At 41.4% G+C, this 72,089-nt stretch overlaps 2 protein-coding genes across 2 annotated transcripts; both read left to right on the forward strand.

Annotated features, from left to right (window-relative positions):
- The first annotated feature begins 19,602 nt into the window (after positions 1-19,602).
- UPK3A (uroplakin 3A) lies at positions 19,603-27,095 on the forward strand. Its single transcript, XM_034758137.1, has 6 exons — positions 19,603-19,678; positions 20,545-20,700; positions 24,082-24,361; positions 25,133-25,215; positions 25,822-25,954; positions 26,993-27,095. Exons 1-6 carry the CDS (start codon positions 19,624-19,626, stop codon positions 27,093-27,095), a joined length of 810 nt encoding a protein of 269 aa, XP_034614028.1. The 5' UTR covers positions 19,603-19,623.
- A 14,881-nt stretch (positions 27,096-41,976) lies between these two features.
- Positions 41,977-57,715, forward strand: UPK2 (uroplakin 2). The gene is made up of 5 exons (XM_034758148.1): positions 41,977-42,086; positions 50,113-50,268; positions 51,427-51,664; positions 54,154-54,233; positions 55,987-57,715. The coding sequence occupies exons 1-5, from the start codon at positions 42,005-42,007 to the stop codon at positions 56,127-56,129; spliced, it is 699 nt and encodes a 232-aa protein (XP_034614039.1). The 5' UTR covers positions 41,977-42,004; the 3' UTR covers positions 56,130-57,715.
- Positions 57,716-72,089: the final 14,374 nt, after the last annotated feature.

A 72,089-nucleotide genomic window follows, 5' to 3' on the forward strand; every position in this document is an offset into this window, starting at 1 on the left:
CCCGACCCTTCCAGCTATCTGTTCATCCATCACACAGTATTTTGGTGCAAGGAGGAAAGATGATCATTAAATTTTGATGGCGATCCTAACTTGAGTTATAAATATTTCAGTGGATGAAGAAATGTCCAGGGAGAAGGGCCAGTGCTGCCAATAAGATATTAAAAACAAAAAAAGGGCTCTCTATTTCTCTGCAGATCCATTTTTCTCTTCAAATAAGCCATTTCACAATGTCAGTAAGATGCTCCAAGGTGATATTTCAGGACACCAGCAGGTGGAAGGTGTTCATGCTTTCGCCTCATGACTCACCCCCCCCCCCTATAATTATACTGCATGTGTATCTTGTCTGAAAGCATGTCAGACAGACTGATTCAAAGCCCAGTGAGGAAAGGGGATTCTTTCAATTTACTTCAAAGGGCTTTGTATCTGGCCCTCATTGCTTACATTAGTCAAACAAAAATGTTTGTTTAATAAAAAGATGGGACTTTCTTCAAAGTACTTCTTTGTAGTTAAGATAATACTTTGCAGTTACTGCATATAGCAAGTTCCAGTCCCAAGCACTTTAAGTTAGCATTACCACACTCTTGTGAGATTGGCAAGTATTGTATTATTGCCATTTTATAAACAGGCAAAGTGAGACAGAAGTTTAGGGGCCTAATTCTGCTTTTGTCTTGGTACTATAAATGGAGTAATCTCACTGAAGTTAATCTGGCATCCTTTTAGAACTATGAACTAATGCCCCATCCCAGAGAACTCATACTTCTTTTTAAATGCAGGCAACTAAACCAGCATTCCAGCAGAGAGTCATAAAAAGAAAAAAGAGAATTTTAGTTTATAAACGGACTCAGGAAACCAATATAATTGAGTTTACAGATAAGGTAGAGCATCTCATTAGAGAAATATTGCTAGCAACTTTGTCTTGGCATTTAATAGAGATGCTAATGTCATCAATGATTAGTACAGAATTAATTATTTCATGTAATTATTTGTACATTTGTAGTAATGTAATTAATGTTTGTACAGCGATTTTAAAAATATAGGTGTTTTATTAACAGCAGAACAAATCCTGATTGCTTTATCCAGGGCTACTACATTTTAGCAGAACAATAGGCAACACTGCTAAAGACTGATGGAACGATATGGGTCTCAGTTCTTACACAACCTTTACTGTTAACAATAATGGGTTAAATTCTCTGCTGTCATAACTTCATTAAGGTCAGTGGAGTAATACTAGTGGAGAAGACAGATCTTTAATGCAATCATCCATTTCCTTATCTTCTGTCATCAGTTCCTTTTGAATATTATGGTAGCAACACTCCAGTTAAGATTGAGACTAGTTCTTTAATGCCTCAGGCTGCTCTTTCTAACTTGTCCTTTATTATGAATATATCTGAACCCTGAACCATTGTTGCTATTTGAAATATTCTCTGCAACTCAGTGTTTCAGAACTCATCTTTGCGGCTCTAATTATCTTAGCAACTTGCCCTTTTTATTTGCAAAAGGCAGGTCTCCCTAATCCATCACCTGACTGAATTTTTTATATTTTTTGAAAAGCCCTTTCTGTTTACTGCTCATATGGAGTTCGATTCTGCAAAGGGCAGAGAGAGCCCTATTGGGTGAGCCACAGCGAGGATGCTGGAGATGAAAGTGCCTCACTTAGGGTGATTCTGGTCACACTGCTGGAAGCTCAATGGTGATTCAATGATTCTTGCAGAAATAGTGCTTTTACACAAGTGCTTGCTAAGTACCTCACTTCCATAGCATGGCTGAGGCCTCAGCACTATTACTGCAGCCATACCCAGTCTCTTGCCCCCTTATGCCTCTTTTTTGGGGTGCTGTGTACTCCTGCAGATGGGGGCACAGAAGCAGGCTGCACATGGGATACTCTTCAGAACATCCTACTATGGCAGTTTGTGGAGAACATGTATTGTGCATCAGGAGATGCTCATCTCTCCTCTGCATTTCACTCTGAGCCACTTACTGGCCCACAGAAGCAACTCCTTTCGTTTAACCACGATGAGGTTCAGTCACAGCTTCCCCAGCTCTTTCTGAAGCTATAGGAAACTGCCTGATCACTAGGTGTTTTACGCATGAAAGAATGGCACTGGTAGGGAACAGTCATTAGAGGGCGCCGTGCTTGAACCTCCTGCTGCTCCTGAGTCCCAAGCAGCCCCGCCCTCTACACCATATCTTATCCTCAAAACAGACATTCTGTTCTGCCAAGTCAATAAGATGTTTCTTTCCTCTTTTGGTTTGACTGTGATTCTAGTTATTCCAGACAGACCAGAATGGTTCGTTACTAAGTTTCCTACTTTGCATTTTTAAGATATTTTCCCCCCCCTCTTAATTCTTAATTACTCAACAGACCAACACAATTCCAAAAAGCCACTCCCAATTTGTGGGTTAATAAGTTTTTAGTGGTGATACCTCCAGGACAGATCTGGGAACTTCTCTAGCCTCCATTGGTAAATATAAACGTTAAGGAACAGATTATTTCTCTCAGTCACACTGGAACAAGCCTGCTGACTTCAAGAGAAGACGTTGGCCCCATTTCATGTATTTCTTTTTTCCCAATTTAAAGAGTATTTTAGATTAGAACAGCACTCAGAGTACCTGGGGTGGAGTGACTTAGGTAGGTTTCCACTACACCCTGCCCAACCCCCTAGGGCTGATAGGGCTCAGTTTAGACCCTCAGGATTCTTCTATGTGACTCCCCCTTCTAGGAGCTCCCAAGGTGCCTTTACAATGATGGGGGTCACTTCCTCCCAATTCCCTACCCACGACCTCTTCGGGGGGGCTGGGGGAGGGAAGAAGAGAAGCAGGAGGGAGTGGCATAACTTGCTATACCAGCTTTACACCACTTAGGGACCCAGCTGCCCACTTAGGGCAGCTTAACGTCCTCTTTGTGCTGCCAGAGAGGCAGAAAGAGAATTTAGCAAGGCCAAAGTTCTAGCCCCTTATTTTTTTTTTGTAAAAAATGAGAAATAAAGAGAGAGAGAGAAAATAATATACAGGAAGGGATATTTCTAAAAGGGAGAGTGAGTCCATCACATAAGATTACAACTGTAGCACAAACCAATAGATGCTGGCAAATTCAAACATAGGAATTGCCAGACTGGATCAGACCCGAGGTCCATCTATTTCAGTATCTTGTCTCCCAAAAGTGGCCAGCACCAGATTCGTCAGAGGAACAAGTCCCCAGAGAAGATGCTTCAGGTACAAAATAATGTGTCTCCAGAAAGAGTTTCTTCCTGGATCTTACTAGTTAGAGCTTGGTTTATGCCTTCAGGCATGAGTCCCTAATAACAATCGTGGGTATCTTTTCATATTCTGCATGTCTGCATTTCAGCCATAGCTTCTGTTATTTACTCCTCCCCTCTCTATTGACAATGGCAACATTTGTGAAGGGGCCCACATTTCATGAAAGGTTGCAGCTAACAGATCTTTCCTCTGCAGGTAAAGATTCTCACACATCAGACTTTTCCATGAGTGGCGGTGGAGTTGACATAGATCAAATGGAAGGACTCTTTTTTACAGTCATTAATGCAGTGAACGTTTGAGAGTGGGCATAGATCTTCTTTTATACGAACCTCCTGGCAGTCCTTCTAATGCATTGGTAAGGTTGGCCTTTTAGACTAACTGCACAGCCATGTTGACTCGCTTCATTACTGCAGTGTATCTACTACAAGGTGGCTTGTGACACGCACACCAAGTAGAAATTTGAGTAGCATTTGTAACATAGATTTAACATTATATATGCATAGCTTTCATGTTAAATAAGCAATAATGTAATAATCACAATGGCAAAATATGTCTGCCTAGTTTTATATAATACCATAGTAACCATTCTATATATATTGCTGCAGAACAATATAATTACTGTTTAAGTAGCATCACAGCATAGCACTTTACAAAGCAGAAAGAGCAAATTGAAGTCAATGAAGCTACATGGATTTGTACCAGGTCGTAAATCTTTAGACAGGTCCCCAGAAGCATCTGCTCTAAATTGGACAGATTTGGTGCAAGCAATGAAAGGGTGAGGCACAAGGAAGGGGAAGGTAAAGCCGTAGTCTGTACACAATGAAAGGCTAGTTGAATCATCTGTGTAGGAGACAGAGCTTTCTCGGAGGCTGGTTCAAGAGTATGGAACAAACTCCCACAGCAACTATGACCATCACAGATCTCATCACCTTCTGCTCCAAGGGCAGGGTGCACTTATTCAACATTATCTTCTCTAATATTAACACCTAACAGTGTGTACAGATAAAAAAAATCAAAAACAAAATCCTACCAAAACACAATTCTCCCCTGGGGAGAGAATGAGAGAGAACAAATCACACATAAGGGATATTAATCACACTGCTTAGTGCATGACAGGAAGGCACTCAGATAGTACAATGGTGAGGGGTGATATAAGACCCTGAATAGAAAGAATAGATTTTCAGGAGAGATTTGGAGGAGGATGCTTGGAGGAGGAGGTGCTGGTAGAAGGAGACTGTTTGAATCAAATGGACAATGTTAATAAAAAGGCCTGGAGTCAGGAGTGGGAGAGGGTGACAGAGGGTCTGACCCAAAGCCTACTGTAGTCAATGAGAGAGAAAGTATTCAAAGCAAGAAGGACATACTATTTAGATACAAAATAGAGCTGAATCTGTAATTTCTTCGTCTGTCAACTTTATTTGTCCACAAAGTACCCTGCACACCTCTGATGCTGTGTAAGTAATAAACAATAATATTATTGGAGTGGTGAGAGAGGAGACAGGTTTTATTAGTATGTAAGAAGAGACGGTTTTTACCCAGTAAGAGTAGAGGAAAAGGGAAATACTATCCTCTTACTAACATCACTGAAAAAATTATCATCTGTGAGGCAGTGTAGTTCGGGGGATAGGGCACTGGACTGGGAGTCATGAGACCTGCATTTGATTTGCTATGATGTAACCTTGGGCAAGCCACTTCTCTTCTCTTCTCTGTGCTTCAGTTTCCCCATCTATAAAGTGGGCCAGGGCTTAAATTCTCACAGAGTATTTCCCAGAGCCACAAGGCTTGGGAGGTGCTGGGGCTCGGGGCTTCAGCCCCGTGGGAGACACCTGGGCTCCTGTGGGTTTGAAAACATTTACCAGAGCTCTGCTCTGGATGGCTCCAGCTGAATTTAAGGCCTGAAATGGACAAAGCCATACTTGTCTTCTTTTGGACAGCCTTTTGTGATCTACTGATGAAAAGCTCTATAAATGGGATAAATATGATTAGTATTATGGACTGGACTCTGCACTCGTGTAAATCTGGAGTAACTCCACTAACTGCAAAGGAAATACTCCAGATTTACACCAGCACAACTGCAGGGTCTCCTATGGGGGGAGTAGGGGCATTTTGACTTGAACCCCCCATTTGAGAGGGCTCCCAAACAGAGTGGTGTTGTGCCTGGCTCACCGGGTTTGCAACACCACTAACTGAAATTTGGCCTAAAGGCCCCTCTGTCATAACATGAGGACAATCTTTAATGGGAGGGTACTGTGAGAAGGGCTGGGCACTAATACCAAGCCATGGGGATGCATTCCTGAAAAAAAAAGTTTTTTGACGTTGCTCATAGACAGTTACAAATAACTCAATACAAGTTTGGCAGCATTTCAATCTTGCACGTAACCCTGGTTTTTATTCAGGTTAAAAGCTATGCAAGAAGTCTCTGAACAGGAGCATAACTGGCAGCAGGTAATCTTTTTAACATTGAACAGAAATAAAATACCGAGATGAAACTGAAGTACGTTGATGTTTTAACATCCTCATTCCCAATTTGTATACAACCACCAGAAACTCATTTTTATAGAGGACCAAATTCTCAAACAACATGCAAATTTCCCCGAAACATAACTGCACATACATTGTACCTAAATCTTGTCTAGTAGCAGATACACTTTTAGTCCCCAACCCTGTAGATTACTCCTGCTTCCAGCATAATCTACTTGAGGGGCATGCACACATAAATATGCCGATCGTGCCCCTACCTACTAGAACTGCTACATCTACATCTCCTGTCATGGAGACCCTATGAAGTGTGTGTGGGGGGTGTCTCTGTGGGCATTGAAAGGAGCCAAAATCTGGGTAGACTATATCTGACCATATTCTTCCCCCCACCCCTCTTTTTTTTTTCTTGTCAGTACTTTTGAACAGCATCCTACAAGAATATATCCCATAGTATTTACTCTAATGCTTCAAAATAGCTATATCACACCACACAAGGACTTTGGTACAAATAGTCCATTACTTGTTGTCCTTCAGGGAATGCTGTAAAGCTTATCTTTTTAGCCAAGCCTTGGGGAAGGGAGCGGCCTAATAGGGTTGAGATTAATGGGAAAGGAAAGTGTTGGACAATTTTCTTTTTTGTATTGGGAACTGAAGAGGTCCTCGGCTGGTATAAATTGGCATAGCCTGATTGGCTTCAGTGCCAGTTTACAGCAGCTGAGGATCTGACCCCAGGTCTTGTCTTTCAGGACAGCTATCTTCCGCCATCACCGTTGTGCATGTTAATTTCTTATTGTAGAACCCAATTTTAGGCATGCTGGGCTGTGCAGACTGCTATTGCACTGACTCAGAATATGCCATCATAGAGGAGGTACACGGGGGTGGGCTAGAGGAATTGCCACCAAGATCCACTCCTGCGTGAATCCACAGAGCTAAAACCCTGACATGGGCATCATTGTAGCCTATTGGCAGGTTGGGTGGGTGTATTCCATCCTATCCCACCCCACTCCTGCTTAGTTCCTCATAAAAAGTCAGATTGTTTGGGCTTTATGCACAGTGCATTTCATCACCAGAGAACTCCACAACCACTAGGCCTAGTTCTCTTCTCACACAGTTTTACACCTGTGTAACTCAATTAGCTTCAATCAGAATTTACTTCTCCTACGCACCAGTGTAACTGATGGTAGAAACAGGCCCTTAACCAATTATGAGTTCCCTGAGGTAGGTAACTATCATTATCCCTATTTTCCAGATGAGGAAATTGGGGGCAGAGAGTTTAAACAACTTGCCTAAGGTACAATGTCTCCTACAGAGAGTAATCCTGTAGGATTCCTGTAGAATTCAGCCGGTAAAGGGGGCTTACTCTTTACTGGGGTTATCTATACTGTCAGGTAGGCCCAGGAATTTAGCAAAGGGAAGAGTATTTTGAGATTGTTTCTTAGTGGCTTTTAACAGCACAAAGTGCATAAAACACAAAATTAGATTCTAACCCATTTCCTCATCGCAGGAAATAACAACAACTCAGTCCAAGCACAACAAAGGGAACTTTCATTTTTAACTCCTAGCTGCTCCATATCCATCCACAGATATTTCAGAGTTTCAGAATTGTTAGATTTTACTGCAGCAATAAGATCTCTTACATGAATTCTGTTAGGAATACAAAAAATACCTGGGGCCAGATCCTCCGTTGGTGTAGAGTGATTTCAGTAGAGCTATACTAGCTTACATCAGCTGTGGGTCTGGCCTCTTACGTAAAAGTCTGTCTTTCATTTCCTCATGCTTCCTTGTCTGATCTTTAATTTGTACAAAATGGTTTTCATTAGATGATAAAAAAAAAAAAAAAGACCAAGAGTCTCTCTTAAGAACTGCCTACTATTTCCTCATGGACACATAAAAGATTTTTGAGTTAGGGAGATCAATGGCTCAGTGAGTTATGCTGCCTAAATCTGCTTGCAGATGGGATGCACTCAGCATGGAACTCTCTATTTCTGTGCTGAAAGGAAGGAGTTGGCTGCCTTCATAACAACATTTTCCTTTCCCCGCATAGTCCATGGCTGGGGCCCAGGATTTATGCATAGTAAGGTAAAGAACTGGGGAGGCAGGAAACCTGTGAAAAAGTTAATGCATCCTGAGGCTGCACTAACTTTTTGAGATTCCTAGAAGAAATCATTATGATCAGCTAGTCTGATCTCCTGCTAATACAGACCATAAAATTTTACCTGGAAATTCCTGTAATGAGCCAAGTAACAGTGGCGCTTCCACTGTGTTGTAGAATTCCCCTTATGGAAAGGTCCCAGAGGTAGCAGTGGACAAGAAGCCATGCTCCCAGGAAGCCAAAAGTATATGCAGGACTAGAGTTGGGCAAATAATGGATTTTTTGGTTCGCTGGCAATTTTGAAAAATAAATAAATTTTTAAAAAGATTTGTTTTGCATCAAACCAAAAATGAAAATTTTCAAAAGTTTTGGGGGAATTGAAAAGTGGAAATGTTTTTGAATTGCATTAAAATGAAACATTTCACTTTGATTTGACCTGAACATTTTCATTTTGATTTTGACAAAAGCAAAGGATTAGATTCACCAAACGCTAAGGGAAGGGGAAAGAGAAGTAGGTTACCTAGGATTACCATACGTCCGGATTTTCCCAGACATGTCCGTCTTTTTGGTCCTCAAATCCCCATCCGGAAGGAAATTCCAAAAAGCTGGACATGTCCGGGAAAATAGGGAGGGGTCGTGGGGCTTGGGTCGGGCTGGAGCCGCTGGGGCTCAGCCAGGGCCGGGGCCGGGGTCCGGCCAGAGCCGGTCGGCCGGAACCGGGGCCCGAGCCGAGCTGGGCCGGAGCCGCTGGGACCGGGGCTGGGGTGCTCGGCCGCTGGCTGGTGCCACTCGGCCAGAGCCGGGGCCAGTGCCCTGGGGCCCGAGCTGTAGTCGCTAGGGCCGGGGCCGGAGCCACCGGGGCCAGAGCCTCTTGTCCAGGGCCGGCCGCCGGAAGGAGCCGCTCGGCCGGGGGGGGCAGACTGGGCCGCACTCCTCCCCGCCCCCCGCCACCACTCCAGCTTACCTGCTGCCTGCATGTTTCAGGCTTCCCGCAAACATTTGATTCGCGGGAAGCAGGGGAGGGGGAGGAGCAGGGGGCGGAGCGTTCAGGGGAGGGGGCGGAGTTGGGGCGGGGCTGGGCGGGGAAGGAGCAGAGTTGGGGCAGGGACGGGGTCCCGTGGAGTGTCCTCCTTTTGTTTTATTAAAATATGGTAACCCTAGGTTACCAGACAAAGAGAAGGTCACTTGTGACCTTTAGCTTAGTGGTTAAGGCATTTGCCTGGGTTGGGGGAGACTCACGTTTAATTTTCGCCCTCTGCTTGATGTAGAGAAAAGATTTGAACATGTGTTTCCTGCAGCCTAAGTGACTAACCTAATCACCAAGCTGCAGAATCAGTCTCATGGTCTTTTCCTGGCCAATGACTATTCATTATGTCAATATGAATGACAATGAATAATCATTGGACGGGACAGAGAGAGTGCGAGACTGACTCTGTACCCTAGGATATGGGAGACCCAAGACCCTGCTCCAATGACTGTTTAATTATTTATACACAGTGAAATAGTTTCAACAGGAGAGTGAGAAATATCCACACCACAATTCCTGTAGCCCAGTGGCTAAGGCAGTTGATACAGTTCTTCTACAGTTGATACAAAGGCAAATTCCTTCTCCATCTCAGCCTTCCATTCTCTCACATCTTGACTGCTGTTGCCTTCCCTACCCCAACATCACCGCACTAGTCCATAAACTATAGCTGATAAAATAATCTTCCTTAGCTATTTCTCCAACTACATCATCCCCACTTTAAATCCTTCCACTAGCTCTTCATTTTCCAGTGCATCAAATGTCAGCTTCGTCTCTTCACATTCATTTTTGTCTATAGGTACGTCTACATTTGATCTGGTAGGTGTGATTCCCAGCTCAGGTACATGTACCCGTGCAATGTGTGCTCAAGCTAGCACCTAAAAATAGCGGTGTGGCCGCATTGACACAGGTGGCAAGCCTGAACTGCCACCAATGGACACACTGCTCTTTTTAGGTGTTAGATCGAGTATGTCTACATGAGCTGGGAATCACATCTACCAGCTCAAATGTAGACATACCCTATGTCAGTGTCACTCTCTGCCCAGCCTTGATCACGCAAGTGTCCATTTCTTCAACAACTGTTTCTGCACTCTCATTTATGCTACTCATTGGTCATGAAATGCCTTTCCTGAACTGATCAATAAAGCTGCTACCATGATGTCCATGGTTTGGACAAATGTTTGTTGTTGAATGTAAAATTGTTATGGGTGAGGATGAAATGGATGAGGTTGGTAATGTGTTTGGGGTGGAGATCTGAGGGTTGTCCACTGTTTTGTAAATAGTTGAGGTAGGCAGCTATGCCATCGTTGTGAGGGATGTTCGTGTATAGGGCAGTGACATCCATGGTGGCAAGGATGGTGTTTTGAGGGAGGTAGTTAATGTTGCAGAGTTTGTGGAGGAAGTCAGTTGTGTGCTGGAGAAAGCTGGCCCTTTTTGTGGTGAGTGATTGGAGGATGGTTTTTAAGAGTCCCGATATTCCTTCAGTAAGAGTGCTGAGGCCACATATGAGGGATTTACCTGGGTTCCCTTGTTTGTGTATCTTGGGAAGCAAGTAGAAGATCCCTGGGATGGGTTCTTGGGAGATGAGTTTGTAGAGTTTCTCTTGGAGTTGTTTGGGGAAGGATTTGCTGACATCCTTCTATTTCTGGGCAAACTGGGGTGTGGGTCTTCTTTGTTTTCTTTATAGTAGATGGTGTTGGAGAGTTGTCAAATGGCCTCATTAACATAATCATCAAGGTTGAGGACCATGGGAATAGCCATGGGTACTAGAATGGCTCCCCGATGTGCCAACCTTGTCATGGGCCACCTTGAAGAAGAATTTCTGGACAAATGCACCACAAAACCAATGAGATACCTGAGATATATCTATGATATTTTCATCCTCTGGACAGACGACTTAAAATATTTCCACCACAACTTCAACAACCACTATGCATCCATTAAATTCTCTCTGGACCACTCACACACTAGCATCAGCTTCCTGGACATCATGATTAGCTTCAACAATGGAACCCTACAGATAACTATATACAAGAAATCTACAGATCACACCTACCTTCGCAGATCCAGTAACCACCCCAAACATACCAAGAAAATTGTTATCTGCAGCCAGGTACTCAGATACCACAGAATATGCTCTGAGGAGAAAGTCCGGGATATACATCTTAACACCGCCTTCACCAAACAAGGACACTCCACAAGAGAAATAGATCACATCATGGAACAGGCCACCCAAATACCCTTTCCGATCGCACAGCCCTAGTTATAACTTACAACCCCACAATGGAACCCATATGAGGTATCATCAAATATCTACAGGTCAGACTCAATGGGGATCCCATCCTGAAAGAAATATTTCCTGAACCCCTCTTCTGGCCTTCAAACAACCCCCAAGCCTCTCCAAACTCATCATTAGAAGAAAGCTCTGCACAGACCAGGACACACCAACTCAAAGAGGAATCACATCCTGCCTGGATCCTACACATGCCTATCAGAACATATGGTGTACCTCATCTAGTGGACTAAATGCCCCTATAACAACTATGTGGGTGAAACGAAGACAATCACTACACTCTCGAATGAATTCACACAGGAAATGATAAAGGACAAAAAACACCCTATCACCTGTGGGTGAATACTTTTCACAAAGCGATCACTCTATATCGGACCTATCAGTCCTCATCCTCAAAAGAAACCTGCACAATACTTTCAAAAGTTGAGCCTGGGAGCTTAAATTCATAACTTTGCTAAGCACCAAAAATCATAGTCTTAATAAAGACACTGGATTTATGGTTTATTACATCCATCTGTAACCTACACACCCTCCTTTTTTTCCCTGTGACTTGAATGATCTCTTATAATAATGAGCTACTTATGCTCAACTATGTGTTCGATCTTGTATTTAGCTGTGACACTCTTAATACCTTTCCCAGACTTGAAAAAGAGCTCTGTGTAGCTCGAAAGCTTCTCTCTCTCACCAACAGAAGTTAGTCCCATAAAAGATATTACCTCACCCACCTGGTCTCTCTAATATCTTGGGACTGACATGGTGATAAACCTGCTTGGATGATAGGAAGTCACCATAGTTATCTCCAGATTGGACGTTGTAATTCCGTTAGCCCCAGTATGCAACTAGATATACTAGGTTTAGACTCCAGATCCTCATGGATCTCTTTTCGGCCCTACCTCCTATCTACTCCATACTCGCATGAGATTGAGCAAGTGGGAATGCTCAGAGTTTAGGCAAAACTCTGCTCTCTGTGACAAAGGTGTACATCCAAAATAACTCTATGGGCTGCAATGGAGTTATTCCAGAATTGCACTAGTATAACTTAGAGCAGAAATTTGGTCCTGTTGCTCCAGTAGGGATTCTGGATTTCCATAGAGATTTATATTGATTTCTTCCCCAGTGCTCACTTTGGCACAGGAAGGTAACATATGGGTCAAAATTAGGACTGTCAAGCGATTAAAAAAATTAATCGTGCAATAAAAAAAATTAATCACAATTAATCGCAATTGCACTGTTAAACAACAATAGAATACAGACTACAGACTGGCTAACCCGAGGGCTTTAAACCAGGTGACCAAAGCCCATGGGTAAGTCAAAAACATGGAGACCTAGGAGAAGGGTCGGAATCTGGGGGGCTGTTATAGCAGAAATAAGGGAGAGACAAGACAGAACTGGGCGGGGGGATCAAATCAGTATCTTAGATGTCCGTATAGTAATGTGAGAAGTATGGGGAATAAGCAGGAAGAACTTGAAATGCTAGTAAATAAACACAACTATGACATAGTTGGCATCACTGAGACTTGGTGGGATAATACGCATGACTGGAATATTGGTATAGAAGGATACAGCTTGCTCAGGAAGGACAGGCAGGTAAAAAAGGGAGGAGGTGTTGCCTTATATATTAAAAATGTATACACCTGGACTGAGGTTGAGATAGAAATAAGAGACAGACTTGTTGAAAGTCTCTGGGTAAGGATAAAAGGGGTAAAAAACAAGGGTGATGTCATGGTAAGGGTCTACTACAGACCACCAAACCAGGAAGTAGAGGTGGATGAGGCTTTTTTTAAACAACTAACAAAATCATCCAAAGCACAGGACTTGGTGGTGATGGGGGACTTCAACTACCCAGACATCTGTTGGGAAAATAACACAGCAGGACACAGATTATCCAACAAGTTCTTGGAATGTATTGGAGACCATTTTTTATTTCAGAAGGTGGAGAAAGCTACTGGGGGGAGGCTGTTCTAGATTTGATTTTGACAAATAGGGAGGAACTGGTTGAGAATTTGAAACTGGAAGGCAGCTTGGGTGAAAGTGATCATGAAATGGTAGAGTTCACAATTCTAAGGAATGGTAGGAGAGAGAACAGCACAATAAAGACAGTGGTTTCAAGAAGGCAGACTTTAGCGAATTCAGGGAGTTGGTAGGTAAAATCCAATGGGAAGCTAGTCTCTAAGGGGAAAAACAGTTGGCAGTTTTTCAAAGAGACATTATTAAGGCATAAGAGCAAACAATCCCACTGCGTAGGAAAGATAGGAAGTATGGCTAGAGATCACCCTGGCTTAACCAAGAGATCTTCAATGATCTAAAACTCAAAAAAGAGTCCTACAAAGAGTGGAAACTTGGTCAAATTACAAAGGATGAATATAAACAAATAACACAAGTATGTAGGGATACAGTTAGAAAACCCAAGGCACAAAATGAGATCAAACTAGCTAGGGACATAAAAGGAAACAAGAAAACATTCTACAAATACATTAGAAGCAAGAGAAAGATCAAAGACAGAGTAGGCCTGTTATTCAATGAGGGGGGAAGACAATAACAGAAAATGTGGAAATGGCAGAGGTGCTTAATGACTTCTTTGTTTCACTTTTCACCAAGAAGGTTGGTGGTGATTAGACATGTAACATAGTGAATGCCAGTGAAAATGAGGTAGGATCAGAGTCTAAAATAGGGAAAGAACAAGTCAAAAATTACTTAGACAAGTTAGATGTCTTCAAATCACCAGGGCATGATGAAATGCATCCTAGAATATTCAAGGAGCTAATTGAGGAGATATCTGAGCAATTATCTTTGAAAAGTCATGGAAGATGGGAGACATTCCAGACGACTGGAAAGGGGCAAATATAGTGCCCATCTATAAAAAGGGAAATAAGGACAACCCGGGGAATTACAGACCAGTCAGCTTAACTTCTGTACCCAGAAAGATAATGGAGCAAGTAATTAAGCAATCAATTTGCAAACACCTAGAAGATAATAAGGTGATAAATAACAGTCAGCATGGATTTGTCAAGAACAAATCATATCGAACCAACCTGATAGCTTTCTTTGACAGGGTAACAAGCCTTGTGGATAGGGGAGAAGCAGTAGATGTGGTATATCTTGACTTTAGTAAGGCCTTTGATACTGTCTCGCATAATCTCTCATAAACAAACTAGGGAAATACAACCTAGATGGAACTACTATAAGGTGGGTGAATAACTGGTTGGAAAATCATTCCCAGAAAGTAGTGATCAGTGGTTCACAGTCATGCTGGAAGGGCATAACGAGTGGGGTCCTGTAGGGATCGGTTCTGGGTCCGGTTCTGTTCAGTATCTTCATCAATGATTTAGATAACGGCATAGAGAATACACTTATAAAGTTTGCAGATGATACCAAGGTGGGAGGAGTTGCAAGTGCTTTGGAGGATAGGATTAAAATTCAAAATGATCTGGACAAACTGAAGAAATGGTCTGAAGTAAATATGACGAAATTCAATAAGGACAAATGCAAAGTACTCCACTTAGGAAGGAACAATCAGTTGTACACATACAAAATGGGAAATAAATGACTGCCTAGGAAGGAGTACTGCAGAAAGGTATCTGGGGGTCATAGTGGATCACAACCTAAATATGAGTCAACAGTGTAATGCTGTTGCAAAAAAACCCAAACATCATTCTGGAATGTATTAACAGGAGTATTATAAGCAAGACACGAGAAGTAATTCTTCCTCTCTACTTGGAGCTGATTAGGCCTTAACTTGAGTATTGTATCCAGTTCTGGGCGCCACATTTCAGGAAAGATGTGGATAAATTGGAGAAAGTCCAGAGAAGAGCAACAAAAATGATTAAAGATCTAGAAAATATGACCTATAAGGGAAGATTGAAAAAACTTGGGTTTGTTTAGTCTGGAGAAGAGAAGACTGAGAGGGGACATGACAACAGTGTTCAAGTACATAAAAGGCTGTTACAAGGAGGAGGAAGAAAAATTGTTCTTCTTAACCTCTGAGGATAGGACAAGAAGCAATGGGCTTAAATTGCAGCAAGGGCGATTTAGGTTGGACATTAAGAAAAACTTCCTGTCAGAGTGGTTAAACACGAGAATAAATTGCCTAGGGAGGTTGTGGAATCTCCATCATTGGGGATTTTTAAGAGCAGGTTGGACAAACACCTGTCAGGGATGGTCTAGATCAGGGGTTCTCAAACTGGGGGTCGGGACTCCTCAGGGGGTCGCAAGGTTATTCATGGGGGGTCACGAGATGTCAACCTCCACCCCAAACCCCGCTTTGCCTCCACCTTTATCATAGTGTTAAATATATTTAAAAGTGTTTTTAATTGATAAGGGGGATCACACTCAGAGGCTTGCTATGTGGAAGGGGTCACCAGTAAAAAAGTTTGAGATCCACTGGTCTAGATAATACTTTGTCCTGCCTTGAGTGCAGGGGACTCGACTAGCTGACCTCTCGAGGTCCCTTCCAGTTCTATGATTCTATGAATACCATTTATTTAAATATTTTTGGATGTTTTCTACATTTTCAAATATACCTATTTCAATTACAACACAGAATACAGTGTATAGTGCTCACTTTATATATATTTTTGATTACAAGTATTTGTACTGTACAAAACAAAAGAAATAGTATTTTTCAATTCACCTAATACCAGTACTGTAGTGCAATCTCTTTATCATGAAAGTTGAGCTTACAAATGTAGAATTATGTAGAAAAAAACTGCATTCAAAAATAAAACAATGTAAAATTTTAGAGCCTGCAAGTCCACTCAGTCCTACTTCTTGTTCAGCCAATCGCTCAGACAAACAAGTTTGTTTACATTTGCAGAAGATAATGCTGCCCGCTTCTTGTTTACAATGTCACCTGAAAGTGAGAACATGCGTTCTCATGGCACTGTTGTAGCCAGCGTCGCACTAAAGATTCATATGTCCTCCCTTCATGGTTCAACCACCATTCCAGGCTACATACGTCCACGCTGATGATGGGTTCTAGTTGAGAACAATCCAAAGCAGTGTGAACTGATACATGTTCATTTTTATTATCTGAGTCAGATGCCACCAGCAGAAGCTTGATTTTCTTTTTTGGTGGTTCGGGTTCTGTAGTTTCTGCATCGGAGTGTTGCTCTTTTAAGACTTCTGAAAGCATGCTCCACACCTCGTCCTTCTCAGATTTTGGAAGGCACTTCAGATTCTTAAACCTTGGGTCAAGTGCTGTAGCTATCTTTAGAAATCTCACATTGCTACCTTCTTTGCGTTTTGTCAAATCTGCAGTGAAAATATTTTTAAAATGAAAATGTGCTGGGTCATCATTCGAGACTGCTATAACATGAAATATGTGGCAGAATGCAGCTAAAATAGAATGGGGGACATACAATTCTCCCCCAAGGAGTTCAGTCACAAATTTAATTAACACATTATTTTTTTAACGCGCATCATCAGCATGGAAGCATGTCCTCTGGAAAGGTGGTCGAAGCATGAAGGGGCCTACGAATGTTTAGCATATCTGGCACATAAATACCTTGCAAAAGTGCCATGCAAATGCCTGTTCTCACTTTCTGGTGACATTGTAAATAAGAAGTGGGCAGCATTATCTCCTGTAAATGAAAACAAACTTGTCTGTCTTAGCGATTGGTTGAACAAGAAGTAGGACTGAGTGGACTTGTAGGCTCTGAAGTTTGACACTGTTTTGTTTTTGAGTGAAGTTATGTAACAAAAAAAAATCTACATTTGTAAGTTGCACTTTCACGACAAAGAGATTGCACTACAGTACTTGCATGAGGTGAATTGAAAAATACTATTTCTTTTATCATTTTTACAGTGCAAATATTTGTAATAAACAATATACAATTTTATTTCAATTACAGCACAGAATACTATATGAAAATATAGAAACCCATCCAAAATAGTTAATAAATTTCAATTGGTATTCTATTGTTTAACAGAGTGATTAAAACTGCAATGAATCACAATTAATATTTTTGAGTAAATCGTGTGAGTTAACTGTGATTAATCAACAGCCCTAGTCAAAATAAATATGGGTCAAATTCTGTTCTCAGTTACATCAATATAAACCCATACTAACTGCCTTCCATGATGTTATTGTGGACTTATGTCAGTGTAAATGAGGATGAAATCTAGCCCTAACTTAGGGCTCCTCTATTGGCACAGATAGATAAGAAGTTTCAAAATTATGATGTAGCTGAGACTGCTCCTTGTACTATTTTTCTACCTCTGTTTCGGATACATTTAAACATGCAATAATTTTGAAATAATACAATATACACAATAATGTTCTCATTGTGAGTGGCTGTTCAGCTACACTGAAAGATTAGATGACTTCATACTAAATTAAACCTGAATAAATAAATCTCTCTGTATTTCTCCTTATGAAAAATAATGAATAAGGCCCCAGTCCTGAAAACACTTACGCAGGTGCTTAACTGCTTAATCAATGGAACTGCTCATGGTAGTAAAATTAAATACCTGTGTAAGTCTTTGCAGGATCAGGGCCTGAGGAACAGATACCACAATCCTCACTCAGGCAGAACTCCCACTGCAGGATTCAGCTGTTTGATCATTACAAATCAAAGCAAATTATTATTTTAAAACTGAAATTAATAGGAAGACTTTTTCTGGGCCTTAATTTGTTGATTTTTGTTTTACTTTTATTCTTATCTGATTTTTTGTTAAAATGCAGGAAAATGTACGGTGGGGAATAATCATACAGTGATAATGGATTGCATGAGATGAAATAGAGGATTTTTCATCTCTGTTTTCCTCGATTTCCTCACTTAATTGTTTGGAGATTGTGCAAATAATGTGTCTGACTCCACACTCCTGAGCTTATCAAAACTCACACTGGGAGTTTTACCTGAGTGAGGAATTTGAGATCAGCTCTAACAGGGCTAGTTGTTTAAGAAAGCACTGGCTTGACTAAAGGATGAAGGGAACCTGAGGTTCAGTAAACTCTGTTTCTGCTGAATATTCAGATTTTTTTTCATTTTTGGCCTTCTTCCCTATGCATTGTATGTATTGCCTTATGTTATGCATTAATGGACAAAAATGCTCTTTAGCAGGTCAGTAAAAAGGTTGTGCAAACAAACCTCCCAGTGCAAATGTTATCAAATAGCATCACAGAAAATAGAAGTCAGAGGGATGAATTCTTTTCTGGTTTATCGCTATTGACTTCAATGGAGCTGTTCCAACACAGAATACATTACTGTGTTGTAAGAAACACTGGGACTGAGTCTGATCACACAGACACCAATGTGAATTAGGAATAACTCCCTGTAGTCAGTGGAGTTATACTGTACCCTTGTAACCGTGGTGTGAGAGGAGATTCAAACCTAATACATTTAAACTGATGTATAAAATGTGATACAGAATGAAACACATAGGAGGAGGAAGCTACGTTATAACCGTTTGATTACAATTTCACAGAGTTTTTAGGGGCAAGTGGTTTATTCTAAAAAAGTACAATAAGGGAGATAAAGTTGGATCATAATGATAGTGGTATAAATCTGTACTAACTGCAATTGCTTCAAGAATAATTTGGCCCACTTATGCTGTAAATTTTTTTAGGGAACTAGGCTGGTTCTTTTGCCTTATTTTGTTTATTTTAAAATATGGGATTATCAGCTCCATGGTCAGAGCTGGAACCCATATATCATCAATGACAGCAGTACATAATGAGGAAGGCCCAGGATCTTCCCACTTCAATAATTCAATAAAACAAGTCCAATTCTCTCACGCTGGTTTGCCATTGGTGCAATTCCATTGACTTCAGTGAATTTACCTCTGATTCACATTAGTATAACAGGAATCAGATCCATTGTGTTTTTTATACAAGATAACCCCAAGAAGCAAAATTCAGAGCTCAGTTTTGACCCCTAAATTCATGGCTGGATAAATTCAGAATTTGGCTTCAGACAGGACCATTTCAAAAATTAGATCAGAATCAGGATTCAAATAATCAGTCCCCCCCCCACCCCATTTGGGCTTCTTCTAAGGTTTACCTCTAACCCACACCCTCATACAAATGATCTCAGCCCCCTTTCCCAGCAAGTGTGAAAGGGAAACAGTGGGGCAGGACCAAAGCCATTTAAAGGGATGATGGAAACACATTGCAGCTGCACCTGTGGGAGATGGACTGTGCCTCTCTCCACGCCTTAAGAGATGGTGTTGGGCAGGGACAGTGCCTCTATCCCCTGCTTCACCTGCAGCCTAGATACACTTGTGTGTGCTGGGGGGGGAGAGAAGGAATGCAAATAGGCTGAGACAGGGATTGCAAAGCCAACTGCTGATTGGCTGGAGGGAGAGGCTGTCAGGTTAGTTAGGGCACAACACTGCAGGTTACTTACTGGCAGGTGAGAAGATTCAGGTGTGCTCAGTTCAAGCACAGAGGATACAAAGCAACGAGCTGTTGCAGTGATTTTTGGTCAACAGCTATCCTCTAGCATAGTTTTTGTGGGGGATTCTCTACAGTGCCTGAGCATGCAGGGCCATTGGGTTGTGCTAGCTCTTTGCTGGCTGGGGCAGCTGTGTGTGGGTAAGTGGTATCTGTCTACCGGTGATCTCTCCCATTGAGATTCAAGTTCTCCTCACTTTCTGGTCTGTGATCACAAACAATGAACAGTTTTTATTTCCTCTGTCTTAATTTAAAGGCTTTAGATGTCTTTCCCCTACCCACCAAGTTTTGGGGGTAGAGTGGGGATGATTAGGGATTGTAAATCTGTATTTAAATGGCTTTGCTTCAAGCAATAGCAGTCCCAAGCAAACCGAGTCTTGTCTTTGTTCTAAGTTGGTCCAGTGTTTGAAGTAGTAGGGAAACTGGGGGGTGGGGCTGAGAAGTGTCACCAGACTCGGTCTTGAGCATAAAGCTTTTTGCAGGGGTTGTTGCTTATACTGCCCTGAAAGACTTGGAGATGCGGTGAGGTGTGGGAGTCTAGCACTAATCCCTACTTGCGTGTGCTTGTGCTCTCTTTTTTTTTTTTTTTTTTTTTTAAGACCATATTTTCAGCATTGCTCTATTCTTAAACTACTTTTTTTTTCTTTTCTTTTTTCCTCTAAGTCAGGAGACCTAGAGAATGAATGCACCCTCCTCTGTCCCTCTACTCAGCACTTGCTGAAATTGCTCTCTAGTCCACTTGAGGATATAATAGATTTGCCCCTGAGTTCCTTGCTAGCACTAACTGTATCCAGAGGTTGCAAGAAGTGACTGTATTGCTTGTGGCTTTGTTCTCTTTCCAGAAAAGAGGGTGGGGTGTGAGAAGGATGGAGCATGGCTCAGAAATATTCCCAGTACAGGGTCCAAACCCACCTCTCATTTGAAATTGTCTTATTTAAACATTGTGGTTATATCTGACGGGGGCAACTGATTAAATATTACACTTTTCTATTCCCTGTCTCTTCTAGCTCAGAATTTGAGGCCTCAGATTGCAAACCCCAAACTTGCTACAAATAATCCTACCCTTACTACAATTGCTCTAGAGAAACCTTTCTGTGTGTTTGATGATTCACTGTCTCCAGGTAGCTCCTATGTGGTCTACTTGTATGCAATGGCTGACTCTGGTAAGTATCTTGCTTGATTTCCTTTCTCTCCCCTGCCCTCTTTGAAGCTACGTAATGTAATTCTTTAAAACTTGATGGCCTCCACTTCTGCTGGCAGTGTGTGTGACAAGTGTCCACTTGTAATTGGAAGCCAGGGCAAAGAGAACAAGGGCTAAAGTACATCTAGAACGAAAGCTAGATCCACAGAGGGTGTAAAGTGGTATATCTCTACTAGCTGTAATGGAGCCTTGCTGATCTATACCAGTTGACGGTCTGTTCCCCGTTCTCTGCTAGGACTGGTCTTAACAAAAACTTTAGCTCTAGCACTTCAGCATGATCACAATGAAGTTGGATGACATTATATTGACTATGGCTGACTGGTCAGCATAGACAAGAACCAAGCATGTTCACTATTGTCAGCTAGTCATGGGTGCTCTAACTGTGCTAATGTTGCACATGACTGGTCCTTGTCTATTCTGATCAATTTAGCATCAGTTGAGTTAACTGGACTGCTCAAACATGAGTACACTTTCTAATGAAGAAAAAGATGAGGCGACTTCCTAGTGAGGGTAGTAAAAAGGAAGCTTAGATTGCTGCTGCTTCTAGCTTTGCTGTTTAAAGGATGCAAACTGTATGGGCAGTCAATTTAGCAACATTTGAGTGCTAAGTGGACTTCAGCAGAGCCAAGCTAATATCAGGAGGCTCGAGTCTAGGCAAAGAAGGATGAGCCTTCAAAGAGTGTATGTTGGTTTCAAATAATAGGCTCAACTAAGCCATGTAACAACTCAGCAGCTACTGACACGGCTATAGTTGCTACAAGATTTTTCTCTCCTCAAGTCAGAGACAGGAAATGAGACCTTGTGTAAGTCTGGCAGTAACAAACTAATAGCACAGGAAATTCAATTAGCTGACAGGCACATCCCTACTTCCCATGACTAAAGAACCTCAACTCTGACTAAATACTTAAGATAACTCCTGCAAAAGACTCAACTGTCTGAGTACCTGTGAATGTGCTAGTATTATGGGATGTCTTGGGGCTTGTCTACACTGGCACTTTACAGCACTGCAACTTTCTCGCTCAGGGGTGTGAAAAAACACACCCCTGAGCGCTGCAAGTTTCAGCGCTGTAAAGTGCCAGTGTAGACAGTGCACCAGCGCTGTGCTCCCAGTGCTGGTAGCTATTTCCCTTGCGGGGTGTTTGTTTGTTTGTTTGTGTGTTTTTTTTTTTTTTTTTTTTTTTTTTTTTTTATAGCGCTGCTCTCTCCCAGCGCTATGCCGCAACTACAGAGTCACATTAAAGTGATGCCGCGGCAGTGCTAATGAATACATGCCCTTAGTACTGAAACACAGCTGTTTCACATAATGGCTCCAGGAAGTGCACTATCTGTAGAAGTTTTTATAAAGACTTTCCTGATGTCTGGCTTGTCTCAAAATATTCCACCTTGAAAGCCATCTGTTATGAAACTCCTCTCAAACTACTTTCTGTTCTACATACTGTAAATTCCATAGCATGCACTCCATAAATAAAACACATGCACAGATACAAAGGAAGAACTTGTGCTTGGAGGAATTGCATTCAGCCATTGAAATGAGGAAACATTCCCTGACTACTTGTTGAACTGGGACAATTTCTTTAAAGTTTGTCTCTGCCTTAGAAAACAGCATATTTCTTCATGCTAAGATACCCCACAGGGTGAGGGGAGGCATTACTGACATGGATTTAACTTCCTCAGAACCTTGTGTACATTGTATAGTCCTGTCTAGCCTGGGAGTACTTGGCTTATTCCATGCTATCAAAGGAACATGCTCTGCCTTTATAATGTGCAGAGATCCTCTACTGAATGTTTGAGAAGGTAACCCCACTAGGTGTGAGGCTTTATGCTAACTTGATCAGTTGTTACTAATGTCTGACACGTGAATTTTTTTCTTAGATGATACTATACGGTAGATGAAACTTGCCCGTGAACTACCATACTACTACTTCATGGTGACTTGTGGGATGGGAGGGGGGCCTGGATTGGCAAATTTAAATGCATTACCACATATCAAATACTTAAAGCTGGGCCTTAGTGTGGCTGCATTCTCAGTATTGACTCTCTCCCTGGTGGGCAGGAGAGGGCTGGGGTGAATAAAGGCCAGACTGTTGCCTTACATTATTTGAAATATTTGGGTGGCAGAGGGTTTGGTTCAGCTGCCTCTCCTTCCTGCAGGGGATAAGTCCTGCCCCTGCTCCTTGGTACATTCACAGGTGGGGGTGGGGTGGGACTAGTTACAAAGAGCAGCTGCATGACCTGAGAAGAGGAGCGGTTGCATTCTGTGTCAGAGCCTCAGCACTATGAGGGGAGAGGATGAGGTGGGGGGTTTCCCAAAGATTGACTGGTAAGGAGAAGCTTGGCCCTGGGGTGGGGAGGGATTCTGTTCCATCCTCACATAATGAGCTGTCTGAAGGGGCTGAGAGGCTGTTCCTCAGTTCTTGTGGTGGGGGACACCTACAGAGGCAGGAATGAGAGATCATTTGTACCCACTAAAAGTGGCAGAGGCTCAAGTACAAGAATGTTTGTGGGCATCAGCAGAGCTTGCTGGGTTGGTCCCCACCCCTCCGCACACAAGCCCCTTCCTGATCGCTGTAGTGTTGACAGCTGTCCCTCTGTGGGCCTCCTGAGTCTTGATCTAATGCTAGGAAGGATATACGGAACCTGTCTTTGTGTGTGAGTGAGAATACCTAGAGCCCTCTCAGAGCAAGGGATTCACCCATCCCCACCCACCCACCCAGACGTGGAGCAGAGAGGGCTGGGGTAGCTACACAGACCCAAACACCCAGTGGGAAGGAAGCCTACAGGATCCACTGTTAGCTTGTCACTTGAGGGAGGACCTGGTTTAATTAACTAGCCTTCCAAGCTCCCTCAACTTTCGCCTGTTGTCCCTTTTCAGGCTGTTTGGGAGCAATGCACCCTGACAATTTACTCCACTCTGAAGGGGAGCAGCACATAGAGGCACTCCTTCTTTCCCCAGGCTGTCTTGTCAGACAGCTACAGGCATTGGGGAGATAAGAGCACAGGTGCTCCTTACATGCCTTGTGATGGAGGCAAACAAGGCCTCTGAGAGTAAACTGATTCATGGCTTGGCAGGACAGAACCAGTGCTACAGAAAGTGCTCCCCTCCCACTACCAGTGCTGGTCTTGGGTCTGTATCTCTTCTGGCCTCTGCTGTGCCCACTGGTAGTGATGTTGTGGGGGTATGGGGCAAAGGAAATGGTCTGTTGGGCCCCTAAAAGTTAAAATTGAACATGGTGGGTTTGTTTGGGTACTTCCTTTTGACAAAGCTGAGGGTTCAATGTTGGTGGGTGGATGGGAAGGGCTTGTGTCACAAATGTTATACTGAAGTATGCAATCTCTCCTGCAGCAAGCACTGTAAACTCAGCTGTGACTGACAACAGCAGCAAACCTCTCAACACCACTTTCCAAGACACCAACGGAGGACAACTTGGACCTTACAGGGCTGCATTGTTTAATGTGCCCAATTGTGCATCGCCCCCCCTGCTGGCTGATGTTGTAAATGTGAAAAAAGTTTCAGATGTCTTGAAACAATACCTCTTCAGAGTGGGAGACGATGTGACTTGTTTATATGACCCAAACTTCCCCGGTGCCTGTAACCCTCCTCTTGCCGATGATACAACCTACAGGTATAGTTCACAATTCTCTTTTGGATAGGGGTGTCCTTGCACTTGACACGAAGGTTAACTTGGTATAAATCTTACTTGCAAACTGCACTAATTGAACATAGTGAAACTGTTCCTTTCAACTGCAGGAACAGAGCCTCAATGCTCCATTAAGGGTGGCTCTGAGTACAGCCAAACGCAAAGATAACCTTCACTGCCCCACCCATGCAGCTTAAGCCCTTCAGTGAGGGTGTGTCTGGGTTGAAACTCAAGTAAATTACTATCTTAAAGTTACAGTGAGATCCCTAAACCTTGTGTCTTAACTGGCTCTTGTAGAAGCCATTGAATGTGTCTGACTCAGTGCCTGCAGAGCTCTTATTCATCTGCTCAAGTATAATCCACCAGCTGGTAACTTGACTGTCTCTTCCATGCTTTCCTGTACCAGGGGAGCCCTGCAACACTCAGTCTTTGGACACCATCCCAGAAATTTACTATAGGTCATACTGAATTTAACTAGGAGACACTATTGTTGGAAGGTTGTCAACAACTGGCACAGTTAACAAGCACACTCAAGAACAAACTGAAAAATCTACTGTGACAGATGGGAGAGGATTTTTGTACTAACTCCCTCTGTTCCCCTCTAAAACCTCTGGACTAGCTAGCCACCCCTTTTATATGCATCTCTGACAAGATATTACCTAGTCTTCCTTTTTTTTGGCAGCTATTGGACTGGTTTATATGCCTGATTGTCAAAGCCTCTGCTAGAATGATTAACCTGCCTGTCTCTGCTTCCAGGTTTAAGTACCTCTTAGTAGATGTGGTTGCAGGTGTTGTGAAAGACCAAACTCTCTGGTCTGATCCAATGAAAACCAGTAGGGGTAAGTACCAAAAACCAAGGTCAACTGCTCCCTCTTGGGGGAAGAAATAAATATGCTTTAGGACATTTAGTCACTTCCTGCCAAGATGCTGGCTAAAGAGACAAATTCCAGTCCTCTCTGACCCAAAAACTGTTATGCATCATTAAAGCTAAGTGGTGGAGGTAACTCTGGAATACTACTCCTCCCCTGATGCCCTCGGGGAAAAAAAGCTCAAACATGACACAGATTGGGGGGAAAGGGAGGAGTTGTGTAGTGGTTTGAGCTTAGGTCTGGATTCTATTTTTGCCTCTGCTGCGGTCACTAGATAAAGAGGCATAGAGAGGTTAAGTGATTTACCTATTTAAAGTGGGTAAATTTCTCTATTACAGGGGTATTTTTGAGGCTTAAACTAATTCTGTAAAGGACTTCAAGATTTCAAATGAAGGATGTTGAAATGCCAAGACCAGCAGTACATAGACTTTAAAAGTAACACCAGATACTGTGGGGGCGGGGAAGGCTTGAGCCATTAACTTCCCTAGTTTATGCTGTCTATAGTCACTCTTTCTGGTCTCTTGGAACCTCTAAATATGTACAGTAATTTTTTTTTCTTCATCCCACCTCTCCTAGTAAAACAGGCTTCAACAATTGATACCTGGCCTGGGCGAAGGAGTGGAGGAATGATTGTCATCACCTCAATCTTAAGCACTCTTATGTTCCTTCTTGTTGTTGGATTTCTTGCCTCCATATTCTTCTTTGTCATGTAAGTTACCATTACACTTTGCAGTCTGAGAGCAGAACTAACCACCACCAAGTGTCTAACCCATCAAATGATTGGTCTGACCCCTCATTATGAATGTGTCAAGCTGGGAGTTCTAGCTTCTCAGCTAGTGTAATAAACAAGTGTTGTGAGGGAGACTAAAATCAAGAGCACAGGTAACTCAACCTTCTGATCTGTACCTAAAAGCAGTATCTTCCCCTGATAGGGAGGGTCATGACAACAGACCAAGAAAGCTAGTGACCTGTCCCTCTAAATCACTCTGCTTTTTTTTTAAAAAAACAAACAAAACTAGAACCTTGGCCTTAGTGCTCACTTAAGTGGGTGCAGCACAATAAGTCATGGAGTTGCACTTGCTTACAGTCTGAATGTGGTCGTGCTATGAGAAAATGGGAATAACTTCGTCTCTTGAACTGGGTACAAGGTTCTAAAGGGAGGCTGGGGAGATCACTTACTGACCTGGAATATAGACCAAATGCTGCACTTGCTAAGGATGGTTACTTGGGCATTGGTTCTTCCTGCCTTCCAAGAGATGCAAATGACTACAACTGTCACTCTGCAATGAATAACAATTTGAGTAGACTCCTGTCAGATTCAGCTTCTGTGAATGGCCTCTTTACTAGTTTTTCCCCCCTCTAATAAGTCATCAAGGATCAAACTTAGGCCCTGTGAAGCTTAGAGTTACCTAAAGAGTTCATTCCCCTAACTTGCATAGGGGGTAGCTTAAAAACCTTGACACTGTCACTTTTTTTCTAATGGGGTGGAGGGGAGAAACTCATTCTTAGAACTGCTGTCTTAAAGTCCTCGTCTTGCATGCCATGAATCCTGCCTGACTTTTGGACTAAATGGCATAAGATTAAGTCCTAGATGCAATAACTGAAGAGCAAACAATCATCTAAAAAAGATGGGTAGGTTTTTATCAAGCTTGGTGATAAGTGATGCTTTAATCTTTCCAAATCAGTTGTGTGACTGGCCTATAGCTTAAGAAACCCGCATCAGAATTAAAAGCTTTCTCTCTTTAAGCAGGGCAGCAGGAGAGGCATGCACAGAGACCACACATGAGTCTCGGACTACCCAGCAGGGTGTACCAAGATCTCAGGGTAGCTCTGAGGGAGTGAACCAGTGAGCCTTGAGGGAAAGAAGAGTCCATATCCTGGCTGAACTTCAACTGAACAGCTACAAATGTACTGATATTAAAGAATTGCCCTTTTCTACTGAACGCTGAATAGGTCACATTGATTAGATACTCAAGTTCAGTAACTGAAGCTGAATGGCACAGGTGTTCTATACATAGTGTTCTGTCAACTCCTACAGCGCAGCACCACTATCTTTATTTGGCTGCAGTCACAAATTATGGCAGCAAGTAATCTTGTCATTAAGCTCGTGGCACTTCTATCCTACAGTTAACTTGTTTGTGGTCGTATGCTTCCAAAAACAGAGTGGTAGAGAGTTCTGACTCTAGAGTGCAGTTCATAGTCCTCTGTGACTGCCTGGCTTAGTGGGAGGAGAGAGAAAATGACCAAGTGTATTGGTGTGAACTAGAGTAACATACTGAAAACTTTCAAGTTTACTGGCCTGGGCTAGGGTTATTTAGTACATAATTTATCCTTGTTTATAAGTTAGAAGCTAAATAAATTCTAAAGCTGAGCACAACCTTTGATTCTTATTTAGCTTCTTTTACCTACATGAGAATGTGATGTAGGCAAGAAAGGCTTCATATTGAGAAGGGTACTTAACAGTGTATGAAGTCTAATAAAGGCTTGATAGCACCTGGCCTCTGATCTGATAGATTAAGCTCTTCAATTGGCACCCTATGAATAACTGAAACTTAGTACCAAACTTTCCTTTAAAGAAGGGCAGAGGCAAACTAACCAACTGCTAGAAACTACAAATGAGGGATATGGATGCATATGGCATCAGCAAATTTCTCAGCTCTGCACTGCCCCCACACCCATCCTTCCATTGTTGGTTGTGTTTTTTTTTTTTTTAAGTTGTAATTTCCCTGCAAAGGCCAGACATCAGGTCTCTAGTTCTAAACATCTGTGGACTAGCATTGGTACACAACACTAAAGCATCTCTCTCTTAGTAGCGCTAGGCAACCCTACTTCTTATGGAAGGTGTTAGTGTCCAACTCCCTACAAAATCTGGGCCGTAAATATTCAGAAAGCTTCCATCTCTCTATAGGACTAATGTTCTCAACTAAAATAGTGCCTGGAAGTTACTTTGCCTGAGACAAAGTCACTTTTAATGAAAGCTGGGTGATGGAATGTGCAGCCTCTACTATTGAAAGCAGGGATATCCTTGACACCTCACACAACATGACAGTGGAGGCGGGTTTAGCTGGTTCCATCAGCTGCTAATCCTACTATGGTAACATGAACTTTCCTTCATACTGTTCTGGCCCACTGACCAGTATAAGTGGGAAAAATTGTACTAACATTGACTTTTTGCCTCCTGCTAGCCTTCCCAAATTGCACTGAATGTGTCTAGCTTGAAGCCTTCTCATAAACTGTATATAAGCAACTCCTACTATACCCAACTAAGTATTCATAACATTTACATAGGTGTCACTGACATAATAAATTTGTCATAGACTAGTGCTGAAGTCCATTTAAGCCTGTCTCAGTTTAGCAAATATCAGTCTTTATGCAGCCACCAGAAAAATGGGTGGCTAATAAACACATCACTGGTACAATTACCCAAGTCTTTGTTAATCTTCCATTAACATATACTGAAAGAAAACAGCATATTTTTTCTGTTTTTTAACTATTAAACTCCCTTAGAAAAATGTACAAAGGGCATTCTTTTAATGTAAAACTTCACCATAATAAAATGTTTCTTCCCAGACATCCTACTGGCTATTGTTATGTGTGTAATTCTTGTCTGTAGGACAGAATGATCCAGTTAAAGATGAGTGTGGTCTACTGCAATTAGAGCAGGGGAGAGTAAACTACAGGCATTTTAATCCAGCCCTCGAGATCCTGCGGGGGAGCAGGGTCTGGGGCTTGCCCCACTCCACGTTTGCTGTGGCTCTGGGCGGCTCCTAGAAGCAGCAGCACGTCCCTCCTCCAGCTCCTATGCATAGGGACAGCCAGGGAGCTCTGCACGCTGCCTCTGCCCCAAGTATAGTTCCCAGTGGCCAGCAACAGTGGCCAATAGGAGCTGCAGGAGCAGCACCTGTGGATGGGGCAGCACGCAGAGCTGCCTAGCCACGCCTCCACAGAGGAGCTGGAGGGGGGACATGCTACTGCTCCTGGGAGCTGCTTGAGGTAAGTGCTGCCCAGACCCTACACCCCTGACCCCATCCAGTGCCCCTGCCCCAGTCCTGATCTACCTCCCACCCTCCTGCACTGCCAGCTGGAGCCCACCCACACCCCAACCCAGAGCTCCCTCCCACACTCTGAACTCATTAGTTCTGCCCCCCCACCCCGCCAGAGCTCTCACTCCCTCTCACGCCTCAACCCCCAATTTCATGAGCATTCATGGCCCACCATACAACTTCCATACCCAGATGTGGCCTTTGGTTTTCCTCTGAATTAGAGTGACCTATGAAAGAGATCCAGGAGATAGTGTAGCATTAGCTTGCCTATTAGCCACCTCAGCCCTTTGGGTGCAATTTCTCCCTAATCAAAGAACTGAAGAAGTAATAAAACACCTAAGCTGTCACTTTAAAGGTAGGAGAGACAAGGTGAGTGAGGTAATATCTTTTATTGGACCAACTTCTGTTGGTGAGAGAGACAAGCTTTCAAGCTTACACAGAGCTCTTTGGGCTTGTCTTCACTACTGGGGAGATCGATGCTGCTGCAATCGATGCAGTGGGTGTCGATTTAGCAGATCTAGTGAAGTCCTAAATCAACAGCAGAGCGCTCTCCAGTCATCTGTGGTACTCCAGTTCCCCGAGAAGAGTAAGGGCAGGTCTACACTACATGAGGGACAGATGCTCTGAGATTGATCCACCAACAGTCAATTTAGCAGGTCTAGTAAAGACCCACCAAATTGACTGCAGATGGCTCTCCAGTCAACCCCTGTATTGTACCCCCGATGAGAAGAGTAAGGTAAGTTGATGGGAGATTTTTCTCCTGTCGACCCTCTGGGGTGTAGACCCCGTGGTAACTCAACCTAAGCTACATCAATTCCAGCTACATGATTGACATAGCTGGAGTTGCATAGCAGAGGTTGACTTACTGCGGTAGCATGGACATAGCCTGAGGTAAGTTGACCGGGGAGTGTCTCCTGTTAATGCAGTGCAGTGAAGACACTGGGGTAAGTCGACCTAAGCTACGTCAATTCCAGCTACGTTATTCACGTAGCTGGAGTAGTGTAACTTAAGTCAACTTACCCCGGTAATAAAGACAAGCCCTTCTTCATGTCTGGGAAACATGCTTATTGTCACAGCTAAATACAAAGTGAAACAGATTGTTTAGCATAAGTAGTTAACATACCTTTCACTATTTCCTTGTGTCTCTAATTCCTGGGACCAATATGGCTACAACAACACAGCATACAACCTATTTCAATGAGCTATTTAAGGTAAAGTTAATACCCCTCCAGTCATGGGGGAAAGGAGGAAAAACTGGAGGGTTAGGGTTAGCCTCTCCAATCATAGGGGAAAAAAGGAGGGAAAACTGCACAACCCCTTCAATAGATGAGCTTGAAAGCTTAAATTTGTAAATGTTAAACACAAAAAATCATGGACTGAGTAGAGACAGTGGATAACCCACTAACTCCTCCCCCCAGTTTTCCCCCCACCTTTCTTATGCTAACCAATCTCTTCCACCTTGTATGAGGCTATGAGTACACTCTGAGTACATTTCCAAGACATGAAGAAGGGCTCTATGTAAGCTTGAAAGCTGGTCTCTTTCACCACAGAAGCTGGTCCAATACAAGATAATTTCTCTCCCACCTTGTCTATCTAGGACTCTGGACCAACACTTGGGCTACTCTCATTTTTTAGATCTTTGTTAGCCTGTGGGGAGGGAGAGGGTAGAGAAATCTAGGCAATAATAATGTTCCATAACAGCAGTTAAAATAAAAGGCTAACAATGTAATACCACCACCACTACACAGAGAATCCCACTATTTCCAAGCCTCTTTAGGTATACTGTAAACAAGCATTGTCTGTATTAGTAGAGAAATTTAGACCTGTGTTAAAGGATTCACATCCTTTTGCAATATAACATGGGTGGGGGCCTACCAAATTCACAGTCCATTTTGGTCAATTCACGGTCGCAGGATTTTAAAAATTGTAAATTTCAAGATATCAGATATTAAAATCTGAAATTTCACAGTGTTGTAGCTGTAGTGGTCCTGACCCAAAAAGGGGTTGTGTGTGTGGGGGGGAGGGGGTTGCAAGGTTATTGTGTAGGGGGATCATAGAGACTGTGAGGAGGGAGGGGTAGGGTTGGAGCAAACAGCCTGTCAGCACAGGGCAGAGAGAGACTTTTACAGGTCTGACTGCAATGTCCAGAGATCCCTGCCTGGGCTGCTTCTGTTCCTATGGGCTGGAGTCTCTAGCTTGCTCCTCTCTGTAGTTCTCCTTCAAGCCACATGGTGGGGGAGGCACTGCTGGGATCCTAGTGACCCTCGTGAGGCAGGGTCTCCCTTGCGCAGTTCTGGGCCACGGGTGCAGAGGGCTGTTGGGGGGAGGAGTAGCCCCATCTGGGCTGCATTTTACCCCTCCCCCCTAGTGCATTGGTCCCTGTTTTGGCTACTTCTGCTCCTACTGGTTAATTTTGTGTTTAGCCAGAAGGAAGACAAGATGTGTGCATACAGACTTCTTGGTCACTGTGTATAAACACAGAGCAGTGCTGCATTGTCCCTAACAGCAAGGGGTAGGTGCCATCTAATTCGAGTTGCATGAATCACTGATTTTTCAATTTCCTGGATGTTCAAAAACAAGAAGGAGAAGAAGAAAGAGTTTGAACCAAGTTGTCCTACATCCCAGGTGACAGACCTGAGCACTGGCCTATTAGGGAGGCATGGCAACCCTATGTTGTTTTTGTGTATGGCACCTGAATCCCCTTGTGAATCTAGTCCAAAAAATTAAAATGTTTTGTTTTGGAAATGTTGAAATGGTTCATTTTGACACTTTCATCCCCCCTCTTGCCCCCCATCTCAATTTTTCTAAATTGGCACAAATTTGCAAAATGTTTCAGTCAACCCAAAGCTACATTTTTTCAGCTGAAAAATTTTGCCTAGCTCCACACCTAACATCCACTAGGATAATCGGTACTCTCAAATTACAACACTGAGGTACAGTTTAGCCCTTCATCTGCACTGTACGTAGCAAGTATTAAGTTCAATAAATTAGATGCCATCTCAGTCATTCTGAGTTCAGTTTGCTACCAAAATAAACTCCCCCTAGCTTTGTTTAGATAAGTTGTATGACACATCTCAAGATTTCAATACTAACTTACAGCTGTCATTCAAGGTCTAGTAATAGAATGAAAATCATCAGGTTTTCTACCAATATCTGTGTAAAGAAATAGGCCCAATGAGCAGTAGAACAATCTCCCATCTAGTAGAAAGCTGCATTCAGCCAAAGAGCCCGATCCTGCAAGTAGACCTGGTCGAAAGACCTAGTTTTGGGTTTTTTCCCCCCAAAAAATTTTCATTTGAAATTTTTGGCATTATTTAAAGAAAAATGCAAAATGAAACCCTTTTTTAATGTTTTTTGAAAATTGAAACCCTTCCCTTTTCTCCCTTTTTCCTTTCTGAATGAAATATCATGAATGTCTAGGTCTTCCCCTGCTCCTTGCATCCCCCACACATGTTTTGTTCTTTTTCACTCTAACTTTTCAAAACTTCTCCAAGTTTTGAAAAGTTAGGGCAGCAAAAGGAACTCTGCCCCCCTGTACGTTTTCAAATATTGAGGTAATTTTGAAGTTATAGAGAGGAAAAAAGGAAGGAAAAAATCCCTAGATGACATTCTCTCTCCCTCCTTCCACTGAACCCCCCCAAAAAGTGAGGAAAAACACCCCAACGCTTCAACAAATTTTTGTTTCTTGAAAGTCAAAATGAAGATTTCAATTCTAAATGAAAATTTTTGTTTAGCTTTGAAATTTCCTGTCAAAATATTTTGATGAAAATAACATTTTTCTACTACAAATTTCACATTCTAACAACCCCATTTTTTGACAGGAAAATGTTTCAGTTGGAAAAAAAATTGGAGTAACTCCACCTGCAAAGTGATAAATGCTTCCTGCGCGATTTTAAATGTCTATATACTGATTTAAATGGGAGATGAGGGTACTCAACCCATTTCAAGACTGCTCAAACCTAACCACTATCATGACAGGGCACAGAATAAGGTCATTAAAGGATACTCAGCAAAGCCACTTGCACAATGCCTCTCCCACTCTGCTCCAGCCACTCACTTGTTTCTCTTCCATCTCTGGTTCCTTGCTGAGGAAAAGGGATGGAGGAACCTCCTGAGCCTATCAGGGGGACATTGTCCTCTCTCTGGATGGTCCCAGACCACTCCTGTCTAGGAAACCTACAGTAAACATAGGACAGAGAAAATGTTATTGCAGCTACAAAAATGCAACATGAACACAAAAATCCACAAGAATTAATGAAACCAACTGAAAGGTTTAAAAACAAAAAATCAAATAGAGCATAAGGAACAAAGTTAAGCTCCTTACCTCTTCAGGCATTCCTACCCAAACCTGCTTGTGCTCCCAATATTGGCCAGCCCCCACAGTCAGTCAGTTGGCTGCAGCTTGTAATGAGGGAGGAGGTGATACTTCTGCATGGCAATTCCAAGTGGGGTGATAGAGCAGAGTACAGTCCCTGCCCCTCATGGTGCATGTGCAAATCTTTGCCCTGTTCCTGCCATTGGAACAAACTAATACTGCAACCAGGTGCAAATATACAGTATAGACCAGAGGCATTATGCATCTACTCCTGACTTGTTTTGGGAATTTTGTGTTAGTCTCACCTACCTCACTGGCCCTGCAATGCATGAGGAGAGTGCTGCAAAACAGGATAATTAGCGTGGCTGCACTGAGCAGAGTCACAGCTGGTACTGGTTCAATAAAATTGCAACAGTCCCTTTCTCCAGTGCAATAGGGCTCTGTGAGACAAGTTAGGGAAAGTAGCTATTCACTTGTCTATCTTTTAGGATATATCCAAAGCACTGATAAGATAGTAGGGGTAAGGACTCCAATAGTAAACATGATTCAATTAAAGAAATTCTTCTTTTCTGTTCTCTCCTCACATTTGTTTAACTTTTGAATAATATATTTGTGAATTAATTTAGTGTTTATGAAAGTTTGGGGCTAAGGATCAAAATTTAATCAGTGTCAAGAGCCCACATAAGGTCTACAAAGTGTGGCATGACTTAAGTCTTACTTTGAGGATTTAAGTGGTGCTCACATTTTATCAACAAATATTTATATTATGGTAATATACAAAGGCCCAGCTGGAATAGAGACCCCATTGTGCTGGAATGAGAATAATCCCTTCTTCTGTGGACTTCTCTGCACAGGGGTCAATATAACCCTAACTGCATTAACTTTGTGCCAAGCACAGCATAGATATGTGCTGCTTATGTTTTCCAATGCAGTTCTATAAGGACATTTCTGTCCTGATTTTCAGTTCCTCTCCTATTCCAATCCCGGGGGTCTACTATGCAGAGACTGCAAGTCAAGCTAATCATTGCAAACTGAGACATAAAAGAAATGGGTGTTAAGATGAGACCACAAAGTATATTTTTGCCTGGAACCAAAATCAAGATTCATATTCTGATCTCTGAGTGTGAAAGTCAAGCGCATTAAATTCACCTCATGTAGCTAATTCAAATGAAATTAATGGGCATCAGGTTTAAAACAAATAAAAGGAAGTTCTTCACACAGCGCACAGTCATCCTTTGGAACTCCTTGCCTGAGGAGGTTGTGAAGGCTAGGACTATAACAGGGTTTAAAAGAGAACTAGATAAATTCACGAAGGGTAAGTCCATTAATGGCTGTTAGCCAGGATGGGTAAGGAATGATGTTTCTAGTCTCTGTTTGTCAGAGGGTGGAGATGGATGGCAGGAGAAAGATCACTTGATCGTTACCTGTTAGGTTCACTCCCTCTGGGGCACCTGGCATTGGTCACTGTCAGTAGACAGGATACTGGGCTGGATGGACCTTTGGTCTGACCCAGTATGGCCATTCTTATGTTCTTAAAGTCCCCTCAGTTCAGGCTCTAGTTGGAATGTTGTGGAATGTTGCCCTAAACCTGTGTAACAGACTCTCTGTCCTAAGACTTGCTATGGTTAAAAATTACAGCCACAGCTATTAGCCAGCAGATATGTGACCAAACTTGTCTGTGGAGCTTGTAAAGTTTGGGTGTGGAAGGCAGGGGAATGAGAAGGAATGGGTGGGATGGCTAGACAGGATTTACTTGTGGTTTCAGACATTTTCACAGTTAGACAATGGATTATTATGTCGCTTGGTTTGCATCAGGATTGTCAGCTGCTAAAATGTGGGCTACAAAGACAGTTCATCAGATGAGCACTGAGTTGGCTAATAGATTGTGCTAATAATAAGTTGGTACTGTGAGACCACTGTGAACTATTACCTAGCTTTGCAGCAAGTGAAATCTTGGAAGAGTATCAAATCGAAATTACTTTTTTACAGGAAAGGTACAGGTAGAGAAAGTTTTTGCATTCTTTGATCATGTTCTATCCCTAAAGATAATACAGATGCACTCTACCTCTCCAAACAGCCAACTAACTCCATTATTTCACTGGGAAAGTACATAATTGTATCTGAAGTGTGGAAATGGGAAAGCGAGGTCAGTGTGTGTCAGCCTACATACCTTCAGTTTAGTCGACTCATTTTACGCTTACTTAACTCACCATTTATGAGAGATATTGGGAACAGATTTTTATTTATAGCCACTCTTGGATAAATTAGTTGCTGGATATTTCCCTGAGGCCAAGTGTATACATTGTACCTTCTCAGAGGTAACTGGTGAGGCACTGTGTATTATACAGTTGTCACCTGACATTCATCAAGGACAAGAAGTGAATTTAAGTCACTGATGCAACATGGATATTACTTTTTAATTGGATCAGGGGATGGATGAGCCCACAATGATTAGGATTAAGAAAGTATCACAGCCTGTGTGGTAAATTAGTTGTACTTTTGTCTAGCATAGGCAAAAATACAGACCATTCACTAGACATAGGTGGAGTAGGCATTGGGGGGATCTACAATGAGGAGAAGGTTGGTTGAGGAATCTACTCTGAGGAGGAGGCATGTTCCCTTTTGTCTATATTTGAAGCTGGCCTCTTCATTATAATTTAGCAAGTCTACCCCAAAATCAGGTGATCACTGTCAGCACTAGGCTGAAAACAACCACTTTTGTTATTGCTCATTGGTTACTGAGCACCAGCAGAGAGCTTGGTGCTCTACACATGAACAAGACGACATAATTCCTTCCCTCTGAGAAGATTACAGTCTGGGTCAGGCACTGACAAAATAGATCAGACACCAACAGAACACCGTTTGACCACATGAGCTAAAGGAGGCTTTAGGAATCTTGTGCCTAACAGAGTGGTCTGATTTTCAATAGTATTGAGCACCCAGAAGCTCTTATTGATTTACAAACTTAAGCCCCTGACTTAAGCACCCATTGTTTTAAAATCTTGGCCCACATGTTTTTTCAGCAGATGAACAAATTTGGAAATTAAATAGCCTCTTCACTGCCTGCTAAATCTAGATGGTTCCCACTGAAACACCGGGATCTGGCCATAAGGGACACTAGTCCAAGCTCCACTGGCAGAGAAACACCTCTAAACTAGCAAAGGGACAGGTTTCCAAAAGAAAGAAAGAAAGAAATAATTCATATTAGGTCCTTCTGTTTTTAAGTTGTAAAAACCACAACTGGTGCAACTGCAGCAGGATGGTGTTAGTTGCCATAAACAATCAAAATGAAGTTAATATAGACATGATCTTGTACATTAAAAAAATACATAGACAATTAATGTATATACTTTGTAAGGGAATTCCTTCTATGTTGCAGTCCACTGCCACTGGAACCAGCCAGTGTTGTTATGGCCAGAGAATCTGAGGTTGGTGATCAGGCTGCCAGCTCACAGGTGTCTCTGTAGAGCAAGGCCCAGTATGACTGCAGGAGTCACATAGGCTTAAGGACAATACTGCAATGACTACTTGAAGGTTTGAACAAAAACTAGTACTATTTCCAAAAAGAATGAATTTTTGCAAAATTGTTGCAGTGTAAAACTTCATCTCAGAATTTTAAGCAGAAAGAATCCCTTAAAAAGCAGTAGGTGTCAAAGAAATCTTCCTGAAAACTGCAGGAAAACTGCACACATCCACAGATATTCCTCCTAAAAATAATTTTAACAGCCTCAGCGAGAAAAAATTAAATAAATCAGGGGAAAGTAGCCATGCATTGTCACAGGGCTTGTCTACACTTACCGGAGGATTGATATTGCAGCGATCGATGTATTGGCAATTGATTTAGTGGGTCTAGTGAAGACCCTCTCAATTGACCATCGATCGCTCTCCCATCGACTCCTGTACTCCAGCAGATCGAGAAGAACAAGGGGAGTCGACGGGAGAGCATTTCCTCTCGACATCACGTAGTGTGGACCCCGCAACAAGTAGATCTAAGCTACATCGATTTGAGTTACGCTAGTCATATAACTCAAATTACGTAGCTTAAATCGACTTTTCCCTTTAGTGTAGCCAAGGTCACAGAAAGCCTGGGGCCTTGTCTGAATTTCTGACCTTGGTGGTGGAAATGATGGCACATAGAGTTCAAGACATTCAAAGTAATGTCATAATTAATAATAATTAATAGCAACACCTCAGGAGCGGCTAAATCCACCCTCTATAACAATTACCTATGAATCCAGAGGAAACAACAGCTACTTCAGACACCTTCTGGCTCTCCACAGAAGAGAGACTGCTGGGAGCACGGTTGTTCCTTTACACAGCTTCACACTGCACTTGCATAAACATACACACAATTTCATTTAGATGTCTGTGGGCCTGCTTGGATTCCTTTCAGATACATGTATTCCCTTGACCCATTGTCTTCCCCATACCATCTTCCACCACACAAGATGATGCAATATCATTAGTACATGACACCAAGGACTATGCCAACATCAACCATCCAAACTGGTGAGCTCCCCTCCTAGTCTGATGTACTTGAGCCACTGGCTACATTTGATTTTTAGAGAAAAAGGCTTAGAAGGAAGATGCTGCTGTCATCACTGCATATAGCCTTGTTCCTAGAGCCTTTTGGCTAGTTTTGTTGATTTTTATTTTCTTCCTTCCTGTTTCCCTTTTTCGTATTTTAGGGATTATTTTGGAATTTAATATAACTGAATTTGTCACCTGTTTACTTTGCAGAGGAATCTTTATGTGTTTGCACAGTATCTAGCACTGGGCCCTGACCCTGATCAGGGATCTCTGAGACCTTTTGCAATACAAAACATAAATTAGTGGGGAGGGATAGCTCAGTGGTTTGAGCATTGGCCTGCTAAACCCAGAGTTGTGAGCTCAATCCTTGAGGGGGCCACTTAGGGACCTGGGGCAAAATCAGTACTCGGTCCTGCTAGTGAAGGCAGAGGGCTGGACTTGATGACCTTTCAAGGTCCCTTCCAGTTCTAGGAGATGGGCTATCTCCATTAATTTAATTTTAATATTAATTTAATTTATAAATCATCTTCTATTAAATTCCAGGTATTGGTTTTTCAGTTAGCTGTCACTTTATGGTGTTTACACATTCTGTGCTGGGTCCCAGTTGGGTGCAGGGTGAGGTGGTAAACATCCAGAAACTACAGAGACACTTAGATAATATGACAATAGGCACCAAGGTAGAACCTAGGTAAACAATTTCAGATCTGAGATCCTGGTCAGATAGTGGCAGCTTCCCCCCGCCCCCTCTCCTCCTTCTTGAATCTTATCCTTCCTTGCAACATTTGCCTGGTAGAACTAGACTCTCTTGGCCCTGCTCCAGAGAGTATCCTGCTGGGGTACTATATGGCTATGTGAAATGATAATGAGATAATTAGTCTTCCATCTCTCCCACAAATCACCAGTTCTTATCCAGCCCACGCTGGCTGTGACCAAAAGTTGTTACTAGACTCTATCAGTCATGTGGCTGTGAGATGAGTTTGTTACTCTCAGTCCATTCACACCAAAATTAGCACCATCTCACATTTTGTCACCAATCTCAGCCAACAAACCAAGGATAGAGTAGATCTGGAGATTATTTTTTAATTCTTCTTCAACTGCCCCTGCAGAAACCATACAGTTCTCAATTTGTGAGTTATTGCAAGGTGTACTTCTCGACCCCTTAGAAAGAAAACAACATTCATGTCTGTCCACATTCAATCTGAGTTCTGATGCTGCTCCTTGAAGAAATGCTCTGATGTTCAATGTATTTACCTGCAAGGGCTGAATGCCTAAGTGAGCATAATAAAATCATTGAGTAGCAATTATGTCTCATGCTTTTATCTGGGCTATGGAAAAAAGGAACTCCCTGAATGCAGGATTCCTGTTTTAAATTACAGGAATTATAGACCAAAGATTATGTGGTATTACAGTACACACCAGGGAGTAGCAGTCTGTTGTATGCTGAATGGGAAGGCAGAGGTTTCCCTCCCAGCATACTATGTAAATTCAGGGTTTTCCTTTTGAAAGACCAAACTGTACCTATTTTCATTCTCCAGGAAACCAGTTTTAAAGGAATGTCTGGAACAGCCTGCAGTTCTTTCCAGTTAGGATTTATGGATGGGAAAGGGAACTGCAGTAGCATCATCAGGAATTTGATTGAGCAATCCACATTCTGATGCCACAGAGGCACCATTAGCCCAACTTCTAAGTCATAAGGTTAAAATATTCACAAAGTTCTATGATCAGACCCACACATTGCTGCTCTCTTATTAAGACTTGACATGAACCATGTCCCTAAAAAAAAAAAAAAAGCTCTCACATTTAGTTGGGAAAGTAATTAACCGCTAAAGAGCAACCAATCTGAACGAACTATGACCATCTGGAACTGCCAGTTAGAACAGCTGCTGGCTCATTGTGTTTATATAGGGAGAGCTACCCACAGCTGATGTTTTTGGAAAAATAATATTAAAACTACACAACACTTTTCTTCCAGAGGCATCTAAAAAATGCTTTATAGACCTCAAACCCCACCCACCCACTACTGGAATGCAGCCAGCTCTGGAGGGGAATGTGGCAGGCGTTCTTTGCTAGCAGCACTACATTACATCACACTATAGTTTTTTAAGAGGAAAAGACCTATGCAGGAAAAGACATACAAAACTGTGACAATGGGGAGGTAGCTGGTGTACTGTGACTGATGCTTATTACACTTATCATAATTGTCTTCCTGATACATGGTGCTTTCACCTGCCCCCATCTGTTTGCCTAGCACAATAGGCCCCTGATCCCTGAGTGAAGCCCCAAAGGCACTACCACAATACAAATAACTATTAATAACCATTTCGCCAATTGATACTCTCAACGGAATTTACATGAACAAAATGACATTATCCACACTTGAATTTGGCTAGTGCACTGGGATTAACAATTCCATTTTGTGTCATGTGATCCTAATTGACCAGAAATGGATTTCTTGTTTTTTTACCTCTTAAATGAAAGACATATCAGGCAACAATTCATTACAGACTCAGAGGGCAGACTTCCATTTACTTGGTTCTGTTTACTCATGAATCTCCAACACCAATGCCTACATACCACACCATTTAGCTTGAAGGGCTTCAGTCCTAGCTAAGGTTAGTATTCTAGATCCAAAAGTGGACAGGAACATTTGACTTTTATTCTATGTTTAGCTTCATCAAAAATCTAGTAGGAAATTCTAAGCAATTGCCTCCAATGCCTCAGTTTTCTCTGGAGGATTGGAGTATATGTCATCCAGGCTTCCTCAGTCCTCCTGGCTTATAGCAATATTCAGGGATTTAAGAAAATGGGTATATTATTTCCTCCAAAAATAAAGTTGATGTACCTAGGGTTCACCACACTCTTGAGCATAAAGTACATATAGAAGCTACTCTTACAGACTACGGTATAATATATTGAGAAAAAACTTCTTGTTTACTAGATGGATTTTGTCCCACCTTTGGTTTGAAAGTTGTAGGAATACATTTCTGTGTAGTGGGTAATTTATCACTTACTCATATCTACTATATAAAGATCCCGTTATGTTAAACTTTTGAAGGTAGACCTAAAGGAGCCCTGGATAAGATCCTCAGTCCCTGCATTATAAAAATGACTTATCTTGGCTCTCCCCCTCCCCCTGAAAAAAAAATGATACAGTATTTATAGTGGAGTAAAGATATAGCTCATCCTCTCAAATTGACTGAAATTAACTAAACCAAAGCTCCCCACTATTAGAATGCTGACTCCTAGAGTTTATAGGTTCTCTTTTACCTTCCACTTACCTTTCCTTTTCTCCTTGGGTGCCTTATGGAAAGATATAGTAGCACTGAGAGTTTTGGATAGGTTATTATTTCATCAGTATGTGTTTTATATCAGCTGTGTGCATCATCTTTAACACAGATGCATTTAACATCTCTCCATTTCATTTAAAGAAGAAGAAATTAGGTTGTGATTTGCTCTATGAAATGGATCAGTTAGCTGAATGTCATTTAGAAATTATTTCTCATGCAAAGCTCTCTGCACAGGTTGGTCATCGCCAATGGGTAGAAATCCTCTCACTGCTCTCTTGAGCATTTAGGCCCAGATCGAGGAAAGGACCTAAGCCCCTACTTCTAAGCCCTTTACTGGATCAAGTCCTTAAAGTTCCCATTACCTTTACACCCATGTTGTTGCCTCACTGTGTGACAAGAATTGCAGATTAATCTAGTACATGCATCTCCCTTGTCTCTTCTCTTCCTTTTCTCCCATCCCTCTTCTATGCACCTGTTTAATGAATGCAAATCCCTCCCACTTTTCCAAGGCAGAAAATCTACAGACCCAGAAACTTACTTCTCAGTTGTCCACCAAGCTAGACTAATCCCTTCACATTACAGCAATGAAGCTAATTCAGCTGATTTGCTTTGCTGGCTACCTTGGAATAGGATGGGCTATTCAACTGTCCAGTTTAGACAAAATCTGTAAGTACCACTTTTCTGTTTCAGTAGTAGCAAGCTACATTGGATTTTATGCTTTGAATTAATGTATTTACTTTTAGTAATGCTCAGCTGAATTAATGCTGTAACAGCGCAACCCAGGTTTAGATGAACAGGAAACAATATAGCAATATTTAGTTTTATTTCAGTTTATATTTAGTTTATATTGCTATTATTATTTATGTAGAGCCATACATATAAGGAGTTTTACAGGCAAATAAATTATTTATTAGAAGATTTATACGTATTTCCCACATGAATCCTTGATTGTAAAACCTAACTCTATTTGATAGAGAATTTTGAACCATTTCAGGCCAAATTCTGCCATCATTTACACCAGCATAGGTCTGAAGTATCTCCATGGACTTGAACTTCCACTGACATACTGTGGGCAAGAAATTATACCTTTTCTTAAAAAAATTACTGATATGTACAGCTCATGCATGCACATGGCACTATATAAAACAATAAGAATAGGTAATAATAATAAAGTTAATAATAAATCAAATTACTCTAGATTTACACAGGTGTAACTGAGAAAAGAATTTTGTCCTTCAAATCTGATATTTATATGTGTACAGAACAAAGAAAAAAATTAAAACTCCATGCTACATGAATAATAGGCAAAAAGAAACTATCTAGATTGAAGCCAAAATAAAAAATGGTATTAGGAAAGTACCAGAATGTATAATCTCCTTTCTCCTGGCGTAGTTAGTAAGAAGAAGAAAGAAAAATGTGCCTGAGATACTGCAACAAACTTATACATTGTAACAATCTTGTAATTCAGCAGTATCTGTCACACTGATCAGAATGCTCCCAAACCAGTTTCCAAAGGGTGATAGAATACTAAAGGCAGGAAAGTTGTTGGTAATGTTCTTCACTGTCTTACTCAAAGGAAGATAAATAGTGCACATGCATAGGAGAAATGTGTAAGGTCACTTCATTTATCTATATGTGCATTTTAGTTATCATTAGAGTTATGGTTACCAGATAGCAACTGTGAAAAAACAGGACAGGGGATGGGGGGTAATAAGAAAAAGTCCCAAAAAACGGAACTTTAAAAACAGGACAGCTGGTCACCCTAATTTAGAGTACAAGTAGTGCAGATAGAGATCCTATTAGTCTTTATAGGAGTGTGACATTTTTAAGGTCGAACACACCTATTCTTGACCCTTTTCTTCACCCTGAATTCAGTATTCATATAGAGGTTGATTTTCAGCAGTCATTGGAGGTTCAGGTGCTCAGCGCCTCTGAAAATGAAGCTCACAGCATATTTCATTATGTGTATAATAATGTGTTCATTTACCGCCCAAACCAATACTGCCTGAAAACAATGAGAGTCTTTCCATTGATTTTAACAGGAGTTGGATCAGGTCTTTGATGAGTGATAAGTACATTCTTTAAATAACTGTTGATTCTTTCTGAATGAAAGGAGGTATTAGAATATAATCTACTGTTAGTAATTCATTAATGGCACTATTTATTTTAACATTTTGGGCTAGATTCTGCTCTCTGTGATACCAGTGTAAACCTAAAGTAAGACTGTTCAACCCAATCAAGTTGCTCTGGGTTTCTATTCGGAGCTGAGTCGGGCCCCTTGGCTCCAGCCCTGCATTCCTCAAGCAAGAAAAATTCCATGGGAGTTTTGCCTAAGGACTGAAAGATCAGGGTCTTTAGCATAACAAAGTAAACAAAATTGAAATCAGAGAGGCAAGGTCAGGTGGGCTAGGTAATCGCTTTTATTGGACCAACTTCTGTTGGTGAGAGAGAGAAGCTGTCGAGCTACACAGAGCTCTTTTTCAGGTCTGGGGAAAGGGACTCCCAGGGTCGTAACAAAATGCAAGGTGGAACAGACTCATAGATTCATAGATTATAGGACTGGAAGGGACCTTGAGAGGTCATCGAGTCCAGTCCCCTGCCCGCATGGCAGGACCAAATACTGTCTAGACCATCCCTGATAGACATTTATCTAACCTACTCTTAAATATCTCCAGAGACGGAGATTCCACAACCTCCCTAGGCAATTTGTTCCAGTGTTTAACCACCCTGACAGTTAGGAACTTTTTCCTAATGTCCAACCTAGACCTCCCTTGCTGCAGTTTAAACCCATTGTTTCTGGTTCTATCCTTAGAGGCTAAGGTGAACAAGTTCTCTCCCTCCTCCTTATGACACCCTTTTAGATACCTGAAAACTGCTATCATGTCCCCTCTCAGTCTTCTCTTTTCCAAACTAAACAAACCCAGTTCTTTCAGCCTTCCTTCATAGGTCATGTTCTCAAGACCTTTAATCATTCTTGTTGCTCTTCTTTGGACCCTTTCCAATTTCTCGACATCTTTTTTAAAATGCGGCGCCCAGAACTGGACACAATACTCCAGCTGAGGCCTAACCAGAGCAGAGTAGAGCGGAAGAATGACTTCGCGTGTCTTGCTCACAACACACCTGTTAATGCATCCCAGAATCATGTTTGCTTTTTTTGCAACAGCATCACACTGTTGACTCATATTTAGCTTGTGGTCCACTATAACCCCTAGATCCCTTTCTGCCGTACTCCTTCCTAGACAGTCTTTTCCCATTCTGTATGTGTGAAATTGATTTTTCCTTCCTAAGTGGAGCACTTTGCATTTGTCTTTGTTAAACTTCATCCTGTTTACCTCAGCCCATTTCTCCAATTTGTCCAGATCATTTTGAATTATGACCCTGTCCTCCAAAGTAGTTGCAATCCCTCCCAGTTTGGTATCATCCGCAAACTTAATAAGCGTACTTTCTATGCCAATATCTAAGTCGTTGATGAAGATATTGAACAGAGCCAGTCCCAAAACAGACCCTTGCGGAACCCCACTCGTTACGCCTTTCCAGCAGGATTGGGAACCATTAATAACAACTCTCTGAGTATGGTTATCCAGCCAGTTATGCACCCACCTTATAGTAGCCCCATCTAATTTGTATTTGCCTAGTTTATCGATAAGAATATCATGCGAGACCGTATCAAATGCCTTACTAAAGTCTAGGTATACCACATCCACCGCTTCACCCTTATCCACAAGGCTCGTTATCCTATCAAAGAAAGCTATCAGATTGGTTTGACATGATTTGTTCTTCACAAATCCATGCTGGCTGTTCCCTATCACCTTACCACCTTCCAAGTGTTTGCAGATGATTTCCTTAATTACTTGCTCCATTATCTTCCCTGGCACAGAAGTTAAACTAACTGATCTGTAGTTACCTGGGTTGTTTTTATTTCCCTTTTTATAGATGGGCACTATATTTGCCCTTTTCCAGTCTTCTGGAATCTCTCCCGTCTCCCATGACTTTCCAAAGATAATAGCTAGAGGCTCAGATACCTCCTCTATTAGCTCCTTGAGTATTCTAGGATGCATTTCATCAGGCCCGGGTGACTTGCAGGCATCTAACTTTTCTAAGTGATTTTTAACTTGTTCTTTTTTTATTTTATCCGCTAAACCTACCCCCTTCCCATTAGCATTCACTATGTTAGGCATTCCTTCAGACTTCTCGGTGAAGACCGAAACAAAGAAGTCATTAAGCATCTCTGCCATTTCCAAGTTTCCTGTTACTGTTTCTCCCTCTTCACTAAGCAGTGTGCCTACCCTGTCTTTGGTCTTCCTCTTGCTTCTAATGTATTGATAAAAAGTCTTCTTGTTTCCTTTTATTCCCGTAGCTAGTTTGAGCTCATTTTGTGCCTTTGCCTTTCTAATCTTGCCCCTGCATTCCTGTGTTGTTTGCCTATATTCATCCTTTGTAATCTGTCCTAGTTTCCATTTTTTATATGACTCCTTTTTATTTTTTAGATCGTGCAAGATCTCGTGGTTAAGCCAAGGTGGTCTTTTGCCACATTTTCTATCTTTCCTAACCAGCGGAATAGCTTGCTTTTGGGCCCTTAATAGTGTCCCTTTGAAAAACTGCCAACTCTCCTCAGTTGTTTTTCCCCTCAGTCTTGATTCCCATGGGACCTTACCTATCAGCTCTCTGAGCTTCCCAAAATCTGCCTTCCTGAAATCCATTGTCTCTATTTTGCTGTTCTCCCTTCTACCCTTCCTTAGAATTGCAAACTCTATGATTTCATGATCACTTTCACCCAGGCTGCCTTCTACTTTCACATTCTCAACGAGTTCCTCCCTATTTGTTAAAATCAAGTCTAGAACAGCTTCCCCCCTAGTAGCTTTTTCAACCTTCTGAAATAAAAAGTTGTCCCCAATGCAGTCCAAGAATTTGTTGGATAGTCTGTGCCCCGCTGTGTTATTCTCCCAACATATATCCGGATAGTTGAAGTCCCCCATCACCACCAAATCTTGGGCTTTGGATGATTTTGTTAGTTGCTTGAAAAAGCCTCATCCACTTCTTCCACCTGGTTAGGTGGCCTGTAGTAGACTCCTAGCAGGACATCTCCCTTGTTTTTTGCCCCTTTAAGCCTAACCCAGAGACTCTCAACACTTCCGTCTCCTATGTCCATCTCTACCTCAGTCCAAGTGTGTACATTTTTAATATATAAGGCAACACCTCCTCCCTTTTTCCCCTGTCTATCCTTCCTGAGCAAGCTGTTCCCATCCACACCAACATTCCAATCATGTGTATTATCCCACCAAGTTTCAGTGATGCCAACAATGTCATAGTTGTATTTATTTATTAGCACTTCCAGTTCTTCCTGCTTATTCCCCATACTTCTCGCATTTGTATATACGCATCTAAGATACTGGTTTGATCTTTCCTCCCGCTTGGGAGTTCCTTTCCCAGACCTGAAGAAGAGCTCTGTGAAGCTCAAAAGCGAGTCTCTCTCACCAACAGACACTGGTCCAATAAAAGATATTACCTCAGCCACCTTGTCTCCCTAATATCCTGGGACCCACAGGGCTAGAGCCACACTGCATACAACTGAAATCAGTACATCAAAATGCAAAAAGAAAAAGAATTAGCATTAGGACAAATGGCCAGAGGCCATGTAGAGAGCACAATGAACTGGCTCACATTACATTGGTATCCAGGCGGACTAAAATGCTGTACCTGGTCTTCCAGCAAGCACAGGAGAGCCCAAGCTTTATCTCAGAGGTGACTAAGGGGAATACCGTCAGGTTAAAAGTCACATGTAAAAAACCCCCCAGTCATTACTAACAGTACATTAGAGCATTCTCAACTAGGGGTCTGGGGCCCCCTAGGGGGCTGTGAGAAGATTTCAGGAGGGCCGCCAAGCATGGCTGGCATTAGATTTTCTGGGGCCCAGGGCAGAAAAGCTGAAGCTCCACTACATGGGGCTGAAGTGTGGAACCCTGAGCCCCACCATCCAGAGCTGAAGCCTGAGCAACTTAGCTTTGCGGGGGCCCCTGTGATGTGGGACCTCAGGTGACTGCCCTGCTTGCTACCTTCTAGTGCCAGCCCTGGCTTTTATATGCAGAAAAGCAGTTACTGTGGCACTGGTGGTGGGCCTCAGAGAAAAGGGTTGAGAACCCCTGCATTAGAGAATATTAAGGGCCTGATTCTCCATTCTGTTACATTAGTTGTAGGCCCCAGTTCAGCAACATACTTAAGCTTGTGTCTAACTTTAAGCATATGAGTAGTCTCATTGAAGTCAATGGGAGTTCTCATGGGCTTAAAGTTAGACACATCCTTATACACATCCTTGCTGAACTGGAGACTCATATCAGATAGCTCCAGTGGCATCACTGAAGTGATCAGCAGAAAATCCAACTCTAAACAAATCTAATTTACTTTCCATTAGTGAGGCTGTCTGTTTATACTTTGCATTTCACTCATCTTGAAGAGTGAAATTAGACTAGATCATTCATTTTTCTTTGTAGTCCCTTTCTAATCAGTTTCACTTTCTGGTTTGCACTGGCATTGGAGGAAATTACTACAACCTGGGCAAAACCCATTTTAATTAAAAGATTTACTTAAAGAATGTACATATCTGGTTATTTAAACAAAAGTTAAGTTTTAGATTCAGGGCATGTCTACACGTATAGTGGTGCAGTGGTCCGGGCCGGTGCAACCCATTAGGCGATCTAGGTGGTCGCCTAGGGCGCTACAATTTGGGGGGCCGCAACCGCGGTGGTATTTCAGCGGCGGGACCTTCCGCCACCTAAGGTGGCAGAAAAGCTGGGGGCGCTCCTGGCAGTGGTGCAGCTGCAATGATGCAGCTGCGCCGCTGCAGCGCATCTCCCGTCTCCCCAGCTCTCCCATCGGCATAATAAAACCACCTCTGTGAGTGGCAGAAGAATTGTTTTTATGTGTATAAGGGTTGATATTTAAACTAGCTATAATATTAATGTTTTATAACTACAGATGCTTCTCACTATAAACTGACTTGCTACTGATTCCATATAATACCCACACACAGAGCTTGAAAAACTAACTTGTCCACTGCAAGTAAGAAATTTTCCCAGATGGTTGCCAACAGCTTCTGAAGAATCTAAGCTTGCTTTCTTTTATTTTATTTTAACGGTTCTGGTCCTTATGGTTATGCAGAAACCCTTCCAGCTGTGAACATTGCAGTGCTGTCTTCCTAAGTCTGCAGTCAGACAGCCCCAGTGCTTCTGCTGCTGCTTCAAGACCCCCGAAGCAGCAACAGAGTGAAAACCGACGATTTGAGATTTCACAGCTGCTGTTCAGTATCATGTGGGCAACAATGAAGCTGACAAGAATTAGATGAGGTTCATTCTGCAGCTGCTTGGGAAAGTAGTGGGCATCAGCAGTGGCAGGTGTTGGGGCTATTTGCTAGGAGGAAGACTGAAAAGTAGGGCTGGGGGAGAGGTAGAGAACCAAAATCCCAAGCCTCTCTGCAGCCAAGAGAGCTGATGGAAGAGTGGAGCAGTGGAGACTTTACCACTCTTCACATTCCCTCCACCACAGCAGCAAGAAAGCTGCAGGAAGGTTAAAATAGCAGAAGGCTCTGAGAACAGAGGAAGTGAACTGTCAGAGGGAATTTTCCTTCTCCTTTCCAGAGTCAGAGGACCGGGTAGGAATTTATCAGTCACATACTACCTAATGGCTGATAGGAAAGATGGGGCTCTCAAACAGACTCAAGGGACGGCATCCTCCTCTTTTTCAATAGCTGTTGGAGAGAGGTTGGCTTCTCACCTGGGCATTGAATTTAGAAAATGGAAGCATCAAAGCTTTTGGGTTGGGGCTGGGGCCACAATTAGGGAAGTGCAAACATAGCTTCAAGCCACATCTTCCCCTGCTTCCAATGGGCCCTGTGCTCAGGGCTGGACTGGAGTAACAGAGAATCTGGCCCTATGTTTTGAAAATAGATTATTTTAAAATGGATTAACAATTTATTAAAATCAAACAGTGTGTTACTCTTCAATTCCTTTAAATAGCAAGGAGTGATGCTTTAGTGGAGTGGCAGCATGTCTTTTTCACAGAGGCTAGTAAGCTTAGTTCTTAGGTTAGTAGATGTTGTTTATGTTTTTCAACATAGATATATAAAGCAGTAATTATATTATCAGAGGGATTGTGGCAGAACAAGGTAAGGTATGCCCCACTCAAGACGGGCTTCTGCTGCGCTCCCAACCACAGACCCAGTGAGGAACTCAAAACCAGTTACATCAGTAGTAATCACAAACCATACGTTTCATAGGTACATTCACCTAATTAAGATAACTAAGATTCTCTCCTAAACATTTGATCTGTTCCTTGAGTGTCTATAGCATTAAAAAAAAAAAAAAAAAAAGCACAAGATAAATAGCGAAGCTGGTCCAAAATTGTCTATCAGAACATTTTTACAGTGGAAAATGGCTGTTCAACTAAAAGGAAGTTCTTATGAAAACGTTTCCATTTTGTTGAACAATTTTCGTTTTCATCGAACCTTCCCCCCCACCTGAAAAATGTCAATGAAAATGAAAAAAAAAAATTGTGTCCTCAGAGATTTTTCATGATGGGAAAAACTTATTTCCCCATCAGCTCTAATAAATATATCAATATTCATTAGCTAAATTTCCTGGTCATCATATATTTACATGGAGACAAATTTGCTCTAACATTATCTTTCTTTCATTTCCAGCACTAGATTTCTTTCCAAATGCAAGCGTGATTTTAGCAGCAAGAATGAGTTCATCTTTCATTGTTAATATTCCTAAGTGTATTTCTTCCTCTCAATTCACACCCACCACGATTAGACCAGCAGTAGCGGCTGTTGGTGATAAAGTTGCTTTGCCAGGTATGGTGTATTCTTGATTTTTCTCTTTCAATGTGTCGATTCTTTTAACTTGTCCACCTGTATCCTTGTGCCGTGCTCTGACACATGTGCAGCATCTTTTTTTCTGCCTGTTCCCTCTCTGACATGTCCTCTCTTCTGTCTCCATTCTTTCTTCTCCTTTTCATCTGTCTTTCTCTCTTTTTTTCTATTTTTTAAAAATAAATTCTTGCTCCTTTTTGGGGGCTTTTCTTGCTCCCCTATTCATAATCCCATGCATGCTGCATGGGTTTTGGGCATCGTTAGTGGCTCTGTAAGGCCAGGATACAGGCATCACATCTGTGCCCTATAATTATCCTGGAGGCTTCTCATTCCCTGCAACATGGCTGTGGCCTGCAGGGACAGCTAGTCAGAAAATTTTTGTTTTAAGCTTTTACCTGTAAGAAAGGTGGAAATATTTTTCAAAGAGAATTTCCAGTAAAGTTTTTTCTGTTTTTCCTGCAAGTAGACATGTTATCCAATCCATGCCCTATAGATACCCACACTGCTCAGTCCATATACTACTGTGGCCTCTGGCTAGTCACGATGTTGCTTAGTTGAGGCATCATGGTTGTGGCCTGTGAGTTATGTGCACACTATAAAGTTGGGAGAGAAAATCATTTTCAAAGTTCAGTTCTATTTTCACACTATCCTTTCTTCCCTCATTAATACAGACAATGAGGACTAGGTTGGCACCTTGCAATCTGTCCCTGGGAAAGGGGCAGGACATATTTGTTCTAGCCGAGGAGTAAAGAACAGGGACTGAATTAGGACTCAGTCCCAATTCAGATCCTGTTTCCCACTTGTTCCATGGAGGATGTAAGCTGTGCCAACCTTTTTCCTGCAACCTACTTCCCCTCCTCTGTGTCAGCTCATCCTGTGCCAATGCTCTATCCGCTCCTCGCCTATCTGCACTGGCGAGGGACTAACACCCCCAGGGCAGCTACTTCTCCCAGACATTACAACCCATGTTGCCTACACAGGGGAGAGAAAGGGGCACCTTATGGTTCCTTACTCCCCTGTATGGGATGCTTGAGCCCTCAGATAACATCTTCAAATCACAGCATCAGTAATAGGTTATGGTCTTGCTGCATTGATTGGTCATATGATTAATGTGAAGTTTTTATGCTGTCCTTTTTCTAGCTGTGACAGACACTGATCAGATCAAATCCCTCTACTCTTCCTCTACTGCCCAAGTTTACTTTGCGGGAGAATTCAAGAGTGTCTCATGTAGAATAGCCAGGGATCTTGTGAGCATGGACATTGATGATGGAAACTACAAGCTGATCACAGTCGTAGGCTACCAGGTGGGGGTAGAAGTCTGTGAAAAACCTAAAGGCCCCTTCTGCAATCGAGTTCTTCAGCCATCGTCGATTTACAGGTACCGTATGAGCCAACTGAAATGAAAGTGCATTCAGTAGGGCTAAAATATTAGACTTTGATAAGTCAGTACTCTTTACACAAGGTGATGCTGGCAACATGAAAGCATGAGAGGGTTTCCTTTCTCTAGCAAATATAAAAAGGGTTAAATATTTGTTTTTGTTTTTTTAAAACATGCTAGGCTCAGAGTTGTTTAAGAATTGTTTCCTGCCCTGTGTGGGTCAGTCATTTCCACTATAATTCAGGAGAGGTGCACTCCAAAAAATGCAACTTACTTACTTCTGATTCATGGTCCCTAGTGTTTAATACATTTTGTTTAGACACCCACTGAAACCAAACACAGTGGTTTTAGAGATGAACCTTTCAGGCTCCACAACTACCTTAGGATTGAGATATTCCGGGGAAGACAAAATGAAGGTTCTCTTAAAAAACATACATATGCATTCAAAAATGGGCTCTTATGTACCCAGGACAAATTCTCCACTCTGGTTCCAGCCCCTTTGCAAAGTATTCAGAATCTGGCCAGAGCTGCTGGGCTGAGACTAGAGCTGGTTAGGAATTTGTTGACAAAATGTTTTTTCATTGAAAACTGCTGACTTGTCAAAACTGAAACTTTTCATGGGGAAGGATCAGTTTTGACAAATTTCTGAACTCGAAAAAATGTTGAAAAAACTTTTGAAATTGTTAAAGCGTCCTGTTTTGAGATTTTCTAAGCAAAAAACTGTCAGTTTTCTGGTTTGAAACCACATTTTGTTTCTAAATTTAAGCTAATCATAGTACATTTAAAAATATTAAAATTTTGAGATTTTGACTTTTTGTCCTGATTTAGGATGGGAACATTTTTCAAAATCTCAACATTTTTGGGGGGACGGGAAAACCATTTCTTACCCAGCTCTAGTTGAGAATTCCAGTGGTAGGTAGTGGGGTGTGGGTTCAGAGCTGGCATAAAGCTGGCAGACCTGGCTCCCATGCCAACCAATCCCCACTACAGCCTAGAAGGTGTGCTAGGGAATTGAATGGGCTCTTCCAATTCACAGCTGGGTATGGATCCTTATAGCTTGTCTACACAGTGCAGCAATGCACGGTAGAGGGGTGTGATTTCTAAAGTGCACCAGGGTGTTGTGCACTAATTGGATCATGTAGACCTTGCTGGTGTTAACTAAGTTTCCTTGTGCACATTAATTGAGTGCTGTTTGAAGCAGATTTACGACAATGTGCACTGAGGAGCATTTACTGCACATCAGCATGGTCTACACAGGCCAGAAGTGCACAACATATTGGTGCACTTCAGAAATCACACCCCTCTAGTTCACATTGCCACACTCTATAGATAAGCCTTAGAGTTCATAGCCAACTGTTACAAGTTACAGCAGCCCCATATCTAGTCTAACTTATGCTGAGGCTAGGGCAGCTAAGACTATCTCTACTATAAGATACACCACTCTTTGTTGGCAGGAGAAACAAAATAAAACCACCTCTAATGAGGGGTGGTAACTATGTCGGCGGGAGAGCATCTCCTGCCAACAAAGCGCTGTCCATACTGGTACTTTTCTCGGTAAAACTTTTGTCAGTCAGAGGTGTGTTTTTTTTCACACCCCTGACTGACAAAAGTTTTACCGACAAAAGTGCCATGTAGACATAGCCTTAAGAATCAAGGAGGCAGAATCCCATTTTGCAAGCACATATGGGCATCTGAGTGTACAATGCCAGCTTGTGTAGATGCAATGGATGCATGCACTGTTTTTCTATTTTTCTGATTGCACCTTCTTCTGAAAATCAAAATGCTCTAAGTAATGCAATGCATTATCTTTAGAAAGCTTCCTTATTACCAAATACCATAAGTGATAGTTCATAATTGTAAACTCAGACAAAAAGAAAAGTTATAGGTGGAGAACAAGGGCCTGGTCTAAAGCTTACCAAGTTCAAAGGACATCTTTCCAGTGATTTCAATGGGCTTTGAATCAGGCCCGTAAAGTGACTCAGAGAGAGATTAAAGAAAGAATTCCACTTACATGGATGAATTAAGAATGAAATGTGGAGATAGAAGAGTATGGGTGGATATGAAGTCAAAGAGGAAGGGAGGAGCGAATCCATGTAGAGTTTTGAAACATGCAGATAGTTTCTTAGGTGATAAGAGACAGTGACAGAACCAAACCAAAACACTAGGTCCAAAAACCCTCCCGCCAAATATAGGTGAGCTTTAGAGCTAAATGCCAATTCAACATTTTGGACATGGGCCCATCTTAGTAAGGAACCATTTCAAGTAATGGTGGGATGGGAGTCAGAAGGTCCTTCTTTATGAAGACCGAGAACAGGCTGTGACAGCAATTTTCCATCATAAAAAAAAGTTTGCTATTGATTATGGTGGACAATATTATCCTAGGTTAAAAACAATCCAGAGCTAACAACTGCACTAAACATACAGTGGTATTTTGTATGATCCTGTTTAAGAGAATGTCTAATGTTTATTTTTTACCATGCTTATTTAAGGGTAAATTTCTTTATTTTGGATGAAAATGCGGTAATAAGAGCTCACACAGGCTGGTCAGATGCCATACAAACAAACAATGGTGAGTCCCTAACATAGTGAAAAAGTCACTTCAGTCATTCTCATTAAGCTCCTGTCATTCTGAGTCATAAAATCACCTTGTTACAGGATAATAAGCTGCGCTGCTAAAGGTATTTTAACACTAGCCTTTCTCTCTCCAGTTCATAGTACTGTGCAGAAACTTGGGACTGGATTATCATTTACACCAGAAGTATTTTGTATCCACTTTGCAGTTAATTTACGCGGGTGTAAAAGGCTACAAAAAGGTGGAAGGCATGTGAGAAGCGGGCCCGTGGTTTCATTTAGCCTGATTCATCACTACAGTACAAGGATTAAATAATAATAACTAATAATTAATCTGATTGAGATTTAAAAATAAGTAACCACCAACTTCCTGCACTAGGTTAGATATCTAATGCCTTGTCTTCACACAAAGTTGCATGGATTTAACTTATCTGGTTTAAAAACTGATTAAATTAAACCAGTGCAAAAGCTCGGCGTGGACACTCTTAAATTGATTTATACCTGACTTCTATTGAATTAGCATAAATGGATTCCTTGCTGAATTAACATGAGCCATTTTAAAATTTATTTGAGAGATTTCACCTGGAGACTGCACCAGTTTAATTTATGGATCTTAAAAAAAACAAACGTTTAGGGTACGACTACACTGAAATCAGAGGAGTGATGGCTGCATGGGCTGGGATATCTGTGCTAGCTTTGATGGAGCTAGTACTGCTAAAAATTGCAGTGAATAAGTGGCAGCATGGCAGTGCAGGCATGCCAGGGACCCTGGGCACATACCTTTATTGCCAGCCTTTGCTGAACTCTGTACCTTCATGTATCCACTGCTATTTTAGCTGCACTACCTAGATTAAAGCTAATGTCAGTATGTCAGACTGTCCTGCAATCACAACTCTGTTTACAGTGTACATATACCTTTAGACAAACTGCTAGTTTGTGTGTAAACAAGGCCTAAGTACCTGAATGCACCTAAAAACCACATGCTTAGATGTCTAAATAATAGGGCTGTCAAACCATTAAAAAAAATTGCAATTAATCGTGAGATTTAAAAAAAAGTCATGATTAATTGCAGTTTTAATCGCACTGTTAAATGATAATAGAATATCAATTTAAATTATTTTTGGATGTTTTCCAACATTTTCAAATATTTTGATTTCAATTACAACACAATACCACGTGTACAGTGCTCACTTTATATTATTTTTTATTACAAATATTTGCACTGTAAAAAAGAAACAAAAGAAATAGCATTTTTCAATTCACCTCATACAAGTACTGTAGTGCAATCTCTTTACCATGAAAGTTCAACTTACAAATGTAGAATTTATTTTTTTTTGTTATGTAACTGCCCTCAAAAAACAAAACGATGTAAAACTTTAGATCCTACAAATCGAAGCATGAAGGGCCATACGAATGTTTAGCATATCTGGCATGTAAATATCTTGCAACACTGGCTACAACAGTGACATGCGAATACCTGTTCTCACTTTCAGGTGATGTAAATAAGAAGCAGGCAGCATTATCTCCTGTAATTGTAAACAAACATGTTTGTCTTAGCGACTGGCTGAACAGGAAGTAGGACTGAGTGGACTTGTAGGCTCTAAAGTTTTACATTATTTTGTTAACTGCGATGACAGCCCTACTAAATAGTACTACTTACACCCTCACACTAGGGTACAAAAGGGAAACATCGGTTTGAAAATCTACCCCGATGGCTTTAACTCTCTAAATATTTTGTCTTTACATTTTAGTGACAAGATTCTCGGCATATGATGGATCATTCTTAGGGCGGGCCGGAGGAATGATAGTGATCACGATACTGCTTTCTGTTGGTATGTTCGTGCTGGTGGTTGGCTTAATTGTGGCAGCAGCTCTTGGAGGAAAAAAATCATAAATCAGGCAAGCCAAGATTGCCTTCCAGAACAAAAACCACTACCGATCTGAATGAATTGTTTTCCGGGAATCAAGAATATCTACAATAATGAGTGCTGCATTAAAGAGGGGACATGAAGAATTAGAAATAGTATAAATCAGAATTGAAGATGTATAATGTATCAAATGAAAACTGTAAATAACCTGATTTACAATGTGACAATTTTTATATCAAGAGCTAACATTAGAGTTAGGCCCAAACAACTCTGATGTTTGGTTCCAAGTTGGCTTGGGCCTTTCTCTAGCTAAGATACTTTGGTGCCATAAACAAAAATCCATCATCATTAACCCGAGACATGCAGCTAGGGAGCTGTATATCACAAGTGCCACAGTGCATGACTTTTAATTCTAGGAGCAACATTTCTGAGGGTGCTTGGGCAGGCTTTATATCTCAGTGTCTTAACACATCTGCTGTGTTAGTGGTTGTATGGTGTGCAATGGTTGATTATGGGTGCACTGAGGGCTATGGCTCATTGTGTGTAGTGAATTTCTATTTACACCCATGAATCAGAGGCCACCATCTTTGAGTCTGACATTTCACGTTGGCTGGAGAGGATGTATGGTGCATTGTGCTAACTGTCATAGGAGTTGATTTTAGATGCCTGATCCTTAGAGATGTTGAGCAGCTATAACTTCCATTAACCCAAATCCACAAGCTTCTAATTGACATCAATGAGAGCTGCAGGTCCCTGGTGTCATGACCCACAGGGTTCAAACCTAGGTCTTCAGAGGCCATGGGAACAACCACACTCCAACTTGCCAGTCTGCTGACAATGGCTTACCTGGGACCCATGAAGCTCAGCCCGAGGGTTAGGCTCCGCCCTGAGGTCCATTTGGCAGAGCCCTGAAGCAGCTGACTGGCCCTACTTAAGCCGGCAGCAGGAACATTAAGTTGTCTGAACAACTGGGTTCCACTCTGCTTGGGACTGTGTGCCTCGTGGCAACATGTCCTTGATTTCTTGGAATCTGACTTGTGGTTCTGGACCTTGTGGTTCTGGAGTTTGTTTTCTGCCTCTGACCTCCTGGTATCCTGACCCATCTTGACTCTGGTTCCTGACTTGTGGTTCTGACCCCCAGTCTATCTCCTGCTTCTGACCTTCTGGTATCCTGACCCAGCTGATTCTTGACTCCTGTCTTGTGACTGGACTCTGGCTCCAACTGCTAGGTTTGACCTAGTTGTAACACCCAACACCTCTCAGGATCAGGCCCTACTATGGCATTGTAGATGTCCTGATGAGTTTACGTGGTTTGCATATTGATCCATAGTGACAGTTATTCTCCCGAAGGGTCTGTGCCCAGGGCCACTCTGAAAATTTTCATTTATGCTAAAGAGACTTGTCAAGTAACCACTAAAACTGATCTGAAAGAGCTTTTATTGCTTTGAGCTGAGAGGCCTCATCTCAGCTGTCAGAATTTGCTTTGATGTTTTGGCAACTGCACTCAGACCTCTGAAATGGTCCAGCTGTGAGCCCTCGGAAGTGTAAATATTTTCAATCAGTATTTTCAGTATAAATAATAATACCAATAACCAAATTAAATTCTTTAGGTTTGAGGCTCTGGGGTGGTTACAGATAAATTTAGTTTAGTCAAAGACTGTGAATGACACCATAAGTGATAGAATTAAAGACTTCATTTAAAATAGAAATTTAAAATAGAATAGATGGTTAAAGCAAACAGGAAGTATGATAAACCATACACTGCATTTTTATACTCGCATTCCAAAATGAAATGGTGCAGCCAGGGGTGTCCATTCCCTGAATGAGAAGAATGGGTAAATAATCCTTTTTTTAATGGTATCTTGATGGTGGATGAGCATGCTAATCTAAAATTAATGTGCTATCCTTTAAAAAAATTATTTACAATAATACGCTTGATTAATTAGCATTAAGCCTATCTTTAACCATATCTATATTTCCGCTACCTTCATTAAAATACCTTCTACTCCCTCTTTGGCTATTTAATATTAAACATTTAACATTATCTTTAACAACTGTGTAAATGCCATTCCAATAACTGTCAGTGTAGATAGCATCCCACCAGAACATTTACATATGTCCAAAACTCTTGTTGGAACCAAACAAGTTTACAAAATGGCCTGGGGTTATGTCCTAAGTTGTCGCTAACTTGGCTATGAGCTGTCTTTCTTCACCTCACCCACAATTTACCACGCCCACCCTATTGTCAAATCTAAACTTTGGCCCCACTTACATTTTAGCACATTTTTATTACATTTTTATGTAATATTAACAAACATCACTTTTATAGGCTACAGAGGACAGGTTCCCAATCATCATCATGTGGCAAAAGGAAAAAAATACTGAAATAAAAATAGATTGAGAACATGGAGTCTGAGTTTAATGGAGATGCGAATAAGGCAGACCCCTACATAATTATATAAAAGTACAACCTATAACTAAGAGAGAGAGTGGGAAATGATAGAAATACATTGGGCCAAATTCTACTCTCGGTCAAACCCATTGACGTCAATGGAGATGCACAGGTGTAAGTGTGAGCAGAATTTGGCTCTTTGGGCTGAATCCAAAGTCCATTGAAGTCAATAGGAAGCTTTCCATATGACTTCAGTGAGTTCTGGATCAGGCCCTTTATGTTTGGTATCATTGGGTACCAAGTCTTCAAGTCTTACAACTACGTATAAATGTAACTGTCAGTGATGAAGTAATAACTGTGCCAAATGAAGTAATAACTGTGTCAAAATGAAATAAATGACAATCGGTGATGAGGATTTAAAAGCAATAAAAACAGTGGAAATTCAGCTGCAGTTTCACGATGATGCTGATTTTCATGGAATCCATAATAGCAAGAGTGTGATATATCAACAGAGGGAGTTCAACAACTGCTATGGAGCAGTTATTCATTTGTTAGGGGAATAATTCCTACCAATGATCAATTAGCAATGGTGTCCAGTGGCACTGGCGTTACAGTTTACAATCCTTTACCATATTTTCATAAATTGCATTCAAGTCCTTGGTTTAATGGAATGCATATAATCTACATTGTACTGTCCTGATAAATTGTTATATGTTCAAACTCATTACAAATTTGAGCTCCCTCCACCCCCATCTATCTCATGTAATAAAAAGGGTTTGGGGTTCCTTCCTCTCTTCCGAACACTTTGCTTTTTTTTCAGAGGAGTTTTGAACATGTGAATTACTTTGACTTTCAAATAAAAATAAGCATGCTGTATATAAAATAATGACCTCCATGAATATGTTCTGATGTTTTTGCAATGCAACTGAATCTGGGTTGAAAGGAAAAAACTCCAGTCTGAATGAAAAAATTAAGAGTCGGATTATTTTCCTAGAAGAGTGACCTGATAAAAAAGCAGAGCTCAAATAGTAAAACATTTTGACAAGAGTGATTTGTTATCCCTTTAGACCATTCTCCAAATTTCACTGAAATGCATTGGGCCTGAAGCCTGGTCTACACCTATAGATTCCAAGGCAGAAGGGATCACTGTGATCATTTAGAAAAACACTTCTACTTATGTAGATTATTCCCCTTCCTGTAGGGGGTTCATTAAACTGTAAAAAAAACACCTTTAGACTGATATAATTGCATCCACAATGGAGGGTGTGGAGGGGAAGTAATACCCCTTTAAAAATACCTGAATGGTCCAAGCAGTACAGCTGTCTAGTGCAGACCTTATTCTCCTTTGTGCTGCATGTTGTGTAGTCACTTCCACCTGTTCAATATAGTAGAGTTTTTTACACAAATTTTGCACTAACTTTGCATTGATATAAATGTTGGCGCTAGATGCAGTGCAACAAAGAAGCATGCCCTTTGTTTTAACCAGGGGAACAGCAGTCCCTCTGATTCTAACTTCAGGATAGATGATTGAGAAAGCTTGGTAGCGTTTCCCAGGTGTCAATAAACAGTGGTATTTGCACGCCTTACTCCAAACAATGCTTTGTCAGTTGAGACCTACTTTCTCGTTAATTTCCAGCCTTGAGCTACTTACTATTTACTATGGGCATTTTTAAATAAATCATATATTGATTCTGTACATGTATTGTTAATTAAGGAACTGATCCTGTGTGGTGATGAGTTCCTCCAGAGAAGTGTAGAACACCTTCAATTGCTAATGAAGTCATTGGGTGGTGCTGGTGCTTAGCCCCTCTCAAGATACACTCTGCAGGATTGGATGGTGTAGAGAAATCTGAGCGATGCACAGAAAGAAAAGTAAAAGATCAAATTATTTGAACATGAATTGTAAACAGAAGTATTTTTAATGCGAGCTTTGGGAGTTTCCTTTTCAACGGTTTAAAGTATTGTGACTGAAATCCTAGCTCCAGTGAAGTCAACGATAAAACTCTCAAGGACTTCAATGGAGACCTGGGTGGTTTTTTTTTTTTTCTCCAAATTTAAATAAACTTGTGCATAAACCGTGGCAGTTTTTATCAAAGTGAATCATTAAATAAAGCACCTGTATCTTATATGTTATGCAAAATGAGAGATGCGTTCTACCACCCTTACTCTCAATGAGTACTTCTTGCTCTCTGTGAGCTGAGGGGTGAAAACATTATCTCTTTCCACAACTAGCCCCATTCATTTCAATGGGGCTGCTAGCAGAGTAAAGTGCTACTGAGCTGTATATAAAGGAACAGAATCTAATCCTGAGTGTTATACTGTTGGCATGAGCTACACATCCTATATATAGCAGAAACCAAGGACTCATCTTGTTTTAACACAAAAATAAACCTTGCATTCACCAGTCCACATCAATACTATAGTATAGACAGTGATACTCAGATTGTTACTCATGAGCCACAAGTGACTCTTTAATGTGTCTCCTGCAGCTCTTTGAAGCACATGATATTAAAACTCGGTGTGATTTAATTATTAACCAATCAGGATGCTTTTACTATGTTATTAACCAATTAACTTATCAACACTAAGTTATTAACTTATTTGCTGTCAGAAAAAAAAATATATATATATATAAAACAAACTAAATATTTCCCATCATACTGTTTAAACATGAATAGTCCTATAGTAAATGAAACAATGAATTCACACTACTGTAGCTCTTTTGGGTAATGTTGATCACTAATTTGGCTCCTGAACCACTGAGGTCTCAGTATCGCTGGAATAGAACTAAATACAGTACAGAGTAGACATGCCAATAAATACAATAAAGTAGAGTTGCCACACACATAACATATTGTAATATACATGACAAATTATCATGCAAAAGTCTTTGTCTGATTACTATTACTACATACGATACTTTTCCCTGTGGATCTTTTCCCTGGACAGACTGGTGCATCAGGTGCCTGGTACAGTGCCCAACAATGTGTAAAATGCCTTCAGAGTTATAAAGAACTTTTCACAGACTTCTGCTACGAAGAGAAATTCTCCACTTAGTTACAGTGCACAAGAACTGCTGAGACACAGAGGGCATAGATGACTGAACCAACACAGCCAACTTATGCATGTACTATTATTATTATTTATTTATTTATATTGTGGTAGCTCTTAGGGACCCTAGCCATGGACAGGGAACCCATTTTGCTAGGTGCTGTACAAACACAGAACAAAACCCCAAAGAGCTTACAGTCTCCAGATGTTGCCTTTCCTGATGTCAGAAAATCTGCTCCCATGCTGCTGAGGAACACTGGACTTCATATGTGAAGATTAAGACAATCATTCTCAGTCCTGCTCACTCCCAATCTCACTACCTGACATACTCTCATATAGAGGATTGCTGTTGGAAAAGAGCAGTAACCAGTTGCACTGAAGTCTTGAAGGGAACTCATTCAGAAAATATCTGTTACTTGCATTATTGAACAGAGGGAACAAACATAAATGAGATTCCTTTTGTATTATTCACACTAACTACACTTGTGGAAGAAAAAGCACATTGAAAAATATGACTTGCTGAAAGCAACCAGATTCCTGTCTCTGACAGTTGTTCATTCAAGTCATTTATTCCCTTTTTATAACGTTGCCACTGCCTTTTGCTACAGGTGCACTATCCATGCCTAGCTCATTCCCTAAGCTGCGGATCATGCCCCAGGAAGTGGAATATTAAAATCACTATTTTCAAGACATTATCTATGCCACAGAATTGAACCATTTGTAACAACCAGTTTAAGAAAAAATATTTCAGTGCATCCACACCCACTGTGCTGAACCAGTTTAAGTTTTGCTTCACATTCACAGTAGAACTGTACTAAATAACTTCAGTTACAATGCTTTCTGGGCATCTAGCCCACAATTCCTGGCTCAGCTTCTAGAAGCAGTGCATTCTGGGAGATTTTGTAAGGCTGCCAGCGCACTGTAGAACACTAGTGGAAGAACCAGCACCAGTTTATTTAAAATAATTTTAAACACGGTTAGTTAAATCAGAGCAAACTCCCAGATCCACTTAAATCAGTTTACAATTGACTGATAACATTTCAGGTTAATTTGGTAAGTTATCCTGGTTCAGATTCACCATGCACTACCATACTGAGCTTGAGCCCCCACATTATGATAATGATTATTACTATTATTATTACTGTTATCATCATAGCATCTAATAGACTCAGTTGTGGACCAGGACTCTGCTGTGCTAGGTGCTGTACAAACACAGAACAAAAAGACATGATGTGAAGGGCCTTGAAAGTGAAGACAAGTAGCTTATGTTTTATGCAATGGAGAAGGGGGAGCCAGTGAAGGGTGACATGCTCAAAGCTCCAGGCTAGGAAAATGATCTCTGCAGCAGCATTCTGAAGGGATATGCACAGAGCTTAATTTGGTTCAAGTTTACTATGCACTGCCCATTCTGAGCTGGATTTTACACTGTGCATTCTTTACTCTGGCTCCACTGAAATTATGCCTTAGGTAACATACCTCAACACAATGTTTCAGCTAGTAGCATGCAGCAAGTCTTGGAATTTCTATGGTGTCTGTATTCTGTGGGCTGCTTTTTAAAAAAAACTGATTATAGATGGGACTGATAGTGCCACTAGGTTGCCCATTATAGGACCCATTTAAGACTTCCCATTATCAGATCCTGTTTTCAGTTGTTTATAACATTGTCAAATTTTAGCCATTTGGGCTGAAATTTTCCATGCTAGATATCTGCCCCAGGTTGATTTTTTTTTCTTAATTTCAGGCAAAACTATTTGGCTGTTTCTGAGAACAAGTCTAGGAAAAATACGTTGTTTTGTCCGTGTAAAAAACAATTGGCAACCTTTTGTTTGAACAGTTCAAGGGTCCCCATATTTTGGAGCAGGGACTTGATATTTGGCAGGAGGATGGCCTTTGTGATAGGGCGTACAAACACCATACAACCCAATAAAGAGTTAACAGGAGGCTGGGAGCCCAATTAGCTTACCTTGTTGCATCTAGAGGGTGAGTCAGGCTCAATTTGGTATCAAAACCAGCTGGTAGGAGCTGGGTGGTTGTCATAAAAGAAGGAATTCAGTATGCCTAGGAGGCTAAGACCATCTGTTCTCTCCTGAGGAGAAAGATTAGGTAGAGGCTGAGTAGAATTCTTCTTCTTCTTGGTGGAGTTGCTGAAGAGACGAATAAGCTGCAGGAGTTGGCAATAACTTTAGTAGCGGGTCCCGTAAAGAGACAGAGTAGGAGCAGCCCTACCCATTTGTTTGCTAGGGTAAAAAACATTTATCTCATACAGTAAAACCTGCAGCACAGACCATCTCCCAATTTTAAGAGACCACTTGAAGGCATCTGCGAGGTTTTTTTTTTCTGTGCAATTTTGTTAATCTCTTAGGCCATTTATTCTGGTCACTTTCAGTCACTTAAAACAGATTTGACTGTATCATAATAGTGCTTGCATTTATACAGTGTCTTCTATTTCAAAGGATCCTAAATGAATGTAACATGCTCTAGTCTAGATCATCTTCACTACACCCACCTATGAAATGCAGCCACCTGTAGGTGGAATGTAGTGGCTGTTTAATGTAGAGAGCAATGCTATGCAACAATCTAACACAGGAAGTGAAGAAGAAATCAATTAAGGTGATCAGATAGCAAGTATGGAAAAATTGGGACACTTTTTTTCAGGGTAGGGGTATAGTTATATGTATAAAACAAAGCCCCTAATATCAGAAAGGTCCCACTGATATTGGAATGTTTGGTCATCCTAGAACCAATTTAAACTGCAGGAGGAAACTAGGTAGGCAGCATTTAATTACCCAAGGTGGTGTGTAACTAGGATGCCCGGAGTTATCTATGCTACTCATATGAAACAGGTTGCAAGTTGGCAGCTCAGTTTTATATCTCTTCAGAATCACAAACTTCCAGCAACACAGTCCTCCGCTGTTCCCAGGCTAGGGCTTTAGCTCAGTACAGAATTAGAAGGAAAAGTAGCACCAGATCCTGTATAACCTTAAATGTTCTGTGGAAATCTCCCTGCCAAGTACTGATCTGTTTAGCTTGTCACTGTGACAAAAACACAATACAAAGTAGAACGCTGTAAACTATACAAACTCAAAAGTGCCCACAATCACGGAGACGTGTACTACCACTGCATACTCTTGAGTTCTTTCCCAGAAGTCATGCTGTCAGAAATCCTTCTTGTAATATTACCCAGACAAATACTTGTGGTATGTACATCACTGTGCAGTCTGCTTTCGGGTAGGGATGATTTTCTTTGTTTCTACAACTCTTTTGTAATAGAAAAATCAAAAGACAGAATCCTAGGTTTGCTGAAATGTTCAGGACTGAGATGCAAAGAGCAATTGATTGAACTACTAAAGTTTGAGGAAAGCCCTGAATCCCAATGCTAGTTCCCTCTGAGACATCAGGTCAATTTTAGAGTCTTTCATTCAATGATAATAGAATGCAATTGTATAGGAGTTTTGCCATGTCCTGTTATCTCAGTACGTGCTGTACAAGTATTTGCTTTAGCAAGCGGAGGGAGAGCTAGTGAGTGAAACTGACCAATGAGCCTGAAAATGATTGAGAAATTCCTGTTAGTCTGGCTTTTTTACTCTTATCTTTCTGCAAAAACAGGAATAACACCTAAGTGAAACTACCTGAGGCATTTGTAGTTTCTCATCATGGAGTATGTTCAGCCCTAGCTCATTACATGAGAGGGCTGTTCTTTATTTTTCCATCTGCATCATTAACATCCATTGGATGGGGAGGGGCAGGAAAGGGTTGGAAGGGCTACAAATCCCTTGAAGCGCAAGTTTGACAAAATCTTAAACTTTGGAAAAGTTTTATTAGAAGGCTGACTTTCGCTGGGGGGGAAGCCCAAATTAATTAGTATGCAGTATACTCCAAGCTAGGGATCCAGGACTCCGTCTATGTAGTAAACTAAATTCTACTTTTGTCACCTATTAAAAACAAGAATCCAAAAAAGTGGGTCATATTGCAATATAATGCAATTCTGCACAGTTCACAGACTGCACTACAAAACTACATATTATGGAACTCTTTACATTTCATTCAGGTTAGTGTGTTCATTGTCACTTACCAAAACAACAAGCTCAACCGAGGCAAAAGTTTTGCAGTGAATCTCAAGATGTTAAATACTTAAAAGCCTATTTCTCCTTGCAGACTGCAGGAACTTTCTGATTACAATTGTGGAATTTGGATGTTTTCAAGGATTCTTAACTGTGTGTTAAGATGAAAAGCCACAACGCACCATTATGATCATCTAGTTTGATCTCCTGTATAAAACCCAGTAACTTCTGCATCAAGCCCATAACTTAGTTTGAGCTATTTCATGTGGTATGGTGATATTCCCTGTCTTGGGAAGGGCTTGTATGGGATTTTGAACTGAGTTGTCTTGTGAGAATCATACATGTTACTCCAGCTAGGCTTTTAATATTTGAAGTGTAGGGTATGTCTACACTGGGGGGAAAAAACCACGCAGCAGTGAGTCTCAGAGCCTGGCTCAACTGACTAAGGCTCCTGAGACTTATGCTATGGAGCTAAAAATAGTAACGTAGAGGTTCCTACTTTGGCTGGAGCAACTCCCCCCGCACCGGTTTTCAGAGCCCAGGCTCCAACCTGAGTGAGCATATCTACGCTGCTATTTGTAGCCCCACAGCACAAGCCTGAGTCAGTGATGCAGGCTCTGAGACTCACTGCTCCAGGGTTTTAGGTGGTGGTTGGTTTTTTTTGTTTTTTTTTTTGCTTGCAATGCAGATGTACCATTCATTTTGCACAGGTGTAATCCCAGGTACAAGGTGAGGCAGCTGGTTGGAGAACATGGGACAGGATCCTCTGCTTCTTGGTTTCTCTTTCCTTTACTGGTCTCAAGTCCTAGGTTCATTCATGGCTTTCCCCATATGGATTCATTCCTAGACTTTGCAGGAAGTGGTGGACAACTTCAGCTGTCTTAAATAATATACTTAAAGTTCAGAAATGCCTTTCTCTGATCTAGGGGTAATTCTGTGTCTCACTTAAGTACTGACTTGTCAACTGAGCAAGGTCTGAGAAATTAAGTTCTAGTTTTCTCCCTGAATATTCTTTGTAGCTACCTAACTAGTACAGTAGCTAGACTGACTTACGTTTGTTACTTTCAACCTCACTCACATTCTATTTCCCTTCATTTTTTTCCCCTGTCATCTTCTAGTAGTCTTTCTCTGTCTCTTTCCATTAGTCTTCTGCTTCCCTCCGCGTTGAAAGAGCTCTTTTCTCTTTCATACTTTCTCACAAAACAATTTATAAGGATCTTTTAAATAAGCTCCTTTGTGGGAAAGGTGCAAATGTCCTTTTTATAATTTAAGGACATTCAGGTCAGTTATACTCAGTTTTTTTGCAGGATAAGCTCATACTCTCTTTGTTTACTAAAAGGTCAAACTAAACCCAGGATCAAACTAATTTCAGCTTATACAGCTTCAATCATATTTAACTCATTTCCTCACTTTTAACCTTTTTTTACTAGTGTTATTCATAAGACTACAACATTAATAAGCCCCTCTTGGTGCCAGTGCAACTGGATTTCAGAGCGTATGCGTTTCAGATTGCTGCGCTAAATTTAGAGAAACTGGTGAGTGGAGATGAATGGGTCACATTGGTACCTCAAAACAAGCATAGATATGCTGTACCAATCCTTACAACCCTAGCATGTTGTCACGGTGTTCAATAGGAATGGCTGTACAGGTCAAACCAATGGTCCACCTAGCCCAGGATTCTGTCTTCTGACTGTGGCCATTGCCAGATGCTTCAGAGGAAATGAATTGAACAGGGCAATTTATTGAGTGATCCATCCCTGTCATCCAGTCCCAGCTTTTGGCAGTCTGGTTTAGGGACACCCAGAGCATAGGGTTCAGTCCCTGACCATCTTGGCTAATATCCATCGATGGACCTATCCTCTATAAACTTGTCTAATTCTCTTTTGAACTCAGTTATATTTTTGGCCTTCACAACATCCCCTAGCAATGAGTTCCACAGGTTGACCGTGTGTGATATGAAGAAGTACTTCCTTATGTTTGTTTTAAACCTGCTGCCTATTAATTTCATTGGGTGGCCCCGGTTCTCGTGTTATGAGAAGGAGTAAATAACACTTCTTCTCCACATCATTCATGATTTTATAGACCTCTATCATATGCCCCTTTAGTAATCTCTTTTCTAAACTGGACAGTCCTGGTCTTCTTAATCTCGCCTCATATGGAAGCTGTTTCATATCCCTAATCATTTTGTTGCCCTTCTCTGTATTTTTTCCAATTCTAATGTATCTTTTTTGAGATGGGGCAATCAGAACTACATGTGATATTTAAGGTGCAGGCACACCATGCATTTATATAATGGCATTATGATATTATGTCACCTTAATTGTTCCTTTCATAATGGTTCTTAATATTCTGTTAGCTTTTTTAACTGCCACTGGACCTTGACCAGATTTTTAGAGAGAACTATTCATTTCTCTTGAATGATAACAGCTAATTTAGACCCTATCATTTTGTATGTATGGATTGTTCTCCAATGTGCATTACTTTTAATTTATCCACACAGAATTTCATCTGCCATTTTATTGCCCAGCCACCCATTTTTTGAGATCCCTTTGTAACTCTTCACAGTCATCTTCGGGCTTAACTATCTTGAGTAATTTTGTGTCATCTGCAAACTAATTACTCTTTACACCTTTTTCCAGATCATCTCTGAATATGTTCAACAGCACTGTTCCAACCACAGATCCTTGGGGGGGACCCCTATTTATCTCTCTCCACTGTGAAAACTGACCATTTATTCCCACCCTTTGTTTCCTATCTTTTAACCAGTTACTGACCCATAAGAGGACCTTCTCTCTTATCCTATGACTGCCTAGGGTGTTGTTTATTTAGAACAGAGGGTGGTGTTTATTTAGAACAGAGGGTGGTGTTTATTTGCAACTTTAAAATATTAGACTGACTTCCTAAAACCTTCTTATTGTCACAGCAAGCTATATCCCATCCTCCCCCCTCCTGTCAATCTACTCAATCCCACCCCAAGGAATGCAATGGGAAAACAAGTAATACTTATGGTGTGCCTTGGAAGGCATCAAGTCTGGGCGCTGGCAACTCCAGGATAGGAGGTACAAGATGATACTGAGCTCACTGTCTAGTTACATTGTGTTATGTGACAGGTGATTTGGGGAGATCACGTATTTGTTCAGGATTGAAAATGTGTTTAGAACTCAGTGATTTTTAAAGCAATCCTAATCCAGCCTCCACATTTTCACCTGCACTGAATTATTTTACCCGTGCAAATCAAGTTGTTATGCGTGCATGCAACATTACAAATGCAAAGTCAGAGGCCATTTTGGAAAATTTGACCCCATACTCAGTGATAACTAAAAGTCGGTTCCATACAAAGATTTTGGTTTCTAGAAACAAACAATGCTCCTGTATAATAACAATGTTTTATATTTTGATAGCACCTTTCTTCCCCAAAGCACTTTACAGACTATACTGCATAAAAATGTGCCACACCACTAAATCCAGTCAATCTCTGGGGTGGATGTCAGCAAACTAATAGTACAGAACTTGCTGAACAGCTGTGGGTGCAGGAGAAATTCTAGCTAAAGCGACTGGGGGAACTGCCTACTGTTATGAAACATGAAAGAATATGAAATGCAAGTTAATTAATTTCTTAAAAAGCAACAGAGGGTCCTGTGGCACCTTTGAGACTAACAGAAGTATTGGGAGCTTAAGCTTTCGTGGGTAAGAACCTCACTTCTTCAGATGCAAGTAATGGAAATCTCCAGAGGCAGGTATAAATCAGTATGGAGATAACGAGGTTAGTTCAGTCAGGGAGGGTGAGGTGCTCTGCTAGCAGTTGAGGTGTGAACACCAAGGGAGGAGTTCTGTAGTTGGATAGCCATTCACAGTCTTTGTTTAATCCTGATCTGATGGTGTCAAATTTGCAAATGAACTGGAGCTCAGCAGTTTCTCTTTGGAGTCTGGTCCTGAAGTTTTTTTGCTGTAAGATGGCTACCTTTACATCTGCTATTGTTGGCCAGGGAGGTTGAAATGTTCTCCTACAGGTTTTTGTATATTGCCATTCCTGATATCTGACTTGTGTCCATTTATCCTCTTGCGTAGTGACTGTCCAGTTTGGCCAATGTACATAGCAGAGGGGCATTGCTGGCATATGATGGCATATATAACATTGGTGGACGTGCAGGTGAATGAGCCGGTGATGTTGTAGCTGATCTGGTTAGGTCCTGTGATGGTGTTGCTGGTGTAGATATGTGGGCAGAGTTGGCATCGAGGTTTGTTGCATGGGTTGGTTCCTGAGTTAGAGTTGTTATGGTGCGGTGCGTGGTTGTTGGTGAGAATATGCTTAAGGTTGGCAGGTTGTCTGTGGGCGAGGACTTGCCTGCCTCCCAAGGTCTGTGAAAGTGAGGGATCATTGTCCAGGATGGGTTGTAGATCACTGATGATGCACTGGAGAGGTTTAAGCTGAGGACTGTAGGTGATGGCCAGTGGAGTTCTGTTGGTTTCTCTTCTGGGCCTGTCTTGTAGCAGGAGGCTTCTGGGTACACGTCTGGCTCTGTTGATTTGTTTCTTTATTTCCTTGTGTGGGTATCGTAGTTTTGAGAATGCTTGGTGAAGATCTTGTAGGTATTGGTCTCTGTCTGAGGGGTTGGAGCAGATGCAATTGTACCTCAGTGCTTGGCTGTAGACGATGGATTGTGTGGTGTGACCGGGGTGGAAGCTGGAGGCATGAAGGTAGGCATAGCGGTCGGTGGGTTTTCGGTATAGGGTGGTGTTAATGTGGCCATCGCTTATTTGTACGGTGGTGTCTAGGAAGTGGACCTCCCGTGTAGATTGGTCCAGGCTGAGGTTGATGGTGGGATGGAAGCTGTTGAAATCATGGTGGAATTCTTCCAGGGTCTCCTTCCCATGGGTCCAGATGATGAAGATGTGTGCTTTTACCCTATATTATACAGATTTCACAGGGGGAGACCAGAGTTTCTCAAATTGGGGCAGTGCAGAAATAACAGTAGCAGTACTGCAACCCCCCTACAATAACCTTGCAACCCCCCCCTCAACTCCTTTTTGAGTCAGGACCCCTACAGTTACAACACTATAACATTTCAGATTTCAATATCTGAAATAATTAAATTTACGATTTTAAAAATCCTATCACCATGAAATTGGTAGGATCTCACGTATACCAGTAAAAGCATGAATCTTAGTTTAATCGGCATGAAGTAATTACCTTCTATGCCTGTTCAGTATACCTTATTTATAGGAAAACTACCCTCACAAACTAGGATAAGGTTCAGCAGCTTCACTGCTACTGTAGTATTAAAAAGCTTAGCTGAGCTTTTATTCAGTGGTTCTGCACCAGGGGTACATGTACACTTGGGAGTGTGCAGGTCTTCCAGGGGGTACATCAACTCATATAGATATTTGTCGAGTTTAACAACAGGCTACATAAAAAGCACTAGCAAAGTCAGTACAAAATAAAATTTCATATGGACAATGACTTTTTTATATTGCTCTATATCCTGAAATACAAGTACAATATTTATATTCTAATTGACTTATTTTATAATTATATGATAAGAATGAGTACATAAGCAATTTTTCAGTAACAGTGTGCTGTGACACTTTTATATTTTTATGTCTGATTTGGTAAGCAAGTAGTTTTTAAGTGAGGTGAACTTTGGAACAAGACCAATCAGACTCCTGAAAGGGACATAGTAGCCTGGAAAGGTTGAGAACTACTGAGTTAGAACATCTGCATTTGTGTGTTTTGGAAAAACAATCTATTCTTAGTCTGTAAAAGTTTTTGAGACATATTAAGATCTTAATGGAGTTGCACCTGCATATACCCTGTCGGAATGTGGCTCTTGAGCACACTGTGTGGTAGAGAGCAATGGGTAGTCAGTTGAGCCACCATACTTCTCTTCTCCCTTCCTCCTCTTCCTCTTCTCACCTTGCTTCCCTCTTGGGTCTGGTCAGAGGTAACTAACTGGTAAACACCTCCATTTTACTGCCCTTTCACAGTTATGTATGGCTTTCCCTGATTCTTAAGCACTCCATCTTTCTCTGAATTCCTCAATTATAACAACCAGTTCTCAGCCTTCATTGCCTGCTACTTAAAGGAGAACTCTTCTCAGTTCAGTATCCCCAGCATTCAACACACTATACCTCTCGCTTACTATGCCTCTTGTTACTGAACTTTACACTACATTTCTTACTGTTGTTTCTGTCTCAGACATGCATAAACAAATAAATGAATAAATGCAGGAACAAATTGCAAGATTCTGAAAGCTATGCTAACACTCCTTCTAATATCACTACCATATAGATATGGGTAGGGGCATATCTCACAAGCTAATAGCTTTTTTCCTTGGCTAATTTTCTAGTCCTATGTCAAGGAAGTACAGTGCCTATATAATGTAGTACTCTGCTCATTATTTTTTAAATTAATGTAAAACAAAGAAGAAAAGAAAGTATTGTAAACTAGGAGAGGGTGACCTTACTTCTTGAGCAATGGAAAA

Source organism: Trachemys scripta, chromosome 1, assembly GCF_013100865.1.
Source record: "Trachemys scripta elegans isolate TJP31775 chromosome 1, CAS_Tse_1.0, whole genome shotgun sequence".
Lineage (NCBI taxonomy): Eukaryota > Metazoa > Chordata > Testudines > Emydidae > Trachemys > Trachemys scripta.

Excerpts from the sequence above, each read along its gene's own strand:
- UPK3A (XM_034758137.1), top strand. The coding sequence starts at position 19,624 with ATGCAGGGCCATTGGGTTGTGCTAGCTCTTTGCTGGCTGGGGCAGCTG. Across the intron at positions 24,362-25,132 it reads GCCGATGATACAACCTACAG|GTTTAAGTACCTCTTAGTAG; the intron begins GTATAGTTCACA and ends CTCTGCTTCCAG. Across the intron at positions 25,216-25,821 it reads TCCAATGAAAACCAGTAGGG|TAAAACAGGCTTCAACAATT; the intron begins GTAAGTACCAAA and ends CACCTCTCCTAG.
- UPK2 (XM_034758148.1), top strand. The coding sequence starts at position 42,005 with ATGAAGCTAATTCAGCTGATTTGCTTTGCTGGCTACCTTGGAATAGGA. Across the intron at positions 50,269-51,426 it reads TGATAAAGTTGCTTTGCCAG|CTGTGACAGACACTGATCAG; the intron begins GTATGGTGTATT and ends TCCTTTTTCTAG. Across the intron at positions 54,234-55,986 it reads TGCCATACAAACAAACAATG|TGACAAGATTCTCGGCATAT; the intron begins GTGAGTCCCTAA and ends TTTACATTTTAG.